This window comes from Mytilus galloprovincialis, chromosome 6 (genome assembly GCF_965363235.1).
Source record: "Mytilus galloprovincialis chromosome 6, xbMytGall1.hap1.1, whole genome shotgun sequence".
Taxonomy (NCBI): domain Eukaryota; kingdom Metazoa; phylum Mollusca; class Bivalvia; order Mytilida; family Mytilidae; genus Mytilus; species Mytilus galloprovincialis.
This window is the reverse complement of record NC_134843.1, coordinates 84,335,234-84,407,322: the sequence shown is the minus strand read 5'-3', so window position 1 is coordinate 84,407,322 and position 72,089 is coordinate 84,335,234.

The window sequence follows — 72,089 nt, the reverse complement described above, 5'->3', positions numbered from 1 at the left end:
TAACTAAACACACCTTGAACGTACAGTCTTTAACAACAGACATTTCTCCATACATAATGTCACAAAATGTTACACTCAAAATCGTCCTCGAGTCTATAAAAACTGTAAAGGGTCCTGGTCATTCGAAAACACGGTAATTTAGTTACTTTAAGTTGAAAAATGCCATGTTGAATTCTGTGTGGTGCTCTTCTGTCCAATACCGTACTTGTTGTTCAGTACGGATCAGCGGAAATCAAAAAAATATTTGTTTGCTGACATGTATTTGAACCGCAACTTATTATCCCAACTATATCGTACATGTAAAATCAACGTCCTTGTCAGTACCTTAAAGCTTCCACAATGAGGCTAGTCTTAGGACCGAAGTATAGTTATTTTGAAAGTTTACCTATGTAATACTGAAAAGGGACAAATCAAGGAAACAAACACTAGGAGAATCGGGTGAATTTCAAAGGGTACGAGACCGAATACGTCGACAGGGTATGTATCACCTGCTATGCATGCATCAGCTGACCCTTTATGCAAGATTCATAAATTTGCTCGAATTTCGTTTATAGATCTTTAAAAATTTATTGGATGTGATTTAGTAAGAATCTAAATATAAACTTTTTATTCAATATTAAATTTTTAGCACTACCATTTCATTTGCATTTTACAAAATAAAAAAAATGTCAACATTCGTACTGTTATTAGCGTAGAACTGGACTAAATTTTATGGTATGGAAATCTTTTTTCAACGATTATTTGAAAACGCAATGATTGGAGTTATAAATAAATTTATGGAATAGTAGATAAACTCATATTATGTACACCACACGCACGTTTTATCTACAAAAGACTTATCAGTAATATAAAGAGAGCATGCTCGAGTATAGAGGCTTAACAAGTTGGAAAATAATCAGATCCGGAACGTATCATATGCCTCGCCATCTGTATGATATCCTTCTATTATATTTTTTTAGTCTCTATGTACACGTGATGTTAGTGCATTGAAACTTAGATTATGTCATGTAATAATATTTGTTGTCTAATTTAATAACTAAATTAATGTCTTATTGATATTGCATAACAAACATATTTTTTCTACTTTTGTAACAGGTGTTATAGGTACAAAATGAATGCAGATAACAATGTGTTATTCAATGAAGTCAATGTTATTCATAGATTATTCAGATTTAAAAGTGCAAATTGTTTCTAAAACCATTCTGGGAAAAATAAAATTATTTGTCTTTAGTTTTATATGTAGTGTTTTGTGGACTAGTGCTCGTCTTTCGGTTAGGTTTTCTTGGATTTTGTCCATAGTTTAGTCAATGTCTCGTCGACTTATGAATTCTAATTGTCGTTTTAGTATCTTATGCAACTGTAATTCTCATCCGTCTCTTTTTTGTTTACCAGATCTTCAATCGTTAAGATGGATAAAAGTGCCGTTTTGGTAACATTTGACGAAATCTGCGTAACTATGTATCGATGAATGAGTAAGATATTCCTATCCAAAACCAAACTGTTAAAGCTCTGATCTGTTTTTTCAGACACGTATTCCTTTATTTTATCCTTAATGTCCTTTGGTGAAAAAACGTTTAAAAATTTTCATAACTTCAATGCTCGAACATAAAAAAGATATTTCGTGACGTATAAAAGATGAAAGATGAAAGATTTAAATATTTTTATTAGAGATCAACTCTATCTTTTAAAAATAATACAACCTCAAAATTAGTTTTTGAAAAATAGCGTTTTACTGCAATACACAAATATTCACTTTTGGCAAATGTCAATGTTCAATACATATGTACCCATCCATGTTGTACTTTTCGCGTTTTTAAAGATCGTTAATATTCAGACTAGCGACAAAAGATATACATTAAATATAAAATACTCAAATTTCTAGACAGAAAATCAAACTTTAAGATAAACATAATGACGGTATTGAAATCCCCGTTATCATCATTGCCAAATTGTTTCGAAATGTGTAGGTGTTCTGTGACTGCCATCGCTCGTAGGCGTTTTTGATAGATTTTTTGATATGGTTTATTTTTTTTTTTTATGGTTTATTTTTTTATTTTTTAGTCAGTTGTGTTATATTTCTGTGATGTATGTTCATAGTTTTGACTGCTGGGTCCCAACTATTGTCACAATAACCGATTATGTCTATTTTGGCTGCTCACCAAATGTTGTCAATATAACGCAACTATGAATCACTATCATACACGTGGGAGGTTTTGCTAAAACTTAGCTATAATCTCAGGTTTAACCAATCATTTTCTTTGAAAAATGACTGTACCATGTCAGGAATATGACAATTGTTTTGAAACCGTTTATTGGTTGATAACTTTTGATTTTTTCGGTTCATGGACTTCCCTTTTTTTAATTCGACTAGGAGTTCGATATTTTGTTTTTTCCGTTTTTCGTTATGAACTTTTTAACCCTTTTTCTATTGTTTCTCCTATAATATCGTGGCATCTTTCAGTAAATTTACACTTAAAAACTAGTATTTCAATTTGACTATATTAGCTTTGCAAATATCTTTCTTTGACATTTTCAGTTCCATTTCTAAAACACCACGATGCCTATTTCTATATACAAAATATTAATCTTAAAATAAGATATGGCACCATTATCGTCAATATGTTTAATATATATATATATATATATATATATTTCAAATTTAATTACCTGTCAAATGATGTGTCTCCCTTAGGCCTTCTTCCGTTAAACGCGCAGAACTTGATTGGGTCTCTAATTGTTAAATTTATCTTGATAAAGTTATTATCGACATTTCTTCCTGGTTCTAAACCCATTGATTTCCAGTGCTTAAGATTATGAATTTCTCTGTATAGTATTTTAGTTTATATCAATTCAAAAAGAATTTACCTGTAAAAAGGTGAAGTAAAGGTATAGTAAACATGTATATTTGTTCAAGTCCATGTGCTCAATTTCAGAATAGTTTGTCTTAACTCGTAAAATTCAGTGAATTAAATATGAACACGAAGTTATACAAATTATGGTTTTAAACATTGGTCCAATCTAAATACGTCAGATATCTTTTTTTAAAGATAGTACTTTTAATATATAGTCTCAGATTACTCATTATATTTCATCAACTTTTTGATTATGAACTTTGTCTCCGTTATGTACATTATATTACCCTGGATGTGGGTGTCCGGCTTTCAAAAAACATATGATGTATGTCAAACATGGGTCTATTACATGCCATTATTTACATTTCAAATACGTTGATTTTTTAATGTAATTAAGATACATTGATTTGTAAATGTAATTGATAACTTTACAATTAATCACATAGCAATTACACTGTCAACTTTATTAATCAATTTACCATAAATTTCAAAACAATTACATTGTCAATGTAATTATTTACATTTCAATAACTTTGTCTAATCTATACTATTAAATGAGAAGACTACATTTTAGGTGTCGCTTCTCTTCCTTCCACAATGAACTGGTCATTATACCTATGTGTCAAATAGGTTCCATGCATAGTCGCATTTGTCATCATTACTTATGATTATTCAGTTTGGGTTGTTTTTGGAGGAACACAAAAATAATGACGTCAGGATCATAGTGTTTCCTTCATCGGACGGACTTTTAAGTCATAGACAAGACTTCCGTTTAGTTCTGTTTAAAATTTGTTAGTACTTAGGGACAGGACAATTATTTTCATGTTTTACTGTATCCTTTGATCATGCTTATACTATGCACAAAGTTATTTGCTATTTACAACCAATTCCAAGTTTATCCACAGCGCTGTATATAGAATCATCTCAGAGTATATCAATGACTGCCGTGGATAGTAAGTAATCTTAGAATTGGTAGTAAATAGCAAATGCAATTTATTTTTAGTTAATGTATGTTCATAGTATACAGAAATACAGAAAACAAAAAATAACGGACTTTGGAAAAAAAGTGGAGAGCTATCACCCCGATACCTACAGGCTAGATTTTTGATACCTTGCCAAAATTTCCTCCAGTCATAATTTTTTTTTTTGAAAATTTATTCTACGATAATTTATATACTTCATCACGCAATAAATGCCCGAGATTTCGCAGGTGTGTTCTAGTAGACTACTGAACTGAACTGCTAAAAACTTTATCATATAGGATAAAAATATGAACCAGACAGTACGATAAAATTGAGAATGGAAATGGGGAATGTGTTAAAGAGACAACAACACGATCAAAAAGCCAAATTCAAAGAGGCTTTTTCAAATGGACTGTTAAGCATTGAAACATTTGTTGAGTCATTGTTTTAAGTTTTGAAATTTTATATTTCGTGTTCAAATCTAACCCTTAATAGATACATGTGCCAAAGACATATGAAATTTGAGTTTACCTCACTGAATATTTATTTTATTTTATGTCTTTCTTTAAACTTTGTGTCTGGTTTTTTTCTCTATGTATTCAATTCTGATACATATATTTATGTTTTTTTTTATTTTTATTTTTGTCCCTATGTTTTCTCGGGAAACCCTTGACAAAATAGAAACAAAATAATAAGTATTTTACAGTAGGAGGATCTATTTGATAAGTTACACAACAATTTTGCCCCAATCAAATGAATATTCAATTAGACATGCTGTTTTCTGCTCTTTGTTTGTTTTGTTGTCTCTTTGACACATTCTAAGTTTCAATTCTCAATATTAATATCTATATTACAGTTACATTTCTATTTACCCCAGGTCTGGTAACAATGCAAAATTAAAAATTAACAAAATTTCGAATGATTATACAGCAAAAATCATCATGATGAGACATTTTTGAAATGAAATATAAGATAGCTTTTAGAAAAATGTCTCACGAAATAAAAAGAAATGCTGTGGTGTCCTTACATATCTACCATAAATTATACAATACACATAAAATAACTACATTCCTTTTGAAATATAGTTTATATGAGTTATCTCTCCTTGTAAGATTAATTCAGAAAATAAAATAATCAATACAAAAAAGTCTATGACATTAATATTTGTATCAGCAGTTGTAGGTATAGAATCTTGTTATATAATGTTTTGATTGAAAACATTAATCACTTGTCTTACAAATGATGCGTATTCCTGTATCAAAATTTGCTTATTTATTTCAGATCATTGTTTTCTACTCATTGTCCATCCAAAATAGAGAACGATTTAAATTATACTTCAATGCAAAACGTCTGCCACGAATTTTCAGTTTGTAAAACAAAGTACAGATTACTGCGAATAGTAAACTCATAGAAAGGCACAACTGGATATAATTCCAATATTCTTTTCATCTTTGATATTATGTTATAAAACTAATCACCTGTAAACATATGTTTTCTAAAAGACCTAATATCCTTTTTATAGAGCAATTACGCAGTAAGACACCTAGTAAGTTACATCAGCTAGATTTTAAATTAAACGCAGTTTTTCAATTTGGGAGGTAATAAAATAAACGATTGTGTAATTACATGTTTTTGATGGGGAAAATGTTTGGTTAATTACATTAATTTAGTTGAGCACACTTACAAGGCACCAGTTTACAGGAAACTGCAATAACACAAACCGTAAAAGCGAAACAAAGAGACAATTATACAAACTTCGTTGCAATCAAAAGTTTACTTATTCGAAAGAACATTATAGGAACAGGATCACTTAAGAACCAATTTTATTATAACTATATGATTAATTTTATTTTTGTGATCTTAAGTAATTATATCGTTAATGATCATGTATTACGTCTGTAAGTAGCGCACGTGAGTCAGTGAAATATTATAAACAGTTGATATAATTTAAAAAAAAAAACTGATACCAAATTTTAATTGGTACATTTATTTTCTCACTAGCTTGTTCATTTATCAAAAAGGTTAAGAGGCGGATTAGGCTTCTTTGTTTTTAATTTGGAACTTGGGATGGCGTGTTGTCCATAGAGAAAATGCTGGGGATAGGACCGAGTCAAAATAATAAGTTCATAAAGGGCATAAGGGACTAGCCGATCTCCCGACCCTTCTTCCCCAGATAACCCTGTCATTGTTTCTTCAGTTATGAGTTATGATAGTATCCCATAATAAAACATATCTACTGATTTTTTGTCCAATGAATCATAAGTTATTTTAATATTTTTGTAGAATCATTAATTACTTATATATTTAATGCAACACAAAACTCTCCAAAAATTTGCTTTCGTAACACCTATTTTATTACCATTCAACTACACTTTTGAATCAAACTTTTGTATGTGGTGCTAAAATTTACAGGATTGCGTTTTAAACAGAAATTTTATTTTTTGTCCATACTTTTCTCAAATTGAGTATCATAAAGTTATATAGAAAATGGTTTACACGCTAATCAAATATCTTTAGAATAGCATAAATAATAATTACTCTTGATATATGAAACTTTTATTCCTTTCAATTTTCGAACGGTCTGACTTCAATGCTTTATACTAAGTGGTTGAGTAGGTGACTGATGTTAAAGGTCAAGAAAATAATTACCTTATGTATAGTCTAAGAAAACGGATATTTTCGTTTGCAATTAATACATTGTAGCAACTAAATCTGAACAACCTCACGTGATCTCAGCTGTGTGTAGACATGATCACTAAGAATAAGATTTAAACGCTTAAGGGTGTCTTTAATCAACAAAATTTTAATAATACTTAAATCTTTTCTTAATGGTTGCAGAAAAAAATAGTTTGCTGACGAAGATCCTTTTATTAAAATTTTTGCGTGCTTCAATAATTTGATTTGGCAAAGATGGAAGTGGCATACTATTATCTTTGTTTGATCATCCAGATATAGCATCGAGGGAATAAACAAAGAACAACGTCCTACATTCATCTTGTTGAAGATTTGAATCGCTTCTTATTGACTATATCGTGCTAAAATAAGAATTTCCTTTTTTTTTACATTTAAGACTTAAATCGGTTTATCATGTTATCTTCAAATCTCAGCAGAGCAGTGAATTACTATTAGGTTGACGACTTTATTGTAGCCATGCCATTATCTGATGCTTGATTTCTTTACATCACACTTAATATCCAACTATGAATGTACTTCAATTAGTTTGATAGCACTTAAAGAATAATTACATTAAATAAGAAATTAATTAACATTCCCCATTAGACTACTATAAGAAACGATATTGTCATGGATACTATCTGTCTGACATTATAAAAGAACAATATTATCGGAAAGAATCCATTTACTATCTTCAATCCATCGTTGATTTATTGACCTATGTAGGAAAAAATATAATGTTGGACAATATGGTAAATAATGTTCTAAAATCAAAGAATTTTTCAATAAACAAATTTCCAATGATCAAACATTTTTATGTTAATATTGTAATAAAGAACCGTTTGGACACATCGAACAAAATATCAAAGAAATGATTTGTGTCCGAAAGCGCCATATTTCAAAATAGATGAGACAATGTCTAGAGGTTTTGTAATATCGTCACAGCAAGAGACATATGTAATTACTATTACATATCTACATGATACCTTTAGCATTTACATATATTACAACCCTTTTATTATTTACCTAAACCGAGTAAAAAACCCGATTGTTTAAAATTGTATTTATAGCGCACAATTAGTTATATTTTACTTGAAATTAATCATTGTTAAGATAAATTAAAAAAAAAAAAACACGTTAAATCCTCTTGAAAAAGCCTTAGTTTGATTTCACAGAAAAGTTATTTTTCAAAACATGTTTGTGTCCATCATATAAAATATGAGATTTCTACGTACACCTTGATAAAAGTACAGGTGAATATTCTGAGATATATAATATCTTTTGGCTAAATATCAGGATAGTAAAATAGAAACAGAGTTAACTTGGTACACATTGTTTATTTCCAGCATGCAAATAATTTAGATAGGGATGCAATATCTATGAAGTAGACATACAATGAATGAACTGCTATGATTCCTTTAATTAAGGTCTTTCCTTTTTCTATAAGGAAAGACCTTACTGTATTTCTTCTGATTATTATTATTATTATTAAGGTCTTTCCTTTCTTAAATGGAAAGACCTTACTGTATTTCGTTTGTTTATTATTATTATTCTTTTTCTTCCGCCGTTTTCAAAGTCAATCCCCAAGAAAAGTACGCAAGATATCAAAATAATCTTTGGAACCAAGTATCGGGTTAATAAAAGCTATCTTGTATTAAGGGCACCGTAGTTTACTATTTACCTTATAGGAGTTATCTCCCCAATTACAAAAAACACTGTTATCGCTATAACTCATAAACTATAAGACTTAGCGGCAAATGTTTTTTTTTTAAATGTTCTGTGCCAAATGATACAAGTTCAAATAATTTTAACCGAAGCGATCCAGTGACTTATTATAGGAGTTATTTCCCCTTGAATATTTTAATTTTCGATATGCATATAAATCTCATGAACCGTAAGTCGTAAAGACTGCGGGTCTTCAGATTTGAGTTCATTGGACCAAAACTTAAAAATATAGGTCAAGGTCAAAGGTCAAGGTCATATTTTAGATTTTCAAAAGTTTTTCATTTCCCTATAACTATTGAACGGTTATAGATACAGAAAAAATAAGCAGTGAAAAATGATTGGTACTTCAAGGGGCAACTTTTTTAGATTATGACTATACTGATTTTACCATCATGTAAGGGACATAACTCCCATTGATGGTTTTTAAAAAGCCATTTTTAGGCAAAACTCTTTAACAAAAGGTCCTTGACCCATATGGTCTTTTGCAATGACCTTGTGGAGCAATGACCTTGACGAAGGTCACAAGGTCAAAGGTCAAGGTCATCAAATTATGTGTTTTTTGGCACTATTTAAACATTTTTATGTGTGTTTGAATTCCAATCAATCAATCAATCAATCAATCAATCATTCAATCAATCAATCAATCAATCAATCAATAAATCAATCAATCAATTAATTAATCAATCAATCAATCAATCAATCAATCAATCAATCAAAGCAAGTTTCCGTTTCATGTGTTTAATACGGGATCCAAGGTCTCTTTTTTTTGCTTGTTTTAATTGACCCTTTCCAACGTGTTTAACCAACGTGTTAAACCAACATGTTTAACCAATGTGTTAAACCAACCAACCAACCAACCAATCAATCAATGCATGTTTCCGTTTCATGTGTTTCTTACGGGATCCAAGTTTTTTTTTTCGCTTGTTTTAATTCAGCCTATCCAACCAACGTGTTTAACCAACGTGTTAAACCAACATGTTTAACCAACGTGTTTAACTAACCAACCAACGTGTTTAACTAACCAATCAATCAATGCATGTTTCCGTTTCATGTGTTTCATACGGGATCCAAGGTTTTTGTTTCGCTTGTTTTAATTGAGCCTATCCAACCAACGTGTTTAACCAACGTGTTTAACCAACGTGTTAAACCAACATGTTTAACCAACGTGTTTAACTAACCAACCAACGTGCTTAACCAACCAACAAACCAATCAATCAATGCATGTTTCCGTTTCATGTGTTTCATACGGGATCCAATGTTTTTTTTCCGCTTGTTTTAATTCAGCCTATCCAACCAACGTGTTTAACCAACGTGTTTAACCAACGTTTTTAACTAACCAACCAACGTGTTTAACCAACCAACGTGTTTAACCAACCAACAAACCAATCAATCAATGCATGTTTCCGTTTCATGTGTTTCATACGGGATCCAAGGTTTTTTTTTCGCTTGTTTTAATTGAGCCTATCCAACCAACGTGTTTAACCAACGTGTTTAACCAACGTGTTTAACCAACGTGTTGAACCAACATGTTTAACCAACGTGATTTACTAACCAAACAACGTGTTTAACCAACCAACCAACCAACCAATCAATCAATCAGTCAATGCATGTTTATGTTCCATGTGTTTCATACGGGATCCAAGTTTTTTTTTCGCTTGTTTTAACCAACCAACATGTTTAACCAACGTGTTTAACCAACCAACGTGTTTAACCAACCAATCAATCAATCAATCAATGCATGTTTCCGTTTCATCTGTTTCATACGGGATACAAGGTCTCTTTTTTTTCTTCGCTTGTTGTAATTGAGCCTATCCAATGTGTTTAACTAACCAACGTGTTTAACCAAACCAACTTGTTTAACCAACCAACCAACCAATCAAACAACCAATGCATGTTTATGTTTCATGTGTTTAATACGGAATCTAATGTCTCTTTTTTTTCGCTTGTTTAAATTAACCCTATACAACGTGTTTAACCAATGTGTTTAACCACACAATGTGTTTAACCAACCAACAAACCAATCAATCAATCAATCAATTCCATTGATTAATGCAAGTTTCCGTTTTATGTGTTTAATACGGAATCCAAGGTCTCTTTTTTTCCGCTTGTTTCAAGAGACTCTATATCAAGTGTTTGATTAATAAACCAATCAACCAACTAATCAATAAATTAATCAATCAATATATATGATATTTTTATTTATGACAGTATAATTAAAAGAAAATGGAAGGAAAGACCTATCAATTATTCAAGAAGAATTGAACTTTAATTATTATTATTATTATTATTATTATTATTATTATTTCCGCCAAACGAAATTTCCCAAAAAAAGTACGCGACATGTTGAAATGATATTAGGTAGCTAGTATCGGTTGACCAAAAGCTACCTTGTGGTGAGGGCACGACCCCGTAACATTTCCTTTATAGGGGTTATCTCCCCTAACACCGAAAACCTTGTTATCATTCTAACTCCATAACCATAATAGGTAGAAAAAAACAAAGGGTGGAATTTGTTCAGGAACAGACCCTGGTGCTTCGTTACATTTGAATCGAAAAGATTCAACGACTCATTGGTAGGGTTATGCCCCTTTGAAAATTAACAAATGTCGGTTGGCCACTAAAACTCAAAAACTGTAAGTTGTAGCCACCTAGGATCATCACCAATGATCATCAATTCACATGAACATGAAAATTGATCTAAGGTCAAAGGTCAAGGTCATGACCTATATTTTGACCTTAGCTTGTTATCAGATTTACTAAATAACCGTAAAAGATGGCTGATAAAATGTAACGGAGAAAATATGTGTCTTGTCGAGATCTACATTTGTTATGTTGGGTTGAAAATCATTGGACCAACTGTTATGGAACTAGGGCACCAAAACTGTTTTTGGGATCCGAAATGATGATTGTTTGCTTGTAACTCAAAAGTGGTTAGAGATAGAAAGAAACTTTGAATTGCAAAAATGATCAGCATAATAAGATCTACAAAGTTAGGTCAAAGTCAGAGGTCAAGTCCCTAGCAACGACATAAAACACCTTAGCAACCATATATTTTTGAACTTAGAAGGCTATGAATAATATAAATATAACATTTTTATTACTGGAAATGACATTTTTGTCCCTAGCAACGACATACAAGTCCTTAGCAATCACTTATTTTTTTTACTTTAAATACTATGAATAGTACATATGACATTTTTAATAACTTATTTTAATATATTTATCCTTAGGAATGATTTTTGCCCTAAGCAACCACTTATGAACATAAAAGTCCTTAGAAACTATATATTTTTTAACTAAGAAGGCAATTAATAAAAGAAAAAAGGAAAGACCATTCAATTGTTCATGAACAATTGACTTTTTAATTTTTATTCTCTGTTTCAGTTGTCATACGTTTTAGCATCCCTTTCCGGCCGGGCTTGTCTGATTATTTATATATCCTAAATAAGCCACACGGGCGCCCCACTTTAGCTAGGGTTTAACTGTTTGATGTTTTTGTGAACAAAGTCATTTGATAATTTCAATAGAATATCGGGTGCACTTGTGTGACTTCATAATGAAATCTTCAAGTTATTATGTTTTATCCAATAGATTATATATTAAAATTTTACAGTATACTGAAATTATTGAACGAAACTTCTAAAGTAAAACTTTCGGTAATGCACCACTATGCATCTAGATTTTGAAACACTGATTTTGTTAAATGCAAAACATATAAAAAAAACTGTTGCTTTATTCTTACTCCGGTCAAGTACAAAGAAAGCAAGGTTTAATAATTATATTCTCTCAATATTTTGCCACTGGACTTTTAAATGCCAACCTATCATCATCTTATCGCCCATTATATTCATAGTTTACCTACCATGAAGGTAAATTTTAGCGACCTTGACTACCTGTGAGGGCCTTGTACGGTGGACCTACAAAATGACATCCCACTTATCCTCTTAAAATCATTTAGCATGCATTCAAAATGTTATTTTGTCTTTATTTCAAACTGCAGTAATCAAATCCAACTTCTTTGTTAAATTCATAAAATTGAACATAATGAGACAGAGATATCACTGATTTGTCATTTTCCTTCATGTGATACATGTAGTATGATCCACAAAAGATAATCTTAATTTACAACAACTGTTTTAAGTTATTTCTTCAAATTGTGTCTTTGAATTATATTATTTTCAGAGATACTTGTTTATTTTGAAAAAACTCGCAAACTACTGGCTACTTAAGGTTACTCATCGATATATATATTTCCACAGATAGAATTTTCTTATACTTTGCCAGAATGTAGATCATACCATGCTTTTTACAAACATATAGTAAAAAGTATGCATGGGTCACTGTACTAATGATCAAGCTTCAAATCGTGCAAAATCACTTAATTGTGTATAGATCAATCTTAATTAAAAATACTTTTATGTGAATAAAAAAAATGTATGAGATAGAAATTTAAAATTAAAAAAAGGGCTGTCACCGACTTTGTTTTCTTTTTTCTTTTAAACAATGAAAGCAAATTTCCTGTATAAAAATCTTACTATTGGATTTATCTCCCCATTATTGGCCAAATTAAGATTTGGTTCAAACTAAAACAAATATTTGATATTGTTAAAACAGACTGTATAAAAGAAAGGCAAAAGATACCAAAAGGATATTCAAGTTCATAAGTCGAAAATAAACCATGACCAACAGACAAACAATATTACAGAAAGCACAACATAGAAAACTAAAGACTGAGCAACACGAACCCCACAAAAATAGAGGGGGGTCTCTGGTGCTCCTGAAGTGTACGCAGATCCTGCTCCACCTGCTGTGTTGTTTAAGTTATTACCAACCCTATCATTCTAAATTAGTAGGTCACATTCGGGGAAAGGGACGGGATTGTAGTTACGATATTTAGAACATATCCGCTATCATCTGTGAAACGGAGATTCTATAAAGGTCTATCGCATTTTTTTTTTCAATCTGTCTAAAAATTTTAAGATTTAAGCACCAAAATAAGACTGATTGTGTACTGCTATTTTACCACCAAATATGGCGGTATACAGTTAGTCTACCTTTGGTTCAAACATAAATTCGATGATTTAAGGGTGGTCAATCTGCAATACAAATAACTTGTATGAAACGCCTCGAAAATTGATGGCAGGTATGTATGTAACAAGTATATCGATGTTTGCCATGGTCCACATGTACGAAACACAACATATGTCATTTTAATATGAAATACTTTGACTTTTATTTTTAGCTTTTGACACAAGTAAGTCCTTTGGTTTTCTCTTAATCTATTCAAATTTTATCATCCCAGGCCTTCTTCAACCTTACTATTTGTTATTGTTTTTTTTTTTTTGTTTTTTTTAATGTTGGAGACTTTCCATTTGTTCACATTTTTTAATGCCCTTTGGTCTTAAGTGGATAGTTGTCTCATTGTCAATCATATCACTTCTACTTTTTGTATATTCATTATGCTATATATTACTGCAATATATAAATTAGGAGCTTTTACTTTGTATGGCTCATGTAGATCCGTGATATATATTTTTAGTTAATATCTTTACAATGATATGCATATACATGCAGATTGTTCTCCTGCAGTTTTCAAAAAATTGAAGTTTATATTATAGGAAAACCTTCTAAAGACGGAAAGATCTATTTGTTTTAAAAAAAAAGTCGAGTTCATTCTTGTTCGAGCACTGTATTCATAATGCATCCAGTAACCAAAAACAAATAAGATCTATTATAAATAAATATCAAATTATAAGTAAAGATATTTATCTTACCTGATAGTATTGCATCAAACACTCCAGGAAGTAAACAAAACAAAGTTGTGAAACAAGGTTTGATTAACACGTTGTGGTTTATCCAACTCCGATTGTCAAATGACTTGAGAACAGAGAAGTCGCATTATTTGTTCCTGGATCAATATAACGAGCAATGATTATCCGAATCAATAGAAGCGTAAAACACCTCCCTTTCATCAATTACTATTAGTAAAATACTACCAACATTGTATGTTTTTTTATGTTTGATAACGTTATAGGTAATCGTAAATGTTGGACAAAACTAGTCACAGCTGGTGTAAATAAAATAAGCACAGTATTTAGATAATACTCATTTCCATGATAGAATTGCTGTAGACATTTCGAATAAAAGTTTGTAAATGACTTAACATTTTTCGTGGTTCACTAGTTTTTCAGGTTTCTCATATTTAAAGAACAAAGATAGCTAGGAATTAATATAGTAAATATAGTCGTCTATTAAGTAACCCGATAATTTATTTCTGAAGTTGTTTCATTAATGATATTTATTTTCACAAGAAAAAAAAACATGCATTTATTTTTGCAATTAAATATTTAGCAAAAATATATACACATCTGTTTGAAGATTAAAATTTCTAAAAACGCAGCATTCTTATTTAAACCAGATTTGTAACGTCTGGAGGACGATGTTATCAACAGGCAATTTGTATGATTAAAGAAACCAATTGTGCCCTCTGATTATCGATGTTTTTTGGGTTTTTTTTATTGTTAGTTATAATACGAGAACGTTACATTATAACAAAAGATATGATTTACATTTTCTCATTGGGGATTTTCGTTTATGTTTATGGACAGCAGTGTCTGCATACCTCCAACTTCATAAGGTAACCCTGAGCTTGAGTTTCCTATCCGGATGTCCTTGATAGATGGATATGAATGCAACATTCCTTTCAGGTAGGCGGTACTTATAATAGTCTATTCCTCAATACCTCTGTTCATATCGTAAACTTGAATATGTATGATGGCTCGTTTCAAAGCTGACCCATTGTCACATATGTGGTTAAATTTTCGAGATTCGAAAGAAAAGAGGGGCGAAAGATATCAGAGGGACATTCAAACTCATAGATCAAAAATAAACTGACAACGACATGGCTAAAAAAGAAAAAGACAAACAGACAAATAATAATACACAAGACACAACATAGAAAACTAAAACAACACGAACCCCACAAAAAACTTGGGGTGATCTCAAGTGCTCCAGAAGGGTAAGCAGATCCTGCTCCACATGTGGCACCCGTCGTGTTGCTGTGAGATTCATTTATCAATAATATAGCACACCCAGAAAAGCCATTTGTGATGCAGCTTCTCGGGGTAAAAAAACACCTTTTTTCACACAATAAATTCTTAGAAAATTTACTTTTTGGCATACATATAAAACACTCCATAGTTCTATGGTCATCTGCTCTTCAAATCAGCATAAATGGTAAAGCTTAGTCACTTGTTAAAAAAGCTGAAATATCACTACACAGAGATTTGCACTACTTTTGTGTTCTTCAATTTGAGGCGCATTTGGGGTAGTGACCAAGATGATTTCTTCTAACAAGGAATGTAACTATTCATCGAAGTTTTTACGTGTTGTGAATAGTTACGTGTTAGTTGCGAGTTACTTACGATTTAGAGTCATAACGATTTTTTAAAGATTTTATACCTTTCCCGAAATCGGAAACAATACGTATCTATACATGTACGTCAATTGTACGTAACTATACGTAACGTATACGTATATATACGTAAAGTATACACACACATATATATATACGTAAAGTATACGTATTTTTACGTAACGTATACGTATTTAAACGTAAAGTTTGCGTATTCATACGTAAAGTATTCATATCTATTCATAAATTTCTCGTAACTTCACGTAAAGTGCTCGTAAAAAAGTAATCAAATCGTAAACTAACCGTAAACAAATGTACTTTTTTATACGAGTTCTTTACGGATTATTGCGAGCAGTTAACTTATGGTTATGTATTGTTTCAAGCGGTTTACAGGTTTACGACATTTATGGATTGATACGAATTATTTATGGAAAAAGAAATCTGTGGACAATCGTTATATGTTACTTTTATATAAAGTTAAACCATCACAGTTTGTACTAGACCAACATACCAGTTTATTCTAAATAATGCGTGATCTGCATAGAATCAGCAAATATCTACTACCCTGTGTAGTCTTGGTTGGAAAGGATCGATTTGCAATCGCGAACCTACAGTGGCGATCCCGTAATATAATAAAATTTTGATTATTTTATTATTCTAATACCTACATATCATAATCTTGACCATTGTGTAACAGTTTGCAATATGATATATCAAATTTAATTTGGAATTTGAACTACTTTTTCTTCTGGTGTTTGTAATGAAGTGCTGAAACAGTTTTCAAAATCAAATGTTTTAATCTTCGAGGAATATTTGAAGACGTATAAGGTCTGTTTCTGTTTACTTCGTCACAGCTTTTGACATTTTCCCTGTTTTTTTTTTACAATATAATGGCATACATTTAATTAGATGCTGCAATTGGGACTCAAACTAAGACATTTAGAGATATGCGAAGTGAGTAAAAAGAACCTCTTGAAACCATTTCTTCCGAAAGTAGTTTATTATCATATTTTTTATGATATTTTTAACTAAATCACATTCTTTACAAACAGTAATAATTTCAGATTAATCTGAGAGGCTCATTAATCTAAACATATCGTGCAGTCTATACTTTAAATTTAAGTCTATATCCCAACATATTACACCTTTCATACAAACAATAATGGCATTCATTTTAAAGATCTTCTGCATACTATGTTTATGTCTAACATGCTGTTTTTGTTTTCGTTAATAATCATTAGTGGTTATATTGATAGACGTAGGGGATCATGATTTACACAGCGTTCAGCAGAGAAACCAAAAGGAAACCATAAAACATGATGAATATGTCTTAAGGCATTATCATGCATACAACTTCCTTATATAAAGACAAATAGCAGGATATGTATTCTCTAAGTATGATGGCAAGACACTCTTAGTTGTTGTAAATACTTTATACAAAACAGAACGAGGAGCATATAGACAAAAAGACCAGTTCATGGAACGTAGGTTCTATTTATTACTTTTCAGACATATGACAAACAAAGAATACGAATTGTCCATTTGATAGTATAGACAACTAGCATGATGTCTATTTTCAATTCAAAAAAGCAGGAAACCTTGATTTTAACACGTTATACAATAGACGTTGAGTATATTGACTTTAAAGAAATGCATCGAATGATATTTCTCTTTATTATTTTCACATAAAGTCTGCTTTAGATTTATAAATTGGCAATAACAGTTGAATGTGTATCAAACTTTTTGACAAAAGATATAATTACAATTTTGCATAGCTATTGTGTATTATAAGGTATATTTACATTTGATACGATTTTTTAGGGCTTTAATTGTTTATATAGGGTTGCTGCCTACAAAGACGCTATTAACCAATGGTTTCACTGAAAAACTGGAATTCATTAATGCAAAAGCCTTATCAAAGATGACATCACTGTTTTATTGACCATCATAGTTTATTTGTTCATTTAGGCTTCCTCCGCCTCATTTCTGACATTTACCTTGAATTTAACAACAAAGGTCATCTCAGTACCAGAATCTATGGTAAGAAAGAACACTTAAATTTTGAAATGATAAATTGTCCTCACCTCATCAGTGTTTTGGCAAAAAATTAATGAATCAGGGCTTTGTCAAAGAATGATTCGTCTTTTTCTCGAAGAAATCATCGGAAAGTACTAAGACCTGATAGAAATATAGTCCGTGTCTACGCATACTTCGCAAGTGATAAACTATCCGAGTGTTCGAAAAGTGGAGGTCCGAAGGTATGGACCACCTTATTTGCAAAGAACAGACTACAATTTTTGGTGTTTTGCAATAGAAAAAATAATAGAGAGGACCAGCAGATTTTCTTTGAGGACCACAGGGGGAAATAAGATTTCGAAAATTCTGCAAGATGGTAGTTGCTGAAGATATGTACCGTTATTTTTTTTTTTAAACTTTACTGGTTCCCCTTATTAATTTAGTCTTCGTGCTATTATGTTACTTTGATCTATTTTGTTTGACGTGACACGGTATTTATACATCCCGCTATCGAGTTTTTTTTACCTTGGACGTTCCAACCGTTGCAGGTGGATCCTGACGTGCGATTCGGACGCAAGAGGTTTTGTTTCCATTATTTTTATCCTTGTATTTATATTTTATTTAACTTGCTCTTTATCGAGAAAGTGGAAACATACTCTTTTCCTCGGAGTTCAGTTTTTTTTGTGATTTTACTTTATACTATTTACGGTATGAACGGTCAACTACAACAACTGTTTTTGTTGGCGTCAATGTCTAATTTACAATCAACTACAACAACTTTATTGTTGGCTTTTTGTTAGAATTATGTGTTGGTTGTTTGAATTTTTAGTCAGTTTTGTTGTATGTCTGTGATATATGTTTTCATAGTATTGGCTGCTGGATCTCATTATGTTTGTTTGGGTTGCTCAAACAATTTTGAGAAATTAACGGAACTATAAACAACGATCATACAAGTTTAAAGGTTTAAGTTTAATCTATCATGTTTTCGGAGAATTTTTAAGTATTTATGGACGTGCCCTTTTTAGTGTACCTTGGATTTTGGTATTTGTGTTTTCAGTTTTCAAACATATATTAAACCGTTACCTTTTCATAACGCTGTGCTTATTTTAATTTACTTTTCTTATTAAGTACATTTCTTTAAACTTTTTCTTCTAACAATATTATGAAAACTATGAGGTGTTTTCATGGTTCACTAATTAGCTACCGTTTGAAGGTTGCTTCCGTTCTTTTGTGATATATTTTGTCATTTATAACTATGGTGTTAATGGCAGATCTTCGAATGTCTGTTCAATTAACGCATAATGAGTCTAGCTAATATAGGTTAACTTTAATCTTGATGAAAATGTGTATTGTTGTTTGGTCAGAAATATATTTTTCATTTTCTTGATGAGATTTTTTTTAAATATAAGAGTGCATCCCAAATTATTACCATGCTCAAGTATCTCTTGGTATAGTTGCGTTTCTGTTGCATATTATTATTATATCTATCATTACGTAACTGGACGAAACAACAGAATTTGACGATTGTAATATCATTAGAACAAGCAATGCGTATTAGGCAAACATATCTTTGTTCTCCCCTTTATATCTTTTAAAGAAATTCTTCCTGCCCTTTTGCGTCATCAACAAAGAAGAAAACATCCGAGATGCTTTCTTTATAATCAACTTTCCAAATTGATACATCTTTGATTTTTCCTTAAAACAATATGTGGTAAAACCCTAGAGAATGGTGCAAGTAATAAAAATTGAAATATTTGTGACAAATTCCTCTAGCACCTCTCCAAAATAGGAAAACATACTTGGATCAAATGTTACTTACTGGACTAGATTTATAAAGAATACATAAAGGTAAAGTTTTATAATACCTGTTATCAAAGAACAATTTTACAGCAAATTTTATGAGTTCTATCAAGATAGGTTTGTTTTGAGATAGACAGCTTACCAAAATAAAATACAAAAAATACAAAATTCGAAGATAAATTCAAAACGGAGTCCTTAATCAAATGGAAAAATTAAAATCTCAAACATATCAAACAAATGGAAAACAACTGTCGTATTCCGTACTTGGTACAGACATTTCCTTGTGTAGAAAATGGTGGATTAAACCTGATTTTATCACTTGTATGACAGTCGCACAGAATTCCGTTATATTGAAAACAATGTGTGAGCAAAACAAAGAGACATAATAGGTAAAATTTTCAAAAGGTACAGAAGTGAACATTGAGTTATTATCGTAATTACTATATAAACAAATAACAGTTTGAACAAAGAAAACCAAAATGGCATATTGACTCATTACATCAGCATATATGAAAGACAAGAATGAAAAAAATGACAATAACTCAATGTAGGGATGTATAAATACCGAGCCACGCCAAAAGTATAATACAAAAATTTGATAAAACCGTAAAAAACCGTAAAAATCTACAAACATAAATAAAAAGAACACTATTACACATAATTAAGATGATAATCAACGTCAGAACCTAGAATCTATACTTCACTACCACCATGCATTATTTGTGAAATTGATACGGAATATTTATCAACAAGATCTTGGTATTTTCCTATGAACTTTTAGAAAAATGACGAAACGTTCCTTGACATAACCCTCGTTTTATAAAATTTTAGTAGCAGCTACAAGCTCTTGAATACCGAATGAGTTGGAAAAAGTATATCCCATATACAGGTGAAGTTTGTATATGCTGTTAAGGTGGGGGGAATTTATAATTTTAGAAATTAAAATCGTCTCGTTGTTCATAGGTTTTGATACTAAGAATACTGCTTATGTTAAATTCGCGGTAAAAGTCTGAAAATGAGGCGACAATTTGTTAAAAAAGTCTACCTCCAAAATTAAAAAAAATATGTTGTCAATAAAAAACTGCAGCCTATTGGTCACGTGTTCCTCCTTATAGTATTTCTTTTTCCTTTTTGTTCAGTATTAACAAAATATGCAATATGGTTTCTATCGTTTTCCTATTATACTTGATGCGTTTCTCTCGGTTTTAGCTTGTAACCCGGATTTGTTTTCCCTTAATCAATTAATGACTTTTTAACAGCGGAATACTACTGTGCCTTTATGTACCCCAGAGCAATCCATTTTTGGCGTATGCTACCATTTTTATATTGAAAAGTATTGTGGATTATTTCTTGTAGACGATTTACCAATTTCACATCTGGAATGATGGTAAATCAAAAGTTTTGATAGAATAAATTTCAGAGAAAGATCGAGATTTAAAATCATCCAGAAGTTCGTTAGAAAGTTACAGAATCCATATATGGATAAAATAACTACGCGAGTAAACAGTTTTACAGTATTTCTAATAACGCTTTTGAACAGAATGTTTGTCAATCTAATGGACAATTCCTTTTTAGAACATAAAGATGAGCCGGCAATGCACCGTATTTGTACGGAACTTTGTAAATCTTAGGTATCCAATACAAACTAGGTAAGTCCTAAAATTTACTGTTCATTGAAACCGTGAAGAACTTATGATTAGCCAAAATCTCATCCTTGTCAAATAATATGTTTTTTTGTATGGGGGATTATGTGCTCAGTTATTCCCAGTTCATGTTCAAGACACTGGTACGTAGTATTACAATTTGCATACACAAAAAATACTATTATTTGAAGCTTTGTCCGCAGGAACAACAAAATATTTATCGTGAAGAGATGATATACATTGAACATGTTCTTTGTCTCTGTAAACGGACTTTGGTCGATCATTCACACAGTGTTTCAACTTATGAATTCGACGTTTTTATAATAGACTGGATTGTTTTGACCCATTTCGACAGTGTCCAGTTGAACTTCTTCTCGTTTAGCCCATGTTCATTCGTAGTCCTCAATGACATCCATAATTATTTTGAGGTTATGTTTCCAATTGATGTGTTGGGATCTCTGAACTTAGAATCATGACATATCACTCTTGTTCATGTTCTGGTTCATGTTGAAATATGTTGAGATCCACAGTATTAACATGGCCAGAGGTAATGAAGTAATCGTAGATCAGCGAAATGTAACCGCTGAATTTTTCGATTAAGTAGACGACACAATCATATATTTAACTGATAAGAGTTGCAATATAATGATGGAATTATAACAAATATAAAAAATAGATTTGTTATTGAAGCCTTACTGTTTGTTTAATGCATACTTTATAAAAATAAGAAGATGTGGTATGATTGCTAATGAGACAACTTATATTTATCGGATAGGAATGATTCAGACGTTTTTGGCTTAATATGACACATTAAATGTATACATCAAATTCAACCTAAATTACATACACATGTAGTATTGCAGACACAATTATTATAACGTCCATATGGAGAAAAGATGGTTACATATACGTATATGCATGCAATTTCGAGATTAAGATATACCATAGGCCGCGTCACTGGCGTTGAAACTGCAGATAAGTACGTCGAGTCGTGAAATGACTGACGTTGCAGTAGAAATGCAATACCATTTTCAATCATTTACGTTTCTTTCAAAGTCCTTGAATTTGCACGTGAACGAATACACTAGTATACAGTACTGTATAGCTTATTGGTAAACAATAGTTTAACTCAATCATTCTCCTACTTTTTCTTACAGGTCACCTAGTCTCCTAGTACAAAGGACAAAAACCTTACTTAATTTGTTGTCTAATTGATCCATTTAGGTTATAAGCAATTCTGTCTTAATTTTAATCCGACAAAACAGTTATCGTAAATATATTAATACCCTTGTGTGCAATTTAGATAATTCTACAGCGAACTATAGTGGAATATTCCCATATATTTATCATTAATCTCAACTTTTTTATATGTTATAAGAAATTATTGTCGGACAACATTTCGGTAAATGTGAATACAATAAGAAAGTATTTAAAGGACTTTAACAGCTTCATTTATTTTAATTTGACTAATACAACTATCGTCAAAGCAAGAACAATGAGGTAAATCAAGGCAGCAATACTTTAACTTTGTGATAATGTTATTCTGAAATATCTATTTTTTTTTCAACATGATTCCAGTACGACGTTTAAGTGTCTCTAATTTTTTACAATATTTGAGTAGCCAAAAACTTTTTTATTTTTTATTCTAAATACGAATGATATTCAAATAAAATGTCTTGTAACATATTGTAAATATGTTATCATGGGTTCAACAGGTTATGTCAAGGTCTTCAGTGTGACTTAAAGTTAATTCTCTGAGAGAACATCAATAATTTGCTGCAGATGTATGCTTGGTTTTGTCTTATCTGTATAAAAAGTGAAATTATAAACATATCGAACTCGGACGAAAATTAAAAACGCAAAGTCCCTAATCAAATGGCAAACTCAAAATCTCAAACGTATCAAACGAATGGACAACAACGGCATATTCCGCATTATTATATATAGAAAATGGTGGATCAAACCTGGTTTTATAGCTAGCTTATCCTCTCACTTGCATGATAGTTGCATACAATTTCATTATATTGACAAGAATGTGTGATCAAAACAAACAGACATAATAGGTAAAGATGTCAAAAATAGGGGTACAGCAGTCGACATTGTGTTATAACTTTAATCACTATAAAAATTAACAAATATATATACAAAGAAAAACAAAAAGGCATATAGACAAAGCACACAAGCTTAAACGATAGACAAGAGTACAAAAAATTACCAGGTAAACCCAGGTTCAACCCGCCATTTTTTCTTAAAACGTCTGTACCAAGTCAGGAATATGGCAGTTGTTATCAAATAGTTCGTTTATATGTATGTTGGCGTTTGTTTCTGTTGTTCCTTTGTGTTCCTCTTATTGTTGATATGTTTCTCTCGGTTTTAGTTTGTAATCAAGATTTGTTTTCTCTCGATCGATTTTTGACTTTTGAACAGGGGTATACTACTACTGCCTTTACTTACCATATATTGTTCTGATGTTGTGTTTTTATCATCTGCTGAAAACTATGTTCAACCCCACCACATTCTTTAAATGGCCGTCGAAAATCTTGTATCTGTAGTTCATCAGTTGTCCTTTGTTGCTTTCTGTCATCTTTGTTTTTCTTTAATAGTTTTGATATTAATCAGGTCGTTCGATGTCTTGTTTGAATGGTTTAACATTTATTCAAGTCGGAGCATTTCATAGCCAATTATACAATATTGTGTTTAAACATTGTTGAAGGCCACACAGTGACCCGTTGTTGCGTACATCCACGTCATTTTAAATCTGGTGGAAAGTCATAAAATTGGCAATTATACCACATCTCCTTATTATAATATAACTGAATGAAATAGAAAGAAAAAACAACAATAACTTCACAGACGGTTTCACAAACCCAATTAAAATGAATTTCAGTCTTTTCAATTTGTTTTCTAGAAGATGTTTTCGACCATTTCCCGATCAAAGGCAAATGGGATTCAAAATAAGATGTACCTTATACATTCACCAAGACGTTAACATTTATCAGTTTTAATGAACATGTGCGCACAACACGTGCTTCGAATATAACTTTCATCAGGCTCAATACCAAATGCGTGGAAAGCAAAACGTAATTTTGAAACACATTATCTTGCTATATTTATACATCATAGCTTTCAAATGTTTTGTTTTGAGTGTTCTTGATAAAGGTAAAAAGCATTTCGAAATTTAGTTTTATTTTATTTAGTGTACTGTTTAAGTTGCATTGTATATCATGCGGAAAAACACCTAAAGAAATACACTTTTTTACAATAGAAGTGGGAAAAGTCCAATCTTGAAACGTTATTTATTTTTTTGTCAATAGTCAAGGCTTATTAAACGTCGGACCTTGGTAATCGAGTTAGCCATGATTAACGTGTTTTTTGTTTTCATCAATCTTAATTTTTGATAGGGCATTCAACTGACATTAATTTTGACAAAACGGTTTTTATCTAAGTTCTACATTGTTCTATATTAGCAATAGCCCTGGAGAAATCTGCATTTTTTGTTGAAAGAGACTGATGTTATTTGCATCGATTATAAGAATTTAATAAACGATACCAATTAAAACTTTTTTCATTAATTTATATTTCAATTTTATTGAAACTGTTTTGGTCATTGACTATTATGCGGGTGAAACAATTTATCCAAGAAGGGCGGTCCACATGGAATGATATTCATCTATAATTGTACTTTAATAATGTAAATTAAAGAGAACTTGTTGCTAATGAAGCTTTTTCCATGATTAGCTGTCATAAAAAAAAACATGTTTAATTTAAGGGAGAACAACCCTCTCCCTAATCTGGATCAGTAGTGTAACAGCACGACATAAAAACGAACTATATAAATTAGTTAAAAAGGGTTCGACTCGTAATATCGATACAAAGCACATAATTTTTACTGTAGAGGCTTTATATTATTTTTTAGAGTGATAATCGTTTGATAACGTATAACAAAATGCAGGTAAGCTTTAATAAACATCAGTTAAATACTTATGACTATCTTGGTTGGCAGTAGGCAAAGCGTTTTTGCAAGAAGAAGTTGATTACAGAATAGATTATTTCCTATTATACAAGTTTTGCTAAAATAGAAACCATGGGGGCCGAAATAGAACTGTCAAATACTATAAGGTCATTCAGTTTACAGCCGAATGCATTGAGTGTGTAGGCAAAGGTAATATCTATGGTTAGCTTGTTTGCTAGCTGAACAATGAAGACATTATTAGGTAAGGTATACTACCCTCCTTTCGAAGTAGTCTAGTCCTACAGACAGATAGATTGGTTATCTGTCGGACTAGTCTACTCTAAAGGAGGGTAATTTACCTAATCTAAGAATGACTTCACGGTTCAAGCGAACCAAAGGAATTACCCTTACCTACACAGTCAATGCAATCGGTTCTAAGAGAGTTACAACCTTAATGTTGTTATCATTAATAATTTTCCTAAAGTGGACATTTACTCATCAATGACTTAGGATTTGTTGACATTTTGTTAATAATTCATCCTATATTTCATTCGGGTTGATATTGATATAAATATATACTTCTTTACTTAAAGTGCCTAGAAAATCAATCTTAGGATGTTAGAGTAGATCGGATTCGTAACTTCCTCCCCGAGCGTACTTTTTACTAACTTCTACGACAACACAGCCTAGCATTGCGCAGACACCTTATCCCTCCTCTAACTATCGCTTATTTTACTTACATGCATTTCTTTATTATATTTGTTTTTCATTTTTCAATAAATCTGGTTCTGCAAAATATGTATTATAAAGATGACATACACTTAAGATAAAAGCGTATTAAGTTTAATAAGTGCAGTTGTAAACCCATTGTAGTCTTACATTTAACTGATGGACGCAGTGCATCGAACTCGGATGCAAAACCTTTCAAAATCAAATTGACAGATATTATGAAATAGAAGTTTGCCTTTGATGGAACTGAAGACAATTATTTTTGGAATGTAAAGCTGAAATCCATTTAATGGTTTACGTCAAGTAGTATCTATAGTATCCTGAAAATGAACGGTAAATAAGATTTATGAAAAATCGAATTATGTCATCATTGTTCGGACTATAATTGCAAGTTTTAAGTAATCCATAATTCCTTTGGTATCTATGCATAATAAAACATTGAATACAGACAATTTTTAGTAACACAAGATTGCAATTATTGTTTCGAAGGTTCAGAAATGGATTTATCTTCAATTTGTTTCTAATGAAGTAATCTATATATAGCACATACATCTATCCTATGATATTAGAATTTTTTTAGTCGTTTTATTTTTATTTCTATCTTATTATTTTTACTATTACTACTTTAAATAATCATTAATATAAATATTTGGTAATAACACACGCCATGATCATGGTTTACGTAATGAACGACAGGAGCTATAGAAAAACATTAGATATTATGATTTTCTCAAAAGAATATTTTTTTGCAGATTAAGAAAAATCTTTGATATGTGCCAATTTTTGGGCAAATAGAACCATCTACAGTCATTGTTCTATTATTTGATTTAAAATGAATGCAATGTTATCATTTTTGTTTTTGGAGTGTTTTGTTTTTGTGATACATGAACTGAGTAGAGACCGAAACATCCAATCTTACATCGTTGATACAGAAAGATTATCGCTCGTTCATTCTGAAAACAAACCTGACTATCATATATTCGAAGTCCCCTAATTTCAGCTTTTGTACCCTATGGATAGGGACCTCGATGGCCGAGTGGGCTTCGCAGTCGAACTTCTGTATCACTAACCTTTCAACACTGAGATTATGAATTCGAATCCCGTACGTACCAGTTGTGCTCGACTCTAATATTAATTGACTAGAATTGTAGTGTTCCTACAAAAGGTCGATGGTTGTCTTAAGTTTCTTCCACCAATAAAATATGACCACCACGAAATAGTACAATAGAGCTGAAAGAGGCCTTAAACACCAACTGATCAAACACTCTTGTTTCTTAATTATTATTAATAACTGTTGATGTAAATGTCATTTGGTTTTGTGAGTCTTTGTTTACTCCTTGGTTTTGATTGTTATTGTCTTGCTCCATTTTTTAATATTCTTTTTTTTTCAGTTCTTTTCCTTTTTTATTGTTTCTTTTGTTATCTAAAGAGAATCTTAAATCGTGTTCACAACGCTTTTCATTTTTATTTAGAAAATAGTTTTATAATAGCTATATTCAAATATATTTAATAACTATTTTATTTCTTACACTTGGAAGAATAATTTAACATTTTTTTTTTTGTCACTTTTGTATTGTTAGACTTGATATCATTCATCTACTTTAATTACTCACTTCACCATTAATTTACTCAGGTCTTTTTACAATTTGATTATTGACAACCCGCTTATCTATATTAGAAAAAGGTGAGGTCTTAACAATTATTTGAATTCCCACATGTTCACTTCAGTCGTTACTGATAGATTGACTAATGCATTGTAAATTATGTGTATAATGTATGACATGTTATGAGCAAAAACGACTTAAATTGACATACATACGTTTTACCGTTCTTATCACGAATTGGCTGAACAATAAGCAGTGTATGTGTCCCAACTCACTAGCAACATGTTTTCTTTGATGTCTTAAAAATCCGATTCTTTCCTTTTTTTCTGTACATCTTCCGACTGTGTTATATTTTTGATTTTGATATTCTGACTGAAGTTGGATTTGCATGTTGGTCAGTTCACATGCAGAAGACAATTAATTACCCGTCAACCGTTCTCGCTTCCTTTGGATTTAATGCAATTCCCGCCGTTTGTTTTTTATCTTTATTTGTATCTTTTTGTCAGATTTATCGTATTTTAACACCGCTGCACTACGATTGTTTCTAAATCACGACTACTACAATATCAGTAAATAAATTTAACAGGTTATTGTTCTATCAATTTTTCAATCATATGCACTTGATGTTTTTACTGTCTATAAAAACAAAAGTATTATAAAGAAAACAATAATTTAAAAAGTAATATGCACTCAACTCTTAGAAAAATGAAATGTCAAACACTTTGTTTTCACGAATTATTTGTTCATTGTATACAGTTTTGCTCAGCCAAACGAAGAATAAAGGGATGCTTTATTTCAACAAAATACACAGTATAATAGTATACAGTATAAATCTATGTACCAATCTGATGAGTTAAGCCCTTTTCAACAGATTTTTACACTTTGTTCTGATATTGTGTTGAAACACCATTGTTCTAGGCTACAAAATGTAGGTGAGAATTGAAAGTTCCAACCATACATGTTTAATAACGCCATATTATGTATTTGCCTGTCCCAAGTAAAGATAATGTAGTTCTGAATCAGTGATTGTTGTTGGTTCAGTTCTGTCATATTTGTTTTTCGCAAATTGTTTTGTTATATATCAGGTCATTAGTTTTCTCAATTGAATTGTTTCATATTTTTCTTGTCGGGGCCTTTTAAAGCCGATCGTACGGTATGGTTACTTCTTATTGTTGAAAACTGCACGGTTGCCTATGATTTCTTACATCCACTTCATTTGAACGTTGGTTGATATTTGTCTCATTGGCGACCATACCACATGATTGTCATATCCATATGTACTGCAGTGAAAACTTAACTATCGAGCCTCACTTAATTTGCAATATAAACCTGTCATCAGTACTCATCTGCCTCCTTTAGCTGTCTAAAATGTTAGTGATAAAAATAGACTGGATAATGACGCCATCAAAACTGGTGTGTAAATGATAATAATGTGCATCAAAAACACAAATATCACATTTTTAATTATCCTAGTTCCTAGGCGATAATAAATATCTATTGACCCCATAATTTTAATGTCCATTGCAAAGCAAAATCCATTATGTAGTCGTTACGAAATCATGTGTTTTTAACCAAATAATGAATAGCAACTGTAAGCTGTTATGCAATTGCTTGAATTTATTATTTCAAAAACAACTTAAAAAAAGTTTACCGATTTTTTTTTAAATTTTGCCGTGAAAACTTTATAGACTTTATATCTATTGCTTGATTCAATTAGTTACGACAGAATGCACCAGACCTTACATAATAATTACATTGCACGCAAAGAAAGGCCCGTAAATGTCACATAGCGCAAATCTATTAGCCATCAGTGATATTTAGTGAGAATAAGTAAAATGGTTTCAATTTCAATCAGCAAGAGTGTAAAGTTTATTGCAGTGTATATTTTTTAAAATGAAGATTGTATTAATTCTGCTCTCATTCCAGCAATTAAACCAATTTTGAGTTTCCATCAAGTCTGAAAAAAGGGAATCGAATGAGACATGGCATTAACAGCTTCATTACGACCGGCAATGAAAATTGGAAATACTAGTATCATTTTAATGTTTAATGAACTGTTTAAGATAAACCAAATTTTAATTTGGACCAAGTTTTAAATTTTCAAAGGTTTGCATATCCAAATAGGTTTGTATAGTCTCCCAAACGTCTCTAAATTTTCAAAAATATCGTAGTTGTAAGGAAATGCAGCTTACAACAACCTTGACCATTTGTCACCATTTCTTAAAGGGCATTACTATGATATATAAAAAAATAAAATTAGATGTTTTTTGTTCAATCATTAATGAGGGTGAAATAGCGAAAAACCAATTCGGTTTTAGAAGCCAATTTGGTTCATTTTTGTCAAAATAAGCTAAAAAACATCGCTGATGAATTATTCACTTGCAAGTGAATAATTCGACCTCATTGAGTCCGGATTCATGTGACCTACAATGTAAACCCTTCGCTAGAGGTGGGTTGCGCATGAATTATTCGTGTTCAGTTATCAAAAGGAAAATAATGTACACATTTAAAGTGTAACAAGGGTAAACCATTTGATTGATAGATTCGATCTATAAAACCTCATTCCTATACAGGTAAAAACGATAATTAGAGTATATTTGTAACCTGTTATATGAAATCAAACTGATCTAGACAATAAAATTGCACGAGTTTACTATCTATTTACATCTATATTTATGTTTATATCGGGTTATATGACCGTCGGCAGTGTTCGGAGGTCACCTCGATAGTTGATAAGATGGCGTCTAGACAAAAATACACACAAACAATTGATGATACAATTATTGAGCCTCTGCATTGTAAACTGTTTAGTTAAAGATTTTTTGATAATTTGGATATACATTTTAGTATGTTGTAAATCAAATATGAGAATTTGAGTCAAATCGGTGAACATGAATTTGACAGCTTATACCCGTTTAATCATGTTCAATTTATTGATTGTAACTTGATATGGTAAATAGTGTCACTTCAATAGATATTTAAATGGAATTTTATGCCGAGGAGACAGAGCGAATAATACTGTTTTATGTTTTCTTTTCTTTAAACAATAGTGTAAAATGACAGTTGCAGAACATTCTATCAATTAGTTTAACTTCCAAACAATCTAGTCGTCATTAGACTTTAATTTCTTAACCGGACGAATAGAGTTCTTAAAGAAATATATAAAGTTATTGTATAGGAAGATATATTAGAAAAAGTATGTGGTTGTAAAGCATATTTTCCCCTCTGATTGTCACGTGAATGTCAGGTGAATGTCATTGACCGTACAATCATTTTTGTATTGTATCTCAAATTGTATTTCCACGCTTGTTCGGAACAACTTTATGACGGCTGAAATATCTTTCAAGTTGTCTCATTACAAATTATTCAGGCTGCAGTTGTTGCAACGTCAATACCAATAAGGTGCAAAATATATCTGATAATTTATTGATGAGGAAATCAGTATTCAACACTAATCTTATACTGTTATTGGATTGGCACTTGTCCTTCTATGAGTAAGGAGAAAAAGACTTAACAAGAATACAAATTAGTTTTTAAAGTTTTATTTGTTAGAGTTCATGACATCTTTACATTCGTGTCTGTATGGATGAAACATGTTTTCCTAGGTGCTAGCTGGTCATCTTTTCTTTTAACTGGGATAAGTAAAATAGTCGAAATGCGGTATCCCTATCATAACGTTGTCGAACGAAAAAATTGAAAAATGTTTTTTTAATGATTGCGGGTTACATAACAAGTCAATAAACAAGTCAATATACTTGCATGTTTAATAATGTTTGCGCCGTTGACATTACGTTATATATGACATCTACTATTAACTTTAATTATAAAACATAAAGAAATATTTCAGTCCTTGAAAGCAATAAACAACCGTAAGCGTGATTGATTTGAAAGATTCTATTTGCCAGGCAGTAATTGCGTCGCTTCCTTTTCATAATTTTAAACAGATTAAAGAAAATCTTTGAGAATATCTTTTTATTTAAATACGGTACTGGGATAGCTCAAAATCTTGACGTCAAGGTTGGAGCTGTTGTATTAATGCCGGGTTAACTATATCGATAAATAAACGAGCAGTCACACTGAAAATAGTGTTGAACTCACACACACAATGCAGTCAGCATACTGTTTATAATAATACGAACTTATCTAATACTATACCAGTAAAGCAAGCTTTTAACTGTTCCGATTCGATAGAAGAAGGGAATATCAAATAAGTACAAATGACTATGCCAACAATCTTACATAATGTCTTCAGAAATAATCACTTTGTGTCAAATCATATTTAAGTCTATAACGTACATATTGCCTCAAAATATTTAGTGATTACGATTGAAGTCTGAGCCTACATGTACTTAAGACGAAAACAACGTTTTGCGAAATTTTCGGTCCCTGCCTTGTAACATTATAAAGTGTTGTGCCAAAAACATTTGTAAAGTAAGATTTTTTAAAAATTAAAGGCTTATCGGTCACGCATGGTGCAATTCAATAAGAATGCTTCAAATGATATAATTGAGATAATGAACAAACATGTAGTGTTAGAAATGAAATGTTTAAAATGATATCATGGACATATTATAAACAGGCAAATACTTATAGCGATGTAAATGCATCAAATGATATCATGGTGATATTAAAACAAAAATAATTATACTTTAGGTCAGCAACGAAGATGCTTAAAATGATATCATGTAGATGTTATGAATAGACATATAATTTTAGCAATTAAAATCCTTCAAAGGAAATATGGAGATATTCAGAACAAACACATACGTTTAGCAATGAAGATGCATAAATGACATCATGAAGATGTTATGAACAAACATATACCTCTAGCTTTGTATTATTAATGTATCAAGGGGATTTCTTCAAATAAATTTGTGGACTTGCATGTAGCAGCTAATTGCATAAATAAGGTTTGGTTAATTTTTCGTGCGCACTATTCGTGATAAAGTAAAATGAAAATAAAATGTAGTACATGCACTTGAATCTACCTATAAATGAAACTGAGAAATAACTGTTTATGAGGCTCTATAGATTTGTTTGGTAATTTGGTAGGATCTTCGAACTTTTGTAGTATTAGTTCATGTTCTCGTCTGTCATATCATTAGAAATGATCATTTGCATTTAAATCGTTATAACCCGACGTACCCGTGCATCTTATAGATAACAGTCAATAGAGAATTGAATAAAACATTTGGAAAAACAGCATTCTCAGTAATGAAGTTTAGAATGTATATAACATCAAAACTGTAAAACAACAGTAAAGATTAAGATACGTATTTGCGGGGAATATATGTCTGGGATATTTGTATTAGAAATGTTAATACGAAAAATAATTAATGACCTGAATGACAAACGTTATAGAAATAACAAAAATTGTAAATAGTTTGTCAAATATATATATATCAAAAAGAAGATGTGGTATGATTGCCAAATAGACAACTCTCCACAAGAGACCAAATGACACAGAAATTAACAACTATAGGTCACCGCCAAGTATAGTTGATGTGTATGGAAATCATATTCAGACCTTTAGAGGATATTCTTTAAAATTAATTGTTACTTAAGGGGAAAACAGAAGAAATGTAAAAATGTGTGTACGAAAGGCCTCCTCATAGAGTTCATACAATTCCCTCCGCTTATGTGTGTGACAGTGATTTGTCTCTTAATCGATTTAGTATATTTGAACATCGGTGAACTAGTTTCGGCTTAATTTATGTGACTTAACTATTGTCTCCTTTATTCAGAGAGAGAAGTCAGCCAAGTAAAGAAAAGTCACACCAAAACCATGCTGGTCCTGTACAAAACATACACAAGATACCAAGAGAACAATAAAAAAGCATGTAAGTCGAAAAGAAGACACACCATACCATGGTAAAAAAAAATTTAAAAGTCTATAAGGCGTCATCAATTCTTTTATAGACATCGAATTGCAACTACAATGGGTAAAGATACTGAGGGGAAGGACTAAATAATGAAACGTCAGCTTTAATAACATGAATAAACAATAAAACATGATACTAGTATAGGTGTAAAAGAACTCTCAGATAGAATCAAGTAAAAGAATGTTTGATTAAACGTTAATAGGTATGTTGTTGAGGAAAATGTATAAACAACCGTTTTGAGTATCTTTCCCGCGAATATTTACAACGCTTTTTACAATGTTAGAATAACACTTCATAAATGTGGTGTGTCCGAGGCGTGTTTGGCGATTAACCTTCATCGGCAACGTCAAAAACCTAAAAATGTGAATGCCAAAAATACAAATACTTGCATACTAGGGGAGCTATATCATTAAAAGGAACATACAAAAATAACGAATCTGAGGTCAACATTGCTTGAGAGTGTAGGTCCCCGTGTTTCTTAATAATTTATTTTGTTTATGGAGAATTTAAACTTCATTCTGTAAGATGTTAGACCTTTTGCAAAGTCTTTCATGAATTATCTTGACTTTTGATTTTAAAAGGAAAAAAAAAATACAGTTTACGTGGCATTTCACATGTTATCGTTTCTTACAAAAGTATTTTATATTTATATGATAAATTGATTGAATAATGAAGGTTTAATGACGCGCAGACACAAGTAGGCTACATGTATGTCGTAGCGAGTAATTTGAAAATGGCGCACAATAAATGTCAGAAAATACGATAATCGGAAATGTTATTTTAAACAATATCATTATTCGCATATAAATATAATTGATGTGTTTCGCTCCCTTGGTACCATCCCGTTTTCACAATAATATGAAAAATATAACGAAATTGATGTTTTGAACGTTTTCTTTTAGCGTTTCAATATATATAAACGGAATATCAAGTACATATAAATTTCTTTAAAACATGTTCATCTAGATGAAAATAAAAATGGAAAATCAAATTGATATAAATTTCTTAACAAGTTTATCGAAAAATCTACTTTCTAAACCATAAGGTGAACAAATAGGGAATAGGGGAAATGGGCAAAACATAAGAATAGGTAAAAATGGCCTACACACTAAAGAATAGAGAAACAAAATCAGCCATCCAGGTAATGTACTGTATTATGACTAAGCTAATCCTGGAAAAGCAAGATTGTTACCAGTATATAAAGATAGCTCTGCTATTGATACCAAGGGTTTCCCTATAATAAGTTTTCAAATATAGAGATTAATCAAAGACATGCACAAATATTAAATAATTTAGAGTGTGCTTCATTTTAGTAACTCGTAACGAGTATTATAACTTCCAGTAACAATAAACCGTAGCGGAACATGGACCAAAAACTGAGTAATGTTATAACGAAAATTCATATACTATATAAAGTCTTCTGTACAAATCTTGTCCTCAGTTTTTGGGAAATCTCTATTAATCATAGCATGCGATGTAACAGTAGATACCATTGTAGTGAAGGATGTTACCTCATGGTACATTAACAAATGGCATGTTATTCATTTTCTTGGCTGTTCTGAGATTATTGCACTTTGACATTTTGTAAAATTTAACCTTGGATAAAGTTATAAACCATATATTGGTAAAAACCTAAGTGCTTAATCAACACTTTATGCATCAAGTTTATAAAGATAAAAACTTCAATAGTTATATCTAAAACGATTTTTTAAATGTTCCTTTTTTTTTTAAGTTTTTCAAATTTCCAGCACTCTAACATGCAATATCTCAAATACATTCACTGCAATCTTTTGAAAATCATTATTATCAAAATGTTGATGGACATCCTGTGATTTTATATGTATGATGTATAATGCACTTATTACTATATGCTAAGTTTATATGCAACATCTGAACATTTCACTTAGTATGGTCATTTGTTTTTTACTTCTTTGATATTTTTTTAAATATGTTTTCTGTTCGGTAGTGTTTTAGTAGGAAAATTAGAAATAAAACCCCGTACAACTTTACACGAAGCGGGTTATTTTGGAACTGCAATGCATACCTAGGCTGGACATTTGGATATTTTTGTCAAACTATCTTAATTGAACCCTTGAAAGTATCTTAGATTTAAGTAATTAACTAGAAATATATTTACATATTCTTTAAAGTGTGTATTTCACCGTAAACTATACAAACTATACCATACGGAATGTTCTGAACGTTATATACCGGTCGTGAACATCTATAATAAATCCAGAATATTTAAATGTTGCCTAACAGCTTGATAGGTAGATATTTTTATATAAAAACATATTTAAAAAAAATCATTTGCTAAAATGAAAAAGTTTTCGAAACTGTCCGGATTGTCACATTACTGTTTACAAAATACAATTATCGTTTCCGTACACACGGGTTATGTCATTGGAAGTACTTGTATTGGAGGCGAACAGTTTCAAGGACTACTAGAAGCTTAATGAGAATTGTTTGAAATCAAATCATCTAACAAGATTTGTCCATTTACATAGGATATGTATAGAAATGGTTTGACATCCACGTCTCTTGCTTGCTGTAGATCTGTCACAAACTTTTCTGATTAAAATCAACTTTTGATACAGTAGAATGATTTGCAATGCTCATGATCATCTCACGCGATTGAAAAATCTTCTAAATTTAATTTCATTATTTCCTACAAAGAGTTCTCTATATATTTCGAGAATTTGTCTGGATTTCAATTTATAAGCTTGACCTTTACGTTTGTTGTTGACAATATTTTCATTTAGGAAATATATGTTCAATAATCTTAGGAAGATGAAATATGCCAAACATATGCAAAGTAATGATTAATGTGTATTTTTACAATAACCATATTTACATTCCCCTAAAAAACATCATTAGTCGTATTTATTGGTATTAATAGTGAAAAAAAGGACAAATGATTTATTAATTATTTTGCTACGAGTACTGAGATTAAAGAAATGAAGGTACAATTTCGAAACACGTTAATAAATACACGTAAGTGCACGATGGCGTAAACAAGGAGTAAATAAAAGAAATGCATCATACTGGTTTCCTCTGTAATTTTATTTAGACAGTTTAGTCTAAAATGTTCTTTTTCGGTTTTATAAATGCAACGAAAATAATATTGACAAAGGATATTGCAAAAATGTTTTCCAAGCAGCATTATTACTTTTTGTACAAACATATTAACATACATCCTAAGCTAAACTAAATACTACAATAATTAACTATATGACAACTAATATTTGATATCAATCATTTAAGTAAGAGGTCTGTCGATGAATGGTAATAAATAATTCATATATGAACTCATTTCAAAAATACATAGTATCTCTTTGTTTTAGTCCTGTCAGTAATTCCCCTAGATATACGATTACAATGTAAAAAGAAGACGTTATCATATTGTATATAATTATGCTATTATTTATGTCTTAATTAATCTGCCTTTAGAATACTATATGGTTCACGGTTATAAAAAAAAGGAGACTGTCCGCTTTATGATGCGTGTATGCCACCATGAAACGAATCCGTATGAGATAGTATACATGATGAGGGACGTGAACAATGTTAGGCCAATTACAAAACAATGTATAAAGGACGATTTACTTTGTTGTTCCTTTTCTCAAAGATTTATGTCACATAAACTATGTGATTATTGACATGGTGTTTGTGAATGATTAGGGTTTATGTGATATTGCTCTTCTTCAAAAGTCAAAAATCATCGGATACGCTTGTCTCCCTCTGTAAATAACAATTACCGGAGTTTTAAATTGGAATCAATTATTGCTCCATTTTGGGCTTTTTTTTAATTTTCTCCACAGTAGAGATTGATCTGATGCATACATTCAATTAATATACTGTATATATGATCAACAGACTATTTGACTTTTAGTTCAACTGAAATGAACAGAAAGTGTTTACGGTGTAAGAATACAGAGATGTGATATGATTGCCAATAAGACAACTATCCACCAGAGTTCAAATGACGTGGATATATGTGTCATTATTTCAACAGAATTTTTGAGTTAGTCAAAACGGACAGGATCTGTTTAAAGTGGATGAATAAACTTGTAAAGTCCAATGGTAAATTTCGTGTTAATTTAACATCATTAAGGGCTGAAGTATTACCACTAATATCTTGCATATTAATTTTATTTGCAAAATATAAACGGAACCTCCATGAAACACTTGAAGCAAGCACAATTTGGGGAAATAACCTTGCTTGTACTTTATCGTGAACCGTTCCTGTAATAACAATTACAAACGTCTGGTAATAGAAGTATTTTATATTGACATTATTCTTCCATGGTCAGGTCTGAGCCGTATGAAAAATTGGCTTTGTCTCCGTGATGTATTATGCCGGTATGGTAATAGGCATATAGTAGTGTTGATTTACTATACGTCTGGGCATAAGTTAAATTAAATTAACGATGAATATCAACACTATAAGCAATGTTACGTAATTTTCTGAACAAACGGATTTCTCTGTAAACGAATATAATTAAACTGTCTTATAAGACATTGTTCATTAAAGAACACTGAGTTACGCATATGACCACGGTAATACTTCAGCTGACATCGTCTGCTTGAAACCATCAACATATGGACGATGTCACATTATGGTAGGTTTTCACCAGGATGAATCCGTCAAACCAGAGCAGCGTGGTCGACTATGATTTTTAAGTAGAAATTTAATTAGATCCTAACATTTGCTTAATTCGGCTGTGTAAAAATTAAGGCACGTGCATACAAAAATTGACGTGATACGACTTTTTCGATCTCCACATTGAAACAACAACTATCCCGGAAATCTCCTATTGAACGTTAAATAGATGATGTAATTTATTTTTGCTATGTTGATACAACAATCATACCCCTTGCATGTGTTACTATATGTACGAAGCAATAACATTGTCAACAAAGATAGGTCGTTGTGTTTTTCTGTCAAGTTTTTCAAGGGTTTCCTAAATGTTGTATGCATATCATATCATACTTTATGCCAAAAGCATGGCGTTTATCAAAAGGGGAACATACTTCATATACTGTATTTTCATTTATTGTCTTATCTATCTCAATTAAGAACACTTACATAAAAAAGTGGGACAACTAAAGAAGGATGTTGAATCTCATGTTTAGGTCTAATTATATCGTACTTAGTTCTAAAAGGAGAAGCAACGTTATGTGTTTCTCACTAATGATACCATTGCTATAAGTATACAGTACAAAGGTGTTTTACATTTGTAATTTCAGGGCCTTTTATAGCTGATTATACGGTATGGGCTTTGTTCATTGTTGAAGGCTGTACGGTGACCTATACATGTTAATTTCTGTGTCATTTGGTCTCTTGTGGAGAGTTGTCTCATTGATAATCATACTCATCTTCTTATTTTTTACATTTAATCATCGGATTAATGGATGTAAATAACGCATCGATTTAGAATAGCAGTTTATAATCAAAGTAAAGATGAAAATTTCATTCATGGCCATTATGCAAAAGAGTACATAAGTATTTGGTTAACAGAAATATGATGAGCGATGAATCTGAAATGCATCACAGTTTAGGAGGCTCAGATTTGCACTTTCTGTGTAGAATAACGCAACCAAAAGTTTATACATCGCTATTATGGGCAAAAATATATAAGTATTCGGAAAACAGGAAGTGGGTGAGTGTAAAAATGCACCACATCGTATAGCATGCTTATATGAACCTTGCTTATAACATTAATCATTCTTAACCATTGTGCTTACAGAACTGCTAAACACTTTTTTTCACGAGATAACAATCAACATCTTTCAAGGAATATAAGAAATTATGGACTATCATTTGCCAGTTTACAATCTAACTAGTACTCTTATTAATGTTTATCTCAACTTTTGTTATAAAACAGCTTTCTTTTACGGATTGTAGAGTCAGAATTGTTGGGGAAAAATGGCAGATTTTTACAAATCTGATGTTTATTACTGTGAAGAACCTCTCTCTATATTTTTTTTATATAATCATTATTTTACTATTACACTTAGAGGTCCCTGATATTCGAAGGTATGTTAGGACTGAGAGATATCCTTAGATGATCTTGGGACCTATATTAGTCCTTGTTAGTGAAGTTTTAGAAAGTGTCACCAGTTTAGATAAATCCTCCAATCTATCGTAAACTAATGACATCAGAACAAATGTCTTCAAAAGTCTGATGATCTCATGATAATCTTAACATTATTTCCTTTACGTTAAAATCAATAAAACATTAGTTTTATCACATTAACCCGTTGCATGCTTTAAAGCAGATATTACACTAGATATCGTAATGAAAATATGACTTTTAGTCCTGTCAGTGTCAATGTATGATATATGTGTTGTCCGTTTAATCTATTCCCTTGAAATTATCGTGTAAGATGAACATATAAAACCGTTCATGTAACTTTGTGTAACGCTTCAAGAATAAATGTTAAAAACATGTAATTAAGGAGTAACCGTTCTGTAGTTACAGAGTGACCGACATCTATTGACGATTTGACGGTCGCATATGTATTTTTCTGGTGGCGCATTATGTTGGTAGGAAGATTGTCCTATGATAGTACTAAAGTCTGTCCAATCAGATATATTAAAGGACATATCTTAGGATTTTCAGTAAAACTAGGTCTGGCAGAATTCGTTAACGATGCAGTGATCTTTATTTTGAGTAATAATTATTGATGATACAAGCTGTGCATGTGAGTTGTGTCATTGCCCTTTGCAATAATCTAGCAAAACATAGGTTTATAATTAACTTAAATCGGGTCATACTTCCTTTCGTTAAATGATATTTTTATTATTAAGTGTTGTCCTGTGAGATTTTTTTCCGCCCGCAAACTAAGATTGTTCATATTGTTCATTAACAATCAAAATCAAGATATGGACCATCTGTGTTTTCTTTAGAAGTGTAGAAATTAACTGTTATTGTTTTCCACAAAGACGCTCGATTTTTCAGGGTTCAAAATAAGAACAAACCTTGGAGCAACATAATTGTATTTGTAAGGAAGCTACTGCTCAGCATATATCTTTATATATTTCGTTCACTTCGTATTTGTACCGCTAAATAGAAAAGCAAAACATAACATGCAATGATACAGCTCTGTTTTTACAATGAAAAATATCATTACTGTCATAATCCAGGCCAATAAAGACATAAGGGTAATAGGAAAGTCTAAATCAAATCGATAGTATTTTTGTTGTAATTTGAAATGAAGGTTACATGATACGTTTCAAAAATAGTATAAACAAAGCCTTTAAGTGACGCAGCTTATGTTCAAGCTATCCATTTTGAATAGATTAATCATGGAAAAAAATAGTTGAAGGAAAGATATCTAAGCGATAGAGTTGTTATGTGAACTATGAGAAGATAATCAGAAAGAAAGAAAAAAGAACATTGTGTGTCGCGACTCTTTTTCTTGCTTTAAAACAAAATAGGAAAATTCCCCACACAATTCAATGAAAAACTTAGGTTACCTGAGTCATCTCCCCTAATATGACTATAAAGTTCAAAAACAATTATATTAACAAAACTATTCCGTTTTTGTAAAATCACTCGTAAATTTTAAGATAAAACTCAAAATTGTTTTCCTTTAGAAGAAAAGTTTAACTTTTAAATTACATTTCTCTCTAACAATTGCATTTCACATAACAGATCTTCAACGATTTTTGTCTGATATATCACTTTCCAAGAGGCGCATTTCAAACAATTAAATGTCTCTTCATTTATGCTTTAAGTATTTGAAAATTTAAAACCTATTACATTTGTTGAAAACCTGATGTCACCGAAAATAACATCAGGACGATAAAATTTACCACATTTACCATAATCGAAAAAGCCTATTCTAAAATATGTGACGTTGTGTTCGCATGAAAATCATATATTTATATAAATGTAGTTGTTTTTTGATTTATCAAGGTCACATTTTCTGTTAAGCTAATCCCTCAAATAATAAAGAGTAATGACAATATACGTTATCGTCCCGTCAGATCTTAGGTAAATAAAAGAAGAATGTATCCATTGAACATGATGTAAATATATGACAAATTCAATAATTTTCTATGTATAAAGTGACATAACTCAAGAATTGCGATAGTGACACAACCCTTATTGGAACTTGATCTGTGTTTGGGGGTAATAAACATTGTGTATAAGTTTCATTAAATTTATATGAGGCAAACTAAATAGGGCGAAAACGGAAACATTATATTTTTTTTTTATAACTCGAGGACGGTAAAAGTGACGCCACCCAAACTCAAACTTGATATGTGTTAGGTTGTAATAAGGATTTATGTATAAGTTTCATAACATTTGGTTAAGGCAAAATAAAGTTAGAGTGCGGAAACGGAAAATTTAGGTTTTCGTGTTCATGTATAAAGGGATAGAACTCAAAAACGGCAAAAGTGACGCCAACCAAAAGTTTCGTAACATTTGGTTAGGGCAAGCTTAAAAAGTTAAAGAACGGACTCATAGTTTGGGACGTACGGACATACAAGGGTATAACTTAATATATAGTTGAAATTTGAAATTTCACAAAATTCACATGAATGCCTAAAACAACATCATATTATCGAAAGGTTACCTTATATAATAGTTGTCATATTCAGTTTGATATTATATCATTCTATCTTTATTCAATTACGTTTACTTCAAGGACAGAATACATAAAGAAAAGATTTGAAAACATTATGTACTATGGATTTTACAGTTTTGTTCGACTTTATTAATGCCACGTGCATTAAAATCGTTTTCTTCAGGAAGCTATAAAAGAGGGACGAAAGATACCAAAGGGACAGTCAAACTCATAAATCTAAAACAAACTGACAACGCCATGGCTAAAAATGAAAAAGACAAACAAACAACAGCACACATGACACAACATAGAAAACTGAAGAAAAAAAAACACGAAACCCACCAAAAAACTAGGAGTGATCTCAGGTGCTCCGGAAGGGTAAGCAGATCCTGCTCCACATGTGGCACCCGTCGTGTTGCTTATGTGATAACAAATCCGGTAAATAGTCTAATTCGGTAGGTCACATTCATGAAAGGGAAGGGGATTGTAGTTACGACGTAAGGAACATATCCGATATCATTTGTGAAACGGTTATTTCATAACGGTGAACCAACTCGTGATGGCGTCCGTAATATTTACGAAGGGATGATTTCAACTTCACCATTTGGAACTCTTGGTTTAGTAGCTTCCTTGTGAGCAGCAACCCTGTATCAAGAAAATCATGATAGGAAATGCAAGCACGGAAATATCGTATCAATTGGGAGATATATATTCCGTATGCAGGTGCTGCTGGAATGTTGCTACTTAGAAATGGAATGTTCACAATTGGAAAGCTGAAATCATTTCTTTTGTCGTAAAGTTTTGTTTTCAACCGACCCTCATTGTCAATTTCTAGATGTAAGTCATGATATGAGGCCGACTTAACTGTATCTGTAGTATCCTTTATCTCTAACTCGATGGGATAGATGCGTTCTACATAGTCACCAAATTTTGAATTATTTAGTGAACGAACATCATCTATATAGCGGAAAGTAGAGTTAAAGGATATTGCTAACTTCTTATTTTTTTGCCTAAGAAGTTCCTGCATGAAGTCAGCCTCATAATAATAAAGAAACAAGTCTGCAAGTAGAGGGGCACAGTTTGTTCCCATTGGAACAAATTTCTATTAAAGCTTTTGAATTTGTCGGACATTCTCTACACTTTTTCGTGAAAGGGTAACCTTTTATATGTTCGCAATGCAAAACTCTTGACTTATGTTGACGTTAAGTGCCCTCTTGATCTTTTGAATGTTTTAACATCTTTGTTTCACAGTAGACAACCTTCCATTGAGTGCAAATATGAAAAACAACGAGAATAATTAAGACTGCAGATAGAACATTTAGAACCAAAGTTAATATTAAACGGAGATTTCGATAATAAAACTAAAAAAAAAAAAAAAACAACGGAAGAGGTGTATTTAATTAAAATAAGCTGTGAGTGGTTATGAACCTTTTCCGTGGTCATAAAATGAAAAAGCAATAACAATCGTCAGCCTTACTCAGAGATTTTGCAGTACTCTGAACATTTAAAATCGTACTGAAGATTTCTAAATGATTTTAAATGCTAACACTATAAACAAACCATATCTAGAATTTTATATGAACCACCGAATTCAATGACACGCTCAGACGTCAAACGTCAAACGTATGCTATTTTGACCAAACGTATTATAAGTCAACCAAATAAAACCACTACACAGTCAGAACAATATTTGAAGAAGATGATTCGACAATGAACCCGCATTTTAGTTATCACAAACAATCGCCTGTAGAGGCACTGCCATTTTCAAATATTTTTTGTTTGTTAAGTAACAATGGTATAAAATATTTATTTAAGTCTTTTTGGATTTGTTTTTTTTTTTCTGTCAAATTACTTTGAAAATTACTTGTTGTTTGGATTGATATTAGTATATGGATAATATTAATTCTTCTATCTAATTCGGAAATAATAAACCACAAGAGCTTTGAGATGAATTGTATGGCTGTAATAGGTAAAGCAATATACAACAATAGCTATAAACGTCTGCTTTCTCTAGAGATGGTGTGATCTGTTGTATATGTATAGACTTATGTATTTCCTGTTCACCATTTTATGTATCTTTTCTATTAAATCATATGCTTTTATGTTCCAGATTCGGCATTGGCTGCTGAAACCTATAAAAACTGATGGGTTAGATATAGCTTGGCCTTCATCGTGCTTAATGAACGGTAAGGCAAAGGGGATGGGTTGAGAGTTGGATAAAAGGCGTTTTTATGTTTTAATTGTTGGAGTTTCAATATTGACGCAGTAATTTAGACAAAAAAGGCTTTTCACCTTTTAAAAATAATTCTCAGCATATTTAAATCGGTTGTTATGACCAGATATAATAATACATTTAGATATCATGCATTAAAACATACAAAACCATTGTTGATTCAATTTCAAGTAAAATGTACATTGATATGTTTGGGTACATTTATCCAAATGTTTGCTGTATATCATATTTATTTTTTCATTGCTTTTAATCATAGTTTGTGCCGTTGTTTTTTTCTCGTTTGGAATGTTTCCCGTTTTGTCAAGTCGTGGCTTTTTAAACTTTTGATACACTTATAAATGTTTGATAAGTATCTAACTCACCATGACACAACATTTTGACTGAATTTAACAGACTAGAAACTTAATAAAACAAATATATATTTTAAAATCCTTAAACCGTTTTATCGTTAGATATTGTAAAAACAATTTCTTTTGTGCTTGTCTTTTAAATAAAAAAATAAATAAACTTAAGATAAAATTGTTTGAACTGTTACAATGTACATGTAAAATCGACTCTCTCTCATTGACACTGATTGCATAAGACAAAAAAAAAAGAGAGAGAAAATGCAACAATGGTAAAATATATTTGTCAAGACATATTTACAGTTTATCCTGAACTGGTATTTAGTCCATGTTTTTGCAATCGACATTATTGTACTGATCCAAATGATTTAAATCTTGCTTTTTTTTTTCATCCGCTTCACTCACCATGCTACAATAATGATTAAAATATATATCATAAATCGTATTTTGGTCGTCTATAAGTTTTATTTATACGAAGAACTGCCAGGACAAAATTGTCGAATAAACTTCCGGTGTATAGTATTGCAAGTAATTTGCTATATAAATTATTTCAGAAAAAATAGCTTATTATTAATATCACATATATACAGAAGTAAAGAGACAATCGAGGAACTTTCATTTCGTAGAATGTCTCAGAACATTATTCAATTAAAGGATTGTATTACATTGTTTATTATCAGTAAAACAAAAATAATTGTACGGCCTGTCAGATGCCCACTATAATATGCTATTTGATGTGCCAACTCATTCCGTGAAATTAATTTACTAGTCCAATGCATGCAACACAAAACTGAAACATAATAGATTTTCCTGTGTCAAGGTTTACGATGAGTTATTGCGTTCGATCGAAAACTGTATTATATAGTCAAGAACAATGAACCATTTTTCAAGATTTCTAATATTTAAGTCAGTGTCCTGGTTACAAAATAAACACGGTGATCGAGGAATATGAAACGGAAATCATACTTAAATTAATATATTATTTATGAATACAGACAACTTTAACAGTAATTGTCCATTATAAATATGCAGCTTTATATTTTTTAAACCATTGTAAGGTAGCACAATACAAAGATTTGTTCACTCCCAATCAGACAACTTTAAACTGATGTAATTCATTTCATCCTTCTTTATATTTTATAAATGAGGTACCAAAAGAACGAAAAAAGATTAATCTTTCAAATTGTGATAATTTCCTTATGACATAATTATTACATAATCAATTGTTATGTAATTAGTTGGTATATTGTGATGTCCACACTTGAATGAATTTAGCTTCTTTGTTCTTCATAGCATCCCAACATATTTTATAGATTCTTGTACAACACAGCTTGACCTCCAAAACAGTGTCTCAGATTTCCAAAAACATCAATAGAACAAATTTTATACCACATTGAATTTAATGATCTCTTATGAATTGATGTTGCAAACTTCATTGAAGATTTATGAGAGAATGAAATACAATAGGAAAAATCTGAAACACAGTTTTGGGGGTCAAACTGTGTTGTGCAAGAATCTATAAAATATTTTGGGATGCTATGAATAACAAAGAAGCTAAATTCATTCAAGTATGGACATCACAATATAGCAACTAATTACATAACAATGAATTATGTAATAATTATGTCATCATGAAATTATCACAATTTGAAAGATTATTCATTCTTCTTTCTTTTGGTACTTCATTTATAAAATTTAAAGAAGGATGAGTGGAATTACACCAGTTTTAAGATGTCTGATTGGGGATGAACAATCTTTGTATTGTGCTACCCTAAAATCAGTGTTCTTATAACAGCAGGAATCATTATGAATCTTTTTACATCGATAGTATATACTACATAAGCGGTCATCTTTCAAGTTGAAAGTAAAATGTTGCTTATTTTTTTTTCAAATATAATTTGTTTGTTGCTGTTTCACGACCAAACAGCTGTACCTATCTAGCGTTCTCTTATATTAAATTTGCTGTCCACATTTCATTCCTTTCACGCCTTTCATCACCAACGACCAATCTGGCAATATATACCTATTGTATTTACTGGAATATGCTTTGTTTTATATGCACCTTCACGTTAAATATGTAACAATCATATAACAATCAAAGTACATCATTCGTAAATATAGCTCAACATGCAGACTTCTTATACGTTCAGGTATTTCACATCCAATTTTTTATGGAAATATTCTTTATAAAGCACAAAGGTGTCAGTATTCACCTCAAAAACTAACAAAACCTTTGAATAGACTTATTAAGAAGGGATATAGTTACGATACTGTTGTCAGGTCATTAAAGATTGCATATGTTGGTGTTAATATTGATTCACTTATAGGGTCTTTGCATCGGAACTAAACACATTTATTCAAAAACCAGTTGTTGGCATGACACGGGTTATGTTCTTCTCATATATGTTATGATGGTATGATACTAAACCCCTAACGGGAAGGATTGTGACTGATGTTCATATGATGAAATCATAATCTTTCAGTCAGTTTAATTGTAGTCTGGAGCTGGCATGTCAGTTAACTGCTAGTAGTCTGTTGTTATTTATGTATTATTGTCATTTTGTTTATTTTCTTTGGTTACATCTTCTGGCATCAGACTCGGACTTCTCTTTGACTGAATTTTAATGTGCGTATTGTTATGCGTTTACTTTTCTACATTGGCTAGAGGTATAGGGGGAGGGTTGAGATCTCACAAACATGTTTAACCCCGCCGCATTTTTGCGCCTGTCCCAAGTCAGGAGCCTCTGGCCTTTGTTAGTCTTGTATTATTTTAATTTTAGTTTCTTGTGTACAATTTGGAAATTAGTATGGCGTTCATTATCACTGCACTAGTATATATTTGTTTAGGGGCCAGCTGAAGGACGCCTCCGGGTGCGGGAATTTCTCGCTACATTGAAGACCTGTTGGTGACCTCCTGCTGTTGTTTTTTTCTATGGTCGGGTTGTTGTCTCTTTGGCACATTCCCCATTTCCATTCTCAATTTTACCAATATATTCGGAAAAATAGATGAACATTGTATATGCTGAATATGTTGATTTATGCATTATCGTTCTCTAAATGTTAGTCCAGCCTTAGTATTTTTTTATGGATTTTTAATTGTACCCTTTATCTTGTTTTTGGATAAAAGAATCATGGAACTACAGCATATATTGTTATCATGTTTGTCTCGACCACGTGTACTTGACAAAATGTTCCAAAGTAAAAATAACAATTATAGCTTAATCATGAATGTAAATGTATGCAAAATAAACTGAAAAAAATAACAAGTGAATTAAAAAGACATGATCTCAACACCGACGGGAATACTAAATGAACTAATTCGATCTGATAATACAACTTATATTGTGTTCTGATTGAGCTAATTCGATCTGATGTTTACTACTACTTTGGAGTTCTTAATGAAATACTAAGGGACACGTAGTGAACTACTGTGGGGTTACGAATTAACTACTACAATCTTTACTACAACATTGCACTAAGTGAATACATAAACACGATATGATGCGTTTTTATATCACAATTTCTATATTGGCCTATAGTATTTATTTATAATTTGTTCTATTTCTGAACATGCATCACATATTTGCCGTTAAGAAACATCTCTATCACTTGGGTTTTAGTTCTACAACATGTTGTTTACTAATATAACTGGGTGCTAAGCAAAGTATTACTATCTGAAGATTTCATCTACTACTTCTACTGGGGGTACTACTTTAAGTGAACTAGTCCGATCTGGTGTATACTTTACTACGAGCTCCGTGTTCATCACATCCTGCGTATCGTAATCTTTTCTACAATCATGTTCATGTAATGAATAGTTTTTGCATGAAATTCGTTCTTATCAATTCACCAGCTTTAATTAACCTTTACACTTAATTGTTGTGCAATTCTTTTGTTAAAGAGTATATGAGAAAACAAATATTGAACGGCCAAATTCTGCTAATAAATAAGTATGCACTTATCTACACACTTAAATCATGTTACTTTTGGTAAGTTATTTGAATGTGACAAATATCCACTTGAAAACAAAAAGTAATTTAAGTTGCTACGAAGATCAGTTAGACTTTCGAAACAAATCAAGCCTTTAACCACAAAACTGATAATTGTAAACTGCAAAATATACATGGAGATTGTATATTTTTCTGTTTTATAGAGGAGAATTTGACTGGGATAAACGCACCAGATCTGCAATATTATCATTCTTCTTTTATGGATTCATGGTAACGCAGATTCCTGGTGGATGGCTGACTGATAGATTTGGAGGCGTGCGTGTATTTGGTCTTAGTATGGCAATTGCATCGGTTTTAACACTTTTAACGCCAACCTGTGCCAGAATTTCTGTCAAACTTGTTTACCTTCTTCGTGTAATATTGGGATTACCTACAGTATGCATTATTTAGATTTCTATTCATTTGTATTAAATTAATGTTATTCTTGTATATATTTTGAGAAATCTTTTATAGTATTTGTCGGGGGCTTCGGTGGCCAAGTGGTCTAAGTAGTTATACTACCGAATCACTAGCCAGTCAACACTGAGGTTGTGAGTTCGAACCCTGCTCGTGCGGGTGCACTCAACTCCAATCTTAATTGACTAGGATTGTCAGTTTTCCTATCGAAGGTCAATGGTTTTCTCCAGGCACTCCGCCTTCCCCCACCCATACAAACTGACCGCCACGAAATAGCCCAAAAATGGCGCTTAACAGTGGCGTTAAAACCCCAACAATCAATCAATCATAGAAAGTTATTTCAAACAAAATTTACTATTGCTCGTTCAAATGTTAAATAATAACTATTATTATAGTTGAAATAATTTTACTTGGAACAGAAGAATATGTTGTCTCATTGGCGCTGCATTTCTGCATTAACATCACGAATAAGGATTAAATATATCAAATTGTTGAATAATGAGGCATTTTATGCTTCATGCACCAAACAGGCGCCTTTTGATGTATGTACATGTAAGATAAATTCTTACGACAAGAGCTTATCGCTTTACTTCTTACAATCGTTTTTTTTTTTGTGTGTCTTATTTCACTTTTTGACCGCGTGTCGGTCATTTATTAGACAGCTCGTGATTAATTAGTGAAAATCAATGAACAACTTTCTACAAGTACCTGAATATAATTTTTCGTGTTTTATAAATTGCATATTATAGGACCCTTTCAAAACATAAACGAATTCTCGTACCATGAAACAAAGACACATTTAACAAGTTGACGAGAAAAAAAAAGAAATGCAACATGTGCCTCAGAACCTGAAAAAGCTGTTTGGTGTGAATAGAACAATTTGTACACTGATTTCTAACCAATGGCTTGGTTTTGATCATTGTTAATAAACATACAACTTTTGATAATGAATATATGCAATTCTTCCATTACTCTGATGAATTGCTAATCCAGACCTATTCTTTTTTGTGCTTTCATTACCAATATATCGTATATGTTATAAACAGGATTGTTGTACTTGTTATAGTAATCAGCAAAATTTAAATCGAAATATGCATGTACATGCTAAATTTGCACAATATCGATTTTTTCATCAAATAAATGTGTATTTTTTTTTTCGATTGTTTTGTTTGTTTTTATGTATAAATACAAATCCACCTTTAACATGATACATATTTATTATAAGCTTAAATTCGAATTATCCTACTGACTGTCGATTCTTTTATTTTTGCATTGCACAAGTCATGTCTTCTTTGACTGTTCATAGCGTTAAAACACTAAATCCCTGGGATATATTTTGATTGATTTTAGTCTCTGATGCGTAATTTTATTATTATTTGTTTTTGGCTTTTAACTAGCTTTCAGTAACTGCTAGTACTCCCAAATCGTACTTTTGTGTTGATTTGACCTGTTGACAATTTGTAATGCATTTTTGTATTGAATAACTGCTTGTTTTTTGTTATATCTCGTCTAACTATTTTTTTTATATGTACCACCTTTGATAAGTGTTTAGTAATACGATAAATTTTCACTTCTGTTATTGTACTATGAACATCAAATTTATTTTGTAAAAATATTTCGGTACTCCTAACTACAAAGTTATTATTTAAAGTTACCTGTTTATTTCTCGCCATTTTTTCCCAGGTTATAGCTGTCTTTTTGTCATTGTTTTCCATATTGTATTCATATTGTGTCATAGGTCAAATTTATTTGTTCAGTGTATGTTTACTTGATTTTGTTAATACATGTATTTCTTTTTAGTCGATTACGGCCATTTAAATTGACAGTATATAGTGTGTCTTTCTATGTTGTATTGTTATAGCATTGTTTAAAGCTAGGGTGGAGGTTGGCTCATGTAAACCCGTTTAAACCCGGTGCATTTGTTTGCACTTGTCCTAAGTCACGAACCTGTTGTTCAGTGGTTGTCGTTTGTTTATGTGGTTCATAAGTGTTGGTCGATTCTCGATTTTCATATAGATTAGACCGTTGCTTTTCATGTTTGAATTGTTTTACACTGGTCATTGTGTGGCCCTTTATAGCTTGCTCTTCGGTGTGAGCCAAGGCTATTTGATGAAAGCAGTACTTTGATTTATAATGGCTTACTTTTTACAAATTGTGACTTAAATGGAGAGTTGACTCATTGGCACTCATAACACATCTTTCTGTATCTATTAACCAGTCATAAAGAATTGCGAATTCATACAAAATGATAAATTACGTTTCGGACCTCACAAGTAGGCGCATTCTGGGCTCTATAAGATCTATTTTAAAAACAAAACTTTTGAAAAGTCTCCATTAGATTGTTTTTATAATTCGTATTTCTTTTGATTAAACAAAATATTTATCATTGCATTGTCTTTAATCATTGCTTTAAATTTGCTTCCGTAAAATATAGAGTATTTTAACAATCAATAGAAATTCATTATGTTATCTTTGACTGTTAAAATTCATCACTCTATAAATAGACTTTATTCATAAGAAGACCATTCGGTGGTCTTGAGTTTCAATTTGTTCTTTGGTCGGTTTGTTATCTTTTTAACACAATCCTCGTTTCCATGCTCTATTCTATTCGTTATCTTATCTCTGACCCTGTATTTTGATTTCACAAATTATTTTGCAACCGCCTAATAAACTTTTTTTTTTTTGTTTTTGGACATCAAAATCATGCCAGGACTTTTAATTAAACCTTCAAAATCTTCATCATACCGAGAAGAAAAAAATCTTGAATGTATATCCAAGATGAATGTTTCGTTGAAGCATCTTATTTCTGCGTTATAAATTTTAACGGTTCTTTCACTGTTAAACTGAAATTAAAAAAAGAAGATTTTATAGTTCAGATTTATTTTTCTCCAATGTATTTTCTATTGATTATAATTTATATTGTCATAACGATAAAGGGTAGCTTGTTCCAATATTTGACCAAATGAATAATATATGACTATAATAATCTAACTCTTGAAATTTTAATCAACATAGGAACAATTTTAGAACTCCTTGTTCGTTCGCACCTTTCCTAGACGTATAATTCATACTTCTGCCCAAATTAGGTCTGTTTCATTTTATAAAATAGGTTAGAAAGGATTATCATTATTTATTTTTACCTGTTTCAGTATATATTTTTTTTTTTTGTTAATTGAATCAGTCTGCCAAATGGTTCATCCTTCTTTCATTTTCAATGTTGACATTCATTTCCCTTGTAAAAGCCGAAGACATGCATAACTTATATCCAGCTAATGGGTTAAATTAAAGATCACCTGAATCAATGAGGTCGAATTATTCACTTGCAATAGAATTATTCATCGGCGGTGTTTCTTAGCTTATTTTGATACAATTGAACCAAATTGGCTGCTAAAAGCGACTTATTATTTCACTATTTCATTTTCAGTAATGAATGATCAAAACAAACTATACTTTGTATATATTGCCCCTTTAAATGTTACGTTTGTTTGTAAAACTTCACATTCAAGGATTAACCTAAAGGCTGTAAAATTCATTTACCGAATTGCTTACCTACCTGAATTCTGTATAATGAACAGAGTTGCTTCCAATCTGGATAACAATTTTGATCAGTCTTTATGTAAAATTAATGTTAATTATTTTATTAAGATTCAGTGTTCAACGTAATATGATCCCTTTGACATAACTTTAAAAAAAAAATGATAATATATGTTGAACCTGTTTCTCAACATTTTGTTTTATTCTATCATTTATAAGGCGTTGTTTCCACTGCTGTTTCGTCAATGTTAGGACGATGGGCTCCGCGGCTTCAAAGAAGTAAGCTTGTAGCAACGGTCAATGTAGGTTAGTGAAGTCTGGTGATATTGTTCAAAACCATCTGATAATTATAATTATGTCTTAATATAAACAATAACTGATTTAAACTAAAATCAAATTTATTAAACTGCAAGTGCAGTTACGATATGTCTTAATGTTAAGACAAACCAAAACAGATATAAAATGTCAAGAATTGTATTTTTATAAAAGAGTAAATGCCGGAATAATAGGTACATTTGCGACTTCAGGAGTTCATTGTGAATATGGTTTTGACAATGGATGGGGTTCAATATTAATAAGTAATATTAATATTAGTAATATATAACTGGTAAGTTTACATTTACAAACTGATATCATTTATACTAAAAGATTAATTCCAAACAGTGACCGGGTACGTCGACAGATTCTCACGCTAAGCATTCATCATCTGCCGTGTAAATCATGGTTAGTTTGAGGTACAAATTAACTTGTTTGATTTCTCCAATTCTTTTGGATTATTTCGTGAGCTGGCAAAATGACTGTTTTAAGCTAAATTTTGTTTAGATTATGACTGCGTCCGTTTGTACGATCAACGAAACGAACACGTAAGCGTGAAGAATAGCACAGCTTGTTTGAATATCAGATGTAAAAAGAAAGCCATTGCATATAGCTCCTTATGTTCTCCGCATTTACTCATCCCATGCTATAAAATGTCTACGTATGAGCATGGTTGATGAAGGTAACTCCTGAAAAGCCCTTCTGACGAACGAAATTTATAAAGTTTTTATTTCATTTACTTGCATTGGGTCTATACTGCTGCAGATGAAGTGTTACTCCCGAGAGTATTATCAGCTCAGTAGTCAGTGGCTCGGTACTGACATGATTAAAACATTTCCTTATTTCCAATTCCCTGTTTATGAATTAAGAAGTTAATAAGCAAATAAAGTTCCAACTCTCTCAAGAAAAGACGACCTTAGAAGAATTTGGCTTATCTGTTAAGTTTCATTTTGATGATAAAGCTCATGATGTTTCCTCGTATTTACGCATCCCTGACATTGCAATGGTAAGGCTTGCATCAATGTTCTTGATGATCAAGAAAGGCGCTTTGGACGCACAAAATTAATGAAGTGTTTAAGTCCTGTTTAAATAAAAATCATGGTACTGGCATGAAAATACGGATTTTTTTGTGTTATTAAAATTTGCTGTTACAAAATGATAGAAATTATTATAAATTAAGGAATGTATCTCCCTCATGCAAAGCTCTGATTCCTTTCACGGGTTTGGCTATACTTTTTGGACCTTTTGGATTATAGCTCTTCATCTTTTATATAAGCTTTGGATTTCAAATATTTTGGCCACGAGCATCACTGAAGAGACATGTATTGTCGAAATGCGCATCTGGTGCAAGAAAATTGATACCGTTAATTTTATTACTATCACTGGGTCGATGCCTCTGCTGGTGGACTATTAGTCTGCGAGGGTATCACCAGCCCAGTAGCCAGTACTTTGGTACTGGCATGAAAATACGGATTTTTTTGTGTTATTAAAATTTGCTGTTACAAAATGATAGAAATTATTATAAATTAAGGAATGTATCTCCCTCATGCAAAGCTCTGATTCCTTTCACGGATTTGGCTATACTTTTTGGACCTTTTGGATTATAGCTCTTCATCTTTTATATAAGCTTTGGATTTCAAATATTTTGGCCACGAGCATCACTGAAGAGATATGTATTGTCGAAATGCGCATCTGGTGCAAGAAAATTGATACCGTTAATTTTATTAGAGTTTTGTTGTCACGGCTTTGAGGAAAATCTTATTATTGCTCTTTATATGCCGGAATAAGTTTTTAAAGGGATAAAAGTTAAAATGGTTTTACAATGTTGCAAAAAAAAAAGATTAAGGGTTCATTAAAAGTTGAAAGAACATAAGAATGAAGAACCGAAGAAGTCGTGTTATAATATAAAATTGATACAGCTATTTTTTTTTATAATTTAAGCCAAACATTTATTCTTTTTTGATATTGATGAAGGATAAAATCTTTCTAACATACATCCTATTAATCACCAGGTGTTGTCTTATTCGCTGGGTTTTGTAAATTGTTAGCAATGCACAGTTTTAACCCCAAAATATTTGTTCTTTCATTTTGATGTAACAAATCGTTAGAATCTTCTTCGTCCTATTATGAAGCTTCTCACGAAGAATATTCGATGTTGGGAGTATGTTTCATTTTTCCTGTCGATACATACATGTAGAAGATGATTAAATTGAGATTTTTATAAGTTCCTCTCAGCATGTTAATTGTTTATATAGAACATATAAATTGTACTTCCTTATTGTTAAAATCATACTATATTGAACAACAGCAGGTTGTTTTTCTAAAAAGGAGTTTAATGTTTCTATTCTAAAAGACGGGTGTTTTTAACGGCACCTTCTGATTTACACGAAATCTTGTTATCAAAAGGTTAAATAAACTGTCGTGACTTTATTAAAAATAAGCAAAAGTTACCAAAAGGATAATCAAGCCTATAAGTCGAACACAAACTTACAGTGCGATAGGAAAAATATGATAAACGACCGAAGACATATAATAGAACACAAAACACAACTAACATCGAAGAAATTGTGGTAATATCCAATACTCCTCGTTCTTTTTTTTTCGTAACTGCAATTCAGATATCTTTTACCTGTTCGAATACCGCCACCAGGTATAATGTGTCATTCGATTTAAGATTTCTGAAGTTCTTTATTTCCAGGTGGACTGTGTTGTATTTGGACTGTTGTTTGGTTGTACCAAGCTAGAGATAGTCTTTTAGAACAACCAATGATAACCAAGGCAGAACTAATCTATACCAACAATCAAAGCCTAGATTCATTTGAACTATCTAATTTAGAGAAAAGGTAATTAGATGGGTATATTTAATCTACGACTCTTTTATGTTTTTATACAATTAAAACTTAAAACATGTCTACCCTCAACACTAGTATTCCCAATTCCACACTAGAAGACAAATTGAAAGAGTTAGTTCTGATTTGTTTCATAAAAAGAATGGATCTATGTCAAGAAGGAATACATCTTACTTGAAAAAATGTCAATCTAATTTAAACAATACATTCTCTGAAACTGATGCTTCACTTCCTTGATTGACAACATATTTTTCTTTAAAGTTTGGACGAAGTATTTTTAAACAAATCATCGACATTCCCATTGGAACGAACTCTGCTCCTCTTCTTGTCAACGTTTTCCTTTGTTCATATAAGTCTAATTTCATACAAGGGCTTCTTAAGAAGAATAAAAACATGCTAATTTTAACTTTACTTTCAGCTGAATAGATGAATTCCTTCAACGGATTAATGTAAGAATTTGGAGTCAATCTTCACAATCATCTTTCCCATCAAACTATTAAGCCCGCCACCTTATGTATGTATGTGCCTGTATCAAGTAAGGAGCCTGTAATTCAGTGGTTGTCGTTTGTTGCTGTGTTACATATTTGTTTACGGTTAAATCTTTACATTTGAATTTGGCCGTACGTTTTCTCGCATAAATTGTTTTACATTTTTCATTACGGGGACTTTTATAGCTGACTATGCGGTATGGGCTTTTCTAAGTGTTAAAGGCCGTGCGGCGACCTATAGTTGTTAATTTCTATTTCAGTTGGTCTCTTATGGAGAGTTGTTTCATTGGCAATTATACCACATCTCCTGTTTTATATATAAGTACAGAATACAACAATTACAAGTAAGTCTACCTCATATCATGACTTACATCTACAAATTGACAATAAGAAGCAGTTGCGAACGAACATTAACGACAAACTATTTTATATCAACTTTCCAATTGATATCTTTCCATTTCTATTTAGCACCATCCCAGACGCTCCTGCATAGGGAGTATATATCTCCCAATTGATACGATATTATAGAGTTTGTATTTCCTATTATAATGTCCTTGATAAAAAGTTGCTGCTATCTAGTATGTTCTTGCATCATGGGCTCTATGTGGTGTAGTTGAATTATCCCTTCGAACTTTTACGCGGTCTATCATGAACTGGCTAACCGTTATGACCGTTGTGATATCTGTTTAACAGATGACGACAGATTGATCCTATTGTCGTTGCCACAATACCGTATACTTTTCCCCGAATGGGACATATTGTTTTTAACTTATCAGGCTTGTATTGACATGAGAAAAGTACTGGTGCCAAATGTGAAGCAGGATCTTGTTATCTTTCCAGAGCATCATCTGAGATCCGCATCGGTTTTTGGTGAACTTCGTGCTGATCAGTCTTTTGTTTACTGCTGTTTATCTTTTGGTCTTTGGTTTAATTTTCTTTTTCATTTAATTTTGACTTTGAGTTTTAAAGTTCTTTTAAGAACATTATCTTTCTCTTTTCAATAACGACTATCAAATAAAAAGATTTATTAAAAAAAAACTTCTTTATCATAAGAATTGTCTTCATATGGATGAAAGTTATTGACAAGAAGCAAACAGGTGGCAGTCCCTTGCAACAAAGACAGGCATTCATCTATATAAATATATATACAAAAATACATTTAAAGTAGAGTTGTAACCACGTTTAATTGTTGAAGTATTTACTAACCATGTTTTTAATTAGTTATACAAGATGAAAAAATTGATATCTTTTTCACCACTACCTTCGTATTTACAAAAGCTTAAAAATCACGACATACTATATTTTACGAATTTAATCTGGAGACTGTCTAGACAGATTATAAGTAGCAATTGTTACAACTTTGGATATCTTATTACCAGTATTCTACTTCAAAAATGGTGAAAATTACTACCACAATTATATGATTGCCATTGGTTGTATTTGATCATTGTGTAGGTTTCCTTCTGGTTTCTTTCTAATTATATAAGTATGTCATGACATTAAGATATCAAACGTTGAATTGATGCAATAAGACTTAATAAGACTCTTGTTTGTGAATCATATTTTTTTTTATTGACTTCATTCGACTTACTTAAACAAGATAGATATTTTTGTTCTTTCTTACAAAAATCCGTTAACACAACAAAAAGTAATATTTAAAAAGTACGATACGTGAAACATTATAACTTAAACTCAATTAATGAATAGTCTCGCTGTGTTGACGACCCATTGAAGACATTGTATGACTTCTGCTCAACCCGACCATAGAGCAGACAACAGCAGAAGGTCACCAACAGGTGACTTGCTAAAATCGTAAACATACAGAATCCTTATGAAAATTAAACAACAGAGAATAATTCTCCCGCACATATCTTATATTTGTAATAACAAAATGATTGTCAACATCATGAATATAACTCACATTTTATTAGTCATTTCTATAAAAAAAAATCTAAACAGTATATTCACTTGCATCAATGTCAGATATCCGAGGCCTTTTGTTGTCTACCAGTAACACAGCTATATTTTTTACAGGCTTGTTTTTGGGGGGATGGGGCGGGCGTTTTAAACGACTTTTTTCCCTTTCATGTTGGTTTGTTCAACACATTTTCTTATTTTTTTGTATGCCTACGCAATTATTAGATTAATTGAATTTTATAATAATATCGGGACGATACAACAATAAGTGTTGTCGTATTATATACCTTAATGCTATTTTCATTTTTATGAAGCACTGTCGAGACGGAATTGACAAACAAACTGCAGTTACATGTACTTAGTAATGAACCTAATAAATCAAATGAACTGCTTGACAAAATATATCTAGTTTAATATCTCATATGTATATCAAAGTATATAGACGTTCAGGAAGTCTTATTCTGTTTTCAATTACAAAACTTTATAACATTGTTTATTGCATGTTAAATAAAATTATTGTAACGGCTGTCAGTTCAGCACTATAATATGTTATTCTGCTGCCAAAATATTCCCTTGAAATTGACTATCTGGTCAAGAGTCTAGAGTCATTGTAAGCTGTTGTTTTCAATTGCTTTTCTGTGTTTAATTGTCTGGACAAATTAATTCACTTATTCAAATATAACATTGGATTACCGTTCTAGAAAAAAATGGCAAGAGAAGGACTATAAAAGTTATACGTCAGAAATGCATGCTAGGCAATTTTTTAAAAAACATAGAGAAATTGATTAATTTGTTTGATTCGTAAATCTAAGTAGTGATATCACGTAAAAAGTATCGTATGTAAATATACATGTAGTAGGTCACCAGAATACCTAAAAGTCATTGAATAAAAAAAAAAATTTTGTAAATATGACGTTGTCTGATGTTTAGTTTTACATTTTTGATTAACAATACATTGATAATAGACTGTGACCCTAAGTTCAATGTTGAAGGCCGTACTTTGATATATATTGGTTTAACACATTTTGATTCCGATGGAGAGTCTCATTAACACTCATACCACATCTTCTTATTCTTAGTTATGACCAATTTAAAATACCAAAACTTCTAAATAATTTTTTACACATGTTTTATTACAAAGGTAAATGAAACGTTCTTTGATAGTGGTTAAAGAACTACTATAATCAAAAGCACTGAAATATTACTAGTTACACTTACTAAAGGCAGAGATGAAATGATATATGACGGTATTGTTAGTAAGGTAAGCATTACATATATGACTTCTGTGAAGCGCACATACCTAAATGTCGAAAAGCTTGTAATTTTATTCTTACGAAGATCTTTGTAGTATCAACATAATACCACCAAAACATTGTTTGCTGCTTTTTCAGCCTGTATAAATACAAATGCGATATTTGAATATTCTGAATATCCCTACAATTATTTGAATGAAACTCAATTATCTTCGTCAAATATTTTCCGTTTAAACCAATATTTATAATTGGATGAAAAGGGGTCTTCAATGCCAAGGCCACACTGTTTTTAATATTTTTTTAAATGAAGGACTATATGTTGATACGTCTTGGAAAAAAGTTATATACCTCTTAGACTAGAATGATGTTGAACTCCCCCAAAATGCATGGTCATAGGCGTTTTATGAAACATTCGATGGTTTTCAGTCGCAAACTTAGAAGCCTTGTTTTCTTTTCGGACGTCTGATGTAATCGACGTATAATACAACGTGTCCATAACATATTTGTTTACTTTTTTATATTGTCTTAAAAATATTCATCTATTTCGGATTTGCAATTTATGTCATTTAATCTAGTCTATGTTTATATTGTATCATTATCTCGTTGTTTTGAGTATTATTCCATAATTGTACATAAATTAAAATTGAAATCAAACAGAATGTTTCAAAGGTGTTTTCATGCTGTGGTAAAAAACTGGAAGTAAAGTTGTGGAAATGTAGCAAAATTTTGCATCAATCGTATCTTTTAGTTCTTTCAGACATTTTTAGCAGCTTTTGGACATGCCAGTCACACATGTAATTTTGTCTATATACTTAAACTAATGTAAGGGTCGATTGAACCAAAGAGCGCAGAGGTGGGATTTGAAAGTCAGAAAATCAACAGAAGAAATGTCAGGAATATGATATTTGTTATCCATTTGTTTTATGTGTTTGAGATTTTGATTTGATTTTGACTTTGCATATCATGCCCGAAAAAAACTTAGCTAACAGAAAACGCTAGATAAAATAAGATCAACTTAAGTCGTCTATCTTAAACGAAATTATTTTGCTCCTACAATTTTGTCATTCCGACTGAAAACCGATTATCATAATCTTTAACTAGAGAGCAAAAGTCATGATCTTCACTTTTTCCAGACGTTTCAATAAGGAACCGTAATCATGATCTTATAACTGAATTTAATAAAGAAGTCTTAAAGAACGAAATAAAGCCGCTGTTCCTACACGGTAACATAAAAGTACGCCTCCATCCGGAAATCATATCATAAAAGTTGATTGATATAAGAAGGCGATGCCCTTACAGAAGAAAGCGGATTTTCAAAGGATCCGTCTTCCTGAATCGTTTTTATAAGCATGCATACAACATTTTTTTTTATGTTATTCCGTTAATGTGATAGCTTAAATATATGAAATACAAAAGCTTACATCAACACAAATTCTGCCGGAAGCCTGTCAACAAAATAGTTGTTTGAAATGAAAGATTAAAACATGCTTGTAAAGGCAGGGTTTTGTGTAGGCTATTCAATGTTTTTTTGTTATTGTGTTATCATAACAAAAAATAATGAAGACACGAAAATATTCTAGTGATTTATTCTATTTAAAAATTTTATAGGAAGGGTATGTGTTGTTTAATCTGCGTCCGATGACAAATATTGAATACATATGCGCTGCAATTAGCAATGAATACAATACCAATAAGCATCTGTTAACAAGATCAACTAAGTGAAATGGCAAAACAATTTGAAATTCACTGCAAAAACGAGAAAAGTTACTAGGAAATCAATAAAAATTCAGGAGTTAAGAGAAACTGACAATCACACGAAAAAGATCAAAATCCCAATCTACACATCATTAGACAGAAAACTAACGACTTGGTAACCCAAACCTCGTAAAACAATCGTAGAGGATCTAATGATCTACACAAAGGAACTAGGCAGATTTCGCACAAGGTGTGGTACTGTTCTTAAAAAAAATCATTTGATATTGTGGCTACGACAATAAAACATAATAGTGGTCATTTGTGATACCGATGTTTAACAATTGTCGACAACATGATGACCAATTTTACCACTAGAGCTTAGGTAGAAGCATTTGGTCAACAGCTGCCTAGAAATCCGCAACCCATGTATTAAAGAAATCACGTTAAGCTATGAAAGCCATGGAAAATCGAGTGGGATATATAAATACTATAAACACATCATAGATACCAGATTTATATTTTACACGAGGGACGCATGACTTGTTTCATCATATAGTTTTCTTTTCAACCTACCCTCATTTTCAATTTAAGATTGTCAGGATATGAAACAGATGTTACAATTATAGCAGTTCTATACTTTATTTCATGTTGAATGGAGAATCAAATTTCCCATCACAATATTATCCGGACACGGCTTTAATTTTTACCCCCTGACCAACCAAATGTCTGCCCTGTTTATATTTGTGATTGTTGGTTTAGAAAAGACCATGGATGATTGATCATTTCACTATAACCTAGTCAACTCAACCAAGGAAATAAAACAGGGAGGCTGTGAGAATTCATGAGACTGCAATTTCGATATACTTGTGCAATTATCAAAAACAACAAACAGACATGATGTGGATCATCGAAATAGCTACTCCACAGCACAACACATACTGAATGTAAAATTATATTACAATTCAGCATACGATGTTTACTTCAATCTTACACAGGTTTTGCTTACACAGTAAGCAGATCTTATTCAACACTTGTATAGACATGTTGTGAATAAATTTCAGAAAAAGCAAAAAGAAACTGCCAAACACGAATATACTATTGCTGAACACATTTGTTTTTAAAGTTTAATCGAGAATGAAAAAGGGTTTATAGTAAATATTAACTTCGTCACAATAGCAACGAGATAATTAGTTTCTACATAACATACAAAAATCTATTGAAAATAAAGAACTAGACCCTACCATATCTAATTGCAATCTTTCTATTGTCATTACTCACTTAATATCGAAATAAACGTATCGTGCGGTGGTGTCATTTGGTGAGTTCACTTTGTTATTTATTTGAATTGTAAATAATATGTGTTACCCCTTATCGTATGTTAAACTGAAAATACTTTAAATTTGAATCATGCATGTTGATTTTTTTTTAAATGTATCTAGTAATTGAAAACTACTTATCGGTGGGAAAAAAATATTATATAAATGGCAATGTGTATGTTCTGGACCATATGAGTATTTGGACCTTATGCGTATGGTCATGACCATATGCGTATACTGCATTAAAGACATGTAATATAAAGTTAATAATTTTCTAGACTATGTTTATACTAAAAATTTTATGGACAAGATTGACAATTGCACTAAAAGCAACATTTAGTATTTATATTTTGTAGACTGACCACTATTTAAAAAAACATGTTACATTGAGTCTAACAAGATTTGGTACTGAAAATGAATTTGTAAATATAATGTATCTATCTTAAAAGGTTTCAATTTTGCCAAAGGGAAAACAACAGTATGTTCTTTTTTAATAAACAACATCGGCTCTCTTATAGTAGTTTGTACGCTATTTCAGACCATAATGTCCGGGACTGCTCGGATTTAGACAGAGACCATTACAGAAGTCGGGTTTACACAATCTACCCAGCAGGGGCGCAGGATTTAAGGTGTTTTGTGATATCTGGATATGGAGACGGATCACGGCGGATTGACGGTAAGAATATTCAATATTAAATCAGGAAGTAAGCTAGTTATAACAGTGGTAAAATGATCACCCGACTAACGAAATATATTCATTGTTATATAAAACTATCAAAATCAACGGTAAAATGTTTTGGAAATCCTCACATTTAAATTTTGGGAAAAAAATGATAATTTTTAGGGCGGTAAATTCTGTATTTATATATGGCTTTAAATTATAGGTACTCTTAATTTGTTTAATCTAATGTTATCTTCAGATTTTTTTTAATCGGTCGCTTATTAATAGTCTAATAAAGACAGAGTGTGCGCCTGGCGTAATACAGTAAACTCCTGACATCGTTGGTGACTTTGTATATGTTTATAAATGCGAACATTTAATATATCTATGTGTCTGCAAAACAAACATTATGTACGCAAAGTTATCTTACATCTTTTTAATTTAACTTACAATAATGATTTGAATTTAAGGTTTTGCAGCACAGACAAGACGGTAAAGTGGATTTTACCGAGGATGGGAATAATATGTAAACGGATTTGGTAATCTGAATACGGAATTCTGGTTAGGTTAGTATTTTTTTCACAAAATAACTTCGAGGATATTGCTTCTCACTTGTATTATGAATTAGAAAGATACATTTCATTGAATCAATCCGCTATCAATGTTTACTTTACATTTTTTCCATCTGAAACATGAACGGGTACTTAAAATTCGTCGAAATGTAACACGTTCATACAATATCCCGCAAGTGTATATAGTACATCAACAATTTTTCAAAATTTCCACAGTCCTTTATCAAAAATGCAGCATATGTTATTATGAAAATATAGATACAAAACAATTTCGAAAATAGTGAAATTGAAAGAACAGAAAAACTCGTTTCATCTTTAACCTTGAAACGACTACATTGTTTTTATTTTAGCTGGCCTGCTTTAATATTTTTTATTAGTGTTAACAAATTAAGAGTTGGCATTTTTCATTAACGGTATGATAAATCCAAAACATATTTTAGATTCGAGTCCAAACGGGAAATCATAAAAAAATAATCTGATGTTCATAATAATATGTGTTTATCATTTAAAAAGCTTAAGGTAATGACAAGCTATACAAACTAACATCCAGAGGACAGTATGAGCTCCGAGTCAACCTGGAGGATTTTAATGGCAATAAAGCCTAGGCCAAATATTCTAACTTCTACATCGGCGACAAGTCAACCAACTACAAACTGACAGTGAAGGGTTATAGTGGAACGGCAGGTAGTATTGACAATTTATAAATTAGTTTTTGCTACGCGATTTTATTTCTAAATCAGTAAAAGGAATATATAATTATTAATGATAGTTTTAAGTCCGAATTATATGGTTATGAAATTAATATTTGCCTCTATTTCAATAGCTTAGCGATTGTTGCAATGTGAACAAGTAGTTGGTTATTCATTTCATTAAACATTGTACTCCCGCCACTGTTTATTGACAGTGTCTAAAGACATCATCAGGTCTTGGTATTATCTTTGGATATAGATAACTCTTGAAAGGAAGTATCAAACATGTCTCAACGAACGATATTGCTCAGAATGTCTCATAAGTTAAGAGAACAAATTTAACTATTAACCTTAAACATTTTTTGATGCTGTAAATTTTAAATTCACTCAATCATTTCGTATAAAGGTCGTGTATTAAGGTGGTGTATTAGTGTATTTCGTTTTATGTTTTATTAAAATTACAATGAAAAAAATAGTATTTCTTTTATTTAACTCTTTTTTTTATTATTATTAATTGATTAATTCCGATATAGTCCAATAATGAAAAAATCATTACTTTGTTTAATAAAAGTCTGTTTAAACTACTATTGGAAGACCTTTTGATTTACTTCATATTGATTTTTTGTTTATTCTGTGGTGATGAATAGACTGGGATTACTATTTTTTGTTTCGCAACATACCGATAACAAACTGTTAATCATAGAGATATCTAATATTTCGATTGATTGGAAGTGACCTGATTTAGCCAGAATTAGTCGTCTTACTTTTAATTTAGTATAAAATTAACTCAAAATATCATATTTTTAGAATCGATGTAATTCAAATAAGAAAACCTACTGCCTCATGTATGAATAAAATAATAAACGAAAAACAAATAAGATATACAGCACACATACCTCGAATATTTTGAATCATCTTGTTGTATTTAACAATCATTTTTAACGTTTTAGATATTCGAATAAAAGTACTTTGTATGTCTATTACTAGATAGACAATATACATAATGATTATATTAGTAAGTGACTTAAGGAGGCTCGAGGGTATACAAATTACAAAAAAAAATAAACATTTTTTTTTTCATTAAAATTTTATTTGTTACTTTATTAGTTGTTACTTTATCATATTGTACAAAAAATATTCACAAAAATCAATTCGTTTTGGTCCCAGATGACTTTTATAAAGTATATATCATTGAAAAAGCTCCAAATTATCTCCCTTTGGTGCAAAAATGCCCATTTGTTGGCATTAAAATTGAAATATCTTTTTAAACTCATCGGTGACCTATATTTTTTATTATTATTTTCAAATAACCTGTACTTAAAACTAAACTATTGTAAAATTTTAGCGATTTTTGTAATTTAGTTCATTTTTTATTTCAATTATAACTTTTTTTCTCCAATTAGTTCAACAGAAAAAAGTACCTTTACAAAAATGTATACTTCTTTCGAAAGCAAGTTGTGAGCGTAAATGAACGGTGACCATTTTTTTTTTAATTTTTCTATTTCTTTTAGGTATAAGATAAAGTTCATTTGTAGGAAAATATAGCGAAATCCTATATTAAGAAAAAAATATGATTTAGAACCGCGAGCCCCCTTAAAGATTGAAAAATAACTGAAAATTTTGAAACATTGGAAGTCATAACCTAAATTGCAGAATAAGAAAGAGTTAAAAATAAAACTAGCTGTTGTAATTTACATCATTGTCAATTCTATATTTTTATTTTTCTATAATCTTAGGTGATTCTTTATCGATACATAATACACAGGCTTTCTCGACAAAAGATAAGGACAACGACAGCCATAGCAGTGCGGATTGTGCTAAAGTTTATAAAGGAGCTTGGTGGTATAAAGACTGTCATGTATCTAATTTGAGCGGACTGTATCTAGGAAATAAAAAAAACCCACAGGGATGCGTTGGTATCATTGAAAAGATGCACAGTCCATGAAGACCACATCAATGATGATTCGTAGAGTATGAATGTTACGTAGTCGTTTATATTTCTAACAAATAAATGTATAGATCTTACACTCTGCAGTTGAGTTTTATTTTGTTTTATGGTTATGATGTTTAACAGTTTTAATAAGTTTAAGATGTACATGGTTTTGCTTACTTCGATTGGTATTGAGTGCATAACAACATTATTCCGTAGGCTTTAAGCGACATTAAACGATTTAGTGTGATCTTTGTGCTCGATCGGTTTGTCTTTCGACGCGTATATTTATTATAGGAGCATGCTTGATGAATATGAAAATAAGACATAAGATGCGGTATGAATGCCAATGAGACAACTCCCCACCACAGACCAAATGACATTAAAGTAAACAAATATAGGTATTCGTATGGCCTTTAACAATGAGCATGACTCATACTGCATAGTCAGATACAAAAGGAATGTATTCCAGAAACACTTAACTGCTCCAACAAAGTTATGAGGAGGACAGATTAAAATTGACACTACGTAAATTTTATGAATCCATACGATGTGTCTTTGACCAAACTAGCTAAGGACATTTTTACCACATGGTAGATTGTGGTTTGTCATTGTGTCGTCTAATCTTTTAATTACCAAACGTGACTTATTCCCGATTGTGACTGTTTTGCTGAGTGTGAATTCGCATTACTATAAGACGTGTTACGGTACTTGTCTATCCCAAATTCATGTATTTAGTTTAAATGTTTAATGTTATATTTGTAATTCTCATCGGATTTTGTCAAATGTGTTGACGTCTTTTCTATTATATTTATGTGTTATGGTAAAGAAAATTAATCACCGCATTCATTTATTAGATTTGATTTTGTTCAACGTAATCAGTACGATATTTTACGTTTGAAGTTAGATTCAAAACAAACCGTACATAGCTTTATAATATAGTTAATTGCTACCTTAGTTTGCTATTATTAAGTATTGAAATGAGCATTGTTATTAAATGCAATATCAGTATTTAGTTCAAATATAATCTTAAATCAATCCTAATTCTATCTTATTCATTCAAATGTGACGTCATTTTTCATTTTTTGATGCTTTACAAATTCAAATGACGTCATTTTTTTGTCATTTTTTACAATTTCAAATATGACGTCACTTGGCGTTGAGGTTTAGACTTATGTCTACATTTTGTGTTGCAAATGTCTGGTTAAGTAATGTTTTTCAGTTGTTTCCTGTAATTAGTTAATACTTCAGTTTTATCATGTACATCTTTTGTATAGTAATTTTATAAATTAACTGTTTGCAAAAGTATAAATTATATTTAATAATAGGGATGTTTTGGTAACTAACAGAAAACCCTGGCCGTTTTTGGCACAACTTTTTTTATCTTTTGGTCCTCGATGCTGTTCGACTTTGTGCTTGTTTCGGCTTTCAAACTTTTGTATCTGCGCGTCACTAGTAGATTTTGTGTGGACAAAATGCACTTCTAGCGTATTAAAATTTTGAACTTGTTGCCTTTTGTTGGCTGTTGTTCGTGTGTTTCTTTTTCAATTGTGTTCTCCAATTTATTTATATTGTAGTCCTGTGGTGTTGAGTTTTCATTTTAATGCTATATTTCACATGGCTATAAAAGAGGGAGGTTTGGCATGCCGCAAAACCAGGTTCAATTCACCATTTTTTTCTTTAAAAATGTCCTGTACCAAGTCAGGAATATGGCCATTGTTATATTATAGTTCGTTTCTGTGTGTGTTACATTTTAACGTTGCGTCGTTTGTTTTCTCTTATTTTTGAGTGTAAATTCACATTGCGATAAGACGTGTCACGGTACTCGTCTATCCCAAATTCATGTATTTGGTTTTGATGTTATATTTGTTATTCTCGTGGAATTTTGTCTGCTGCTTGGTCCGTTTCTGTGTGTGTTACATTGCAATGTTGTGTCGTTGTTCTCCTCTTACATTTAATGCGTTTCCCTCAGTTTTAGTTTGTTACACCGATTTTGTTTTTTGTCCATGGATTTATGAGTTTGAACAGCGGTATACTACTGTTGCCCTTATTTATAGTGTGTATAATAAAAGATACAATCTACATACATAAAGGTAGCCACTTTTTGGAAATCCAGGTCAAAGACACCAAAGGGAAAGATAAGCTTCTCGACTGTCAAGCTTAAGGTTATAAATACGGCATTTCTTTTTTTTTTGTATCCCTATAATGTCATAATAGTTGATCTCAACTATATAATTGCAGGATCAACTTTTTCAACAATACTTAAATTTAGTATACTGAGGTCCCGGTCCTGTTTGTATTTTTTTAAAAAAGTAATGCATTCAGGCACAGTATGGTTTCATAATAGCTAGACTCGAAAATCGTCATTACGTTCTTTTGACTCTTATCTTGGTTTATTACTTTTATTTTTTTCTAATTAGAGATTTTCGGAGAAGAGTTTCAAACATAATTTACATACAAAGTTTTTATGTATGTTGATGTTTGATTTTGTGTCCTTATAGTGTTCCTGTTGTTCCTTTGTTTTTGTCTTATAGTTGATGTGTTTCCCTCGGTTTTAGTTGGTAACACGGATTTGATTTTCTCTCAATCGATTTACAAATGACTCTTCATTTTTTTATATAAATACGGCCGTTAGTTTTCTCGTTTGAATTGTTTTACATTGTCATATCGGGGCCTTTTATAGCTGACTATGCGGTATGGGCTTTGCTCATTGTTGAAGACCGTGCGGTCACCTATAGCTGTTAATGTCTGTGTTCTTTTGGTCTCTTGTGGACAGTTGTCTCATTGGAAATCATACCACATCTTCTTTTTTATCTTGACAACGGTAAACTACTGTTGCATTTATTTACATCCTAAGTAAGATAATACATTAATGATTGTTTGACATTTGCTCAGCGTACCGTAGCAAATATTTCAACAAAATTCAGGACAAAAAAAATATCAACAACAGATATAGGTAGGATCTTTGCTGGCCACATTTGTCACCAGTGTTTATTATTATTATGTCAAATATATTTCGTACTTGTACATTTCTATTCTTTCACCTCTCGTTGTCTTATGTTTTGAACAAGGAATTGTATATTCAAACATTTAGTTTTGTGGTATTTAGGAACAACATTACATAGTTGATGAATATGACATCTATTGCTCAATCACCTTTTCATTTATTTCATCTTGCCTATTAATTACCTTCATTTTTAAGTTTGTGTCTTGTCATGTGTTGTTTTTTTTTTTTGTTGCAACAATAAGAATTTGACATCTTTGTAAAAATTAAATCATCATGAAAAGACCGTCAAGAATTGCAGCAACAAAGATACGTATTTCATGAACCTTTGCTTTTCTGTCTAGTTTTAAAGATAAGCAAAAGATAGCATTATATGCTATCATTAAGTTTAAATATATATGTCATGTATGTACTATAATTAAAAGGTACTAACAAATATCAATAATCAACTGAATTCTTGTTATGATTTTTATAACGACAGTTATTTGAAATACAATAATAATTACAAGCGGTAACATGTAGAGTAAGCTTCAATAAATTGTTTCTACAATGGTCATCATAAGCAACTCCATGAAACTATTGTCAAATATTTGCTCTCAAAACATTCGGTAAAATGATTGGTATATTGCAGAGGAGATACTATTTTTTTCTGAAAAGTTCACGAAATGATAGTTCCCTAGATGAATTATCTTTAAATTATTAAATATAAAATACAGACTAATAGGTTTTCTTAAGATTGAGGTTGTCATGGAAATGATTTAAATAATATCATTCTTGGAAATCCATTGGATTCAAGTAAAAGTACTAATGGTATATGAAAACACAATGGCATTTACGTATATGTAGGTAACAAACGAAAGCATTTAACAAGATAAATTAGTATGAAGCATATAATAAAATCTACATCAAGTAATTTTGTTCTTTATTTATATTACTTTGACTGTAAAGGAATTGAGAGTAACTCCATTGTATTCAAAAATTTAATATTCCACATAAAATGCTAGCTTTTGGTCCTTACAAAAATGATTAGTATCCAAGAGTTCCAAAAAATACAGTTGAAATCACCCCTTCAATAGTTTTACAGACGCCATAATGATTTTGTTGGCCATCATGAATATCTGTTTAACAGATGACGACTCGTATTTTCTTATTGTCGTAACTTACATCTCATCCTCATTTCCTCGAATGTGACCTACCTCAGGGTTTGTACTTACACGAGCAACACGCAAGATGCAACATATGTCAGCACCTGCTATCATCCCTGAGTTCGTGCTGCATTACCTTTCTATGCTGTGTTTTTTGTACTGTTGTTTATCTTTTCGACATTTAATGGATAATTCAATATTCCCTTACTTCAGTGATAAATGGCAGACGCAGGTTAAAAAAACATCCGGCCAGATGAAACACATATATATATAAATAACAAGTTACTTGAAGTAATTGTTGACAACAAAACAGCTTTCAAGGTTTTATAGAGGCGAAATGTCATTACCCTTCATTATGTTATGGTTTAGTGATATCAGATGATGTTATAATATGCCATATAATGGCATCCATTTAATGGATCACTTTCGCTGATGTCTTTGCACCTTTATCTGATGTAACTGATCCCTTTAAGTTCATTCAAGAATCTTTTAGTTGTAAATGATGTGTCTTCCTATACTAAAGAAAAATCAGTCCATGCATTTGATTTGTCTCCTTTTTTTCATTGGGCCAGCCGAGCTTTTGTCATCACGTTCCGTCAATCGTCCGTCGTCAGTTAACTTTTACAAAAAAACTTCCCCTCTGAAACTACTGGGCAAAATATAAATCATTTTATTAGAGTAAATCCGACATGGGGTAGAAATATTCATTATGTTTAGATTGATCAGCCTTGAGTATTCAGGAGAAACAACGAATCCGTTGTAGAGTTGCATTACCTGAATTAGTTATTTTAAGGAAATTTTGCAGTTTTTGGTTATAATCTTGGTTTTTATCATAGATGGAGATAAATTGTGATCAGCAAAACAATTAAGCAAAGTAAGTTCTACAAATAAGTCAACACTACAAAAATTGCCAATTGACCTCTTTAGAAGTTATTGCCCTATTTCAAGAGCTTCCTACTCAGACTTTGTAAAACGTCACCAGTGTCTAAGAAAGTTGATTAACCATAGGCATGTCCAAGAACGTCTCGTCCTTTTCTGAATAAAACATCGGAAGGTACAAATACCTTGTTGATAAATTTTCCGTATCAACTTCACAAATAATACACTATGGTTTTGCAGTATAGATTCTTGGGACTGGCGTTGTTTGACGTCTTTAAAACGTTTTATATATTTTTTTCTTTTTGTAATTAGGAACATTACTTTTACTGTTCTGTATGTTTTGTGGATATCAATTAGACGTGACTCTGTACTAATATATCCCGTTATTGTAATTTGATAATTTTTGTATTATTTTCTTTCATTTTTGCTAAATTAAATGTGCTTATTTTATACACATTTTTGTGTTTCTTTGATACATATAAAGTGGCTCTGTACGTATACACCCCGTCCTTATGTTATTGTGCAACTGAATATATTTGTTTCTATTCATGTCTTCATTTTTGCTAATGTGCTTTTTCTATATACATTTTTTGTGTTTCTTTGCTACTTATGACGTGGTTCTGTACTTATACATCCTGTCCTTGTGTTATTGTGCTACTATATATTTTTCTAATCGTGTTTTTTTTTATTAAGTGTTTTGTCTAAATGTTGTTTGTGTTAACTTGGTCCATATGACGTCGCTTTGTACTTATACATCCCGTCATTGTGTCATTGGTCTATGTTAATTTTTGTATTCTCGTCTTTCTTATTTGCTAATCTACTTTTTCTATATACCTGGTTGTGTTTTTATACATATGACGTGGCTCTGTACTTATATATCCCGTCATCATGTTATTGTGCTATTGTATATTTTTCTATTCGTCTTTCATGTTTGCTAATGTGCTTTTACTATATACCTTTTTGTGTTTATTTATACATATGACGTGGCGCTGTACTTATACATCCGGTCCTCGTGTTAATGTGCTAC